At 30.6% G+C, this 61,296-nt stretch overlaps 3 protein-coding genes, 1 non-coding gene and 2 pseudogenes across 4 annotated transcripts; 4 read left to right on the top strand and 2 right to left on the bottom strand.

Moving 5' to 3' along the window:
* Nucleotides 1-4,005: 4,005 nt before the first annotated feature.
* TRNAL-CAA (transfer RNA leucine (anticodon CAA)) lies at nucleotides 4,006-4,089 on the bottom strand. The gene has a single exon. It is a non-coding gene; the product is annotated as a tRNA-Leu (tRNA).
* A 430-nt stretch (nucleotides 4,090-4,519) lies between these two features.
* LOC111285986 (leucine-rich repeat protein 1) lies at nucleotides 4,520-8,335 on the bottom strand. Its single transcript, XM_022875731.2, has 6 exons — nucleotides 7,810-8,335; nucleotides 6,623-6,694; nucleotides 6,261-6,404; nucleotides 5,848-5,919; nucleotides 5,665-5,736; nucleotides 4,520-4,827 (listed from the first exon to the last, which is right to left on the bottom strand). Exons 1-6 carry the CDS (start codon nucleotides 8,016-8,018, stop codon nucleotides 4,755-4,757), a joined length of 642 nt encoding a protein of 213 aa, XP_022731466.1. The 5' UTR covers nucleotides 8,019-8,335; the 3' UTR covers nucleotides 4,520-4,754.
* Nucleotides 8,336-22,632: 14,297 nt separating this feature from the next.
* LOC149518357 (protein argonaute 4-like) lies at nucleotides 22,633-24,689 on the top strand. Its single transcript, XM_089763316.1, has 5 exons — nucleotides 22,633-22,863; nucleotides 22,964-23,175; nucleotides 23,260-23,472; nucleotides 23,568-23,704; nucleotides 23,786-24,689. The coding sequence occupies exons 1-5, from the start codon at nucleotides 22,633-22,635 to the stop codon at nucleotides 23,947-23,949; spliced, it is 957 nt and encodes a 318-aa protein (XP_089619442.1). The 3' UTR covers nucleotides 23,950-24,689.
* On the top strand, nucleotides 24,077-25,818 carry LOC149518356 (protein argonaute 4-like). Its single transcript, XM_089761547.1, has 9 exons — nucleotides 24,077-24,087; nucleotides 24,228-24,399; nucleotides 24,497-24,613; nucleotides 24,691-24,798; nucleotides 24,923-24,985; nucleotides 25,071-25,184; nucleotides 25,298-25,463; nucleotides 25,554-25,666; nucleotides 25,813-25,818. Exons 1-9 carry the CDS (start codon nucleotides 24,077-24,079, stop codon nucleotides 25,816-25,818), a joined length of 870 nt encoding a protein of 289 aa, XP_089617673.1.
* A 3,770-nt stretch (nucleotides 25,819-29,588) lies between these two features.
* Nucleotides 29,589-31,423, top strand: LOC149518355 (protein argonaute 4-like; annotated as a pseudogene).
* A 22,784-nt stretch (nucleotides 31,424-54,207) lies between these two features.
* On the top strand, nucleotides 54,208-60,240 carry LOC111284157 (protein argonaute 4-like; annotated as a pseudogene).
* Nucleotides 60,241-61,296: the final 1,056 nt, after the last annotated feature.

Here is a 61,296-nt window from a genome sequence, read left to right as displayed (position 1 = left end):
ACACTGGCTGTATTTTCCAATCTACATGAAATCATGAATTTGGCATCTAGAACCAAAGTTTTTTTTTTCCCCTAATGGTTGACTTACAAAGGAAATAATAATCCTTTTCCATCAATTGATAAAAATAAAAATTGTTCTTCAAGTGTTTAATGCAAACACCTAAAACTTTTATTATTGGTTAAATATTCAGAACCAAGATTTTTTTTTTTTCTAAGCCAAAATGAAAGTTTATTTAAAGTAATCAAAATTTGACAAATATCCAACCCAAAGATTGCAAAAACCATAAGATAAGTTTCAGGAACCTAACGTGATATATATATAATATCAACAGAAAACAAGAAACTCAAGAGCAGTGATAACAGGAGTCCGAACATTCACAAAACCTTGAACTAGCCAAGCATTCATAACCAAGTTCTTTCTTTGATTCTCCAGTTTTTTTCAACATTATAAGATTATAGTCTAGAGATTTTTTTCTCTAGATGTAAAATAAAACAAGCAAAAGTTGGCAGTATCGATAAGAGAAAAAAAAAAGACAAATAATAATGCATGTTTCATGATTTCACTTGGAGGCTTTCCACCAAGTCATGATTAAAATTTTGTGTACAATATTACATATATTATATATATGTATGTATATATATAAAAGCTTGGATGTGGAATAGGATCACTTTTTGGCCATTTTCCCATTGGCGATGGTTGATATTTCATTCCAAACGTCATCATTAATTCGTTATGCTTGCCAGTTACTATATATAAAAAAAAATCTATGATCAATCTTCATTCCTGACCATATATACCTTTTCATATCCTGATATTTCTATTAGCATAATTTTATGATTCCTGATTTAATTTATAATTTTTTTTAAAAGAGGCTATAGTCTATGAAAAAAGACGTTAGACGCTAAAATTTAAATTTAAAATTTATAAAATATTATTTTTAAAAATAATTATATAAATTAATTGGTAATATTAAATTCATGATTTTCAAATTCAGATTAATAAAAATTAATTTAAATTTGATCAGATTCTCTTCTTTTCTTAGTGCTTGTCATTGTTTCATATGGTTCAATTCATATGACAATATTATTCATGAGCCAACAGAATTAGGTACACTTGTGCTTTTTGATCTCATCCCAAGACTAAAGATATTAACAATCGTAAATTCCTATTTGTACAGAGATTAGTCATTGCTAATGATGATTATTATGACATGATATGTTGTTTTCTGGAAATAATAAGGTGATGCCAAACGTATTTTACCTTACAAAACAACCAACGAATTGAATATATACCTTAAGTTTGATTCAATTTCCCAGTTAGACTATAAAATCATGAACATTTTTTATTGTTAGAAATTCGATTATTAAATAATCTAATAAATCTGGTATTCGAGAATACTTGATTCCAAAAATGAATTTATGACTATATTTTTGTGAAATGGTGATTCAAATTCGTCCAGGAATTCTACCAAAAAAAAATTCAACTTGAAGAAAAATCTGTCCAAGCCCCTGCATTTTTCCAAAGTCAAAAACAGTAGTATATATATCAAAATCAACTCAAATATCACTGTTTAAGATTATTGTTCGATTTTATTTGTCATATCTCATAAATGCAGTATGGATTTTCTTAACAATGTGTTCGGTAAGATGGAAAGGACGATACGAAATAAGGTGAAAGGAAAAATTCCCTTTTTTTTTCTTTAGCTTTAAGTTTGAAAGGAAAAAATAAAAAAAAAAAGGAAAGAATGAATAAATTTATATTTTTTGTTTTTCAAATTCAATTATTTTAAATGTGAAAAAAAAATCTACTTAAATTAATAATTTTATTTATAACTTTACTTCTAATTTTTTTCTTTATTTTTTTTATTCTCTTTATCAATATAATAATTTTTTAAAAATAAAAAATAAATAAAATTTTAAAATAAAAAATTATGCTGTAATCATTTATATAAAAATAATAATTACAAATCATATATTTAAAATAATCATAAAAAAAATTACTGATTAGATTTGAATTCAAAATTATTTACAACCAAAAAAAAATTATTCCAATCAACTTGTTGGTCATAATAAAACTTTATTATTTTCATTTTTTGCCCCTTTTTTTTTCCCACTTTCTTCTTTCCCGTCAAACATAGCGTAAAGGACAATGATTCCCAGCTACAAGTACAGGGAGTGCGACGTGCCTTCAAAGGTTGTTTGTTCTTTTCAATTTCATAATTTCAAATTTTCATACAGAAAAGTCAAAAAGAAGACAAAATAGCAGCTTTTCCTTCCTGTGACATCTCTTTCCTCAATATATATTAAAAAAAAAACTTGCTACTACAAAATGTGAACAAGTAAAATATTTTAAGTTCCCTTCATTTCATATATTTGTGTAGTTTACTTTAGAATTACTTAGTTCACAAGTTTCTCAATGGTGGCCAACATCAAGCCATATAGAACACACACAAATATGGACTGCTTGTTGTCCTAAATGAATGGAACCCTTTATATATATATGCACCAGAGAAATGCACTGGTTGAAAAGTTGCTTTATTTAAGTTTTGAAGGAAAACCCATGAAGATTCAGGGACGGAACATTTTTATAAAGTAGTTTGAATAGTTGAGCTATTGTTGTCATAAAACGGGGACAAAAGTTAGAGACAATAGAGAACTTCCATTCTGCAAAATGCTACTACACTAGAGCCCAGGTTCCAGCTAATTGCCACTCCATTTGACAACTTAAAAATCTTCCATTCCTTTTTCATGATGTGAAAAAGATTTGCAATTGCTCGATAGGAACCAGGTTCCCAACCTTGCATTAATATATTATATATATTCAAAAAATCGCATAATTAAAAAAAAAAAAATACTATAATTTGAATTTCATATCTATTAATACTTACGTATGAATTAATTAAATTAAATCTTAAATATAACTTTGCATTATATATATTTTTTATTATATATTTGCAACATTATATTTAATTTCAATATACCTATCTAAAACAAAGAAATTAAAGAGAAAAAGGAAGGGTGTCAACATTCTGGCATGCTAGCAATGATTAAAGTATTCCAAATGTTAAAATATGATTGTTTTAATCCCCTTTTTTTTTCATGTTTGACACCATGGATGTGAATATATGCTTTGCACTGTTGCTAAGTAAGTAGCCTACCCCTCCATCAATTTATTCTTCTTTTTCAATGTCATTTTCAAGTGGCACCTCGTTGAAGATTGGAGAAATGGACCCCTTATACAGGGCATATGCTAAATGCTTATCCTGATTTTGTTACATAAAAAAAAATCTATGCTATTTCTTCGAATCCTAGGAATTTTTTGCTTTATATTTTGGATCAAAGGATTCTCGACGATTTTCAATAAGATGAGTTTCTTTTAATTCTAGAAAAGAAGATTTTAAATTCTATTATTTCAAAAAATACATGTTGAATTATTGAATTAAGAAATTGAATGAATAAATATGATGAACGTACCATAAATTACTAAATCTCATGTTTAAATTATCTAATAAAATTTTATCATATCAGGAGAGATAAATAAAAGGGACAAAATAGTAGTGTTAAATAGCACTAATCTAAGATAAAACTACAAAATCAAACCTGGTAATTGATAAGCAATTAAGCATCAAATCATTCCTAATCCTTTAAATTAAACAAGAGAATTCAAGACCATCCCTCTCTTTACTGGTGCAAGATTTTGAAATGATGTTATAAAACAATTGTACTTAGTTCACATTTTTGAAACAAAATTCTAGCCCTCAAAGAATCTCCACTATGTTTGCATAACATTAAAATCTTTGACCAGTGAGGTATTTACAAAAATCTTGCAAGATCATTCCATGGTTCCATGTACAATCAAATATAAGAATCATATATATTATATTCTAACTTGGGGAAGAAGATAATGCCAAATGTATTTAGAATCCATTCATCAAGCATTGTACTAAAAACAGATTTTCCACTCCCTTTTGCTATGGCATATTAAGAAGGAAAGTCTAAAACTTGATGTCAGAAGTGGGATTTGAACCCACGCCCTCTTTCGAAGACCAGAACTTGAGTCTGGCGCCTTAGACCACTCGGCCATCCTGACTTGATGTGACAATTTGAAATTTTTCAATATATTTGTTTCGTGACTCCATCATAAGTTCTAGTGAATCACAGTACAGACGAAGACTTCCAACAATCTGGGAATATGATTTGAAATTTTGCCTAATTGCAGGCTGCTTCTGGCTTAGGCTTACAAAGCGCTGTGACATGAGGGAAGAAGAAGCTTTGAACTATCTTTATTCATGTTCTATCAGCAAAAACAGAGTTGCTACATTTGTCATCTACAACTGATGTATAAGCAACTGAACGAAATCCCAAAAAATGTTTATATTCAACTTGTCCCGTGCGGCAACTATGTTAACAAAACAAACTAGGATTCGACACCGTTGGGGATTTAATGGAATGTAGCCAGTGAAATCCAGAGATATTCTACAGTGACATGAAACCAGATCGCAGGTACGCAAAATTAAGAATGCACACCGGAATTAAACTTGTTGCTATCATTACATCAATACTAGTTGTCTAGAACATCTTAGAAAGAGCAGGATAATTGAGTTACAAATGCTAATACAGTCAAGCTGGTATTCAGATTTACAGGTACTTATACGAGGGATTACATTTGACAAACCCCATTATACCGTGTGATAATACACTTAAAATCTTGTGAGTACATATCTAATTCGAAGCTTTTCGGTGTCACTGAGTCCTTCATGAGCAGTTTGTGTCATAACTTGCAAGCCCCAGCAATTCAGGACCTTCGAGTCGAGGGTTTTTCTCAAAGCTATACAAATTGAAACAATATTAAGATCGGTGACTTTGCACACAGAGAAAGCAAAAGAAATAATTAGCTATTAATAAACTTAAATGGAGAACAAAAGTAAGAAAGGCATAGGTGCATGCCCTATAAAAACACAAATATTAGCAATGTGCCCCAAATAAGACAAGCTCAAATGACAAAGCCCATCAATAAGAACAGAATGGTTCCATCAAAGAAACCCAATCAAGCAGAGATAAACTTGAAGCTCATAGGCAGATTAGTAAGTCGTAGCATATTTACATAGAGGTTTTCAATTGATACTAAGTAACATGCAAAATAGACCGAGGCTTTACTTGCTCCCAACTCATCAACTCGCATTCTATTGTAAAGCATATCAGAACACTTAATAGCATTCTGCCAAGACTGTCCATGAATAACTGACAGTGACTGCAAAATCGTAGAGAAGGCCACAAACAAGAACTATGCCTCAGCTTATCTAGAAGCAGTTACAAATCCAGCTTAATCTTTTAACACCAAAGGCTTGAAGGGATATGATGCAGCCATTTCCTTTTTATTTTTAAACACATGCATGAAAAATAGAAGAGCGTGGAAAGGAATCACAAGTTCACGCTGAATTCCAAACTATTTTCCTGTTATGATAAAACCCCTCTTTTCATCATACAGGTTCATGAAATCTAGAGAGAAAGTGTAGGAGAGAAGTAAACACGGCATGGAACTTTTCAGAATGATTACTTCCATCAAACCACTAACATCCTTGTAACCAATCATGAATTCTAACTATATAAAAAATAATAAAGAAATAAAAAATATTTATTAAAGGAAAAAAAAAGGTATGCTTACTTGTTCAGAGGAATGTGCTCAAATGGTCCAGTGGTAGGAATTGTTCCACACAGATCATTGTTTGAGACATCACTGGCAGAAAAGAGGTAAAGTTTTTATGAAAATAAGTATAATGTTTCACAAAACAATACCTGAGAATAGTATTTTATAAAAATAAACTATAAGAAAAATCACAATACTTACACAACTTTGAGGCTTGAAATACCAACAAGTTCCCTAGGGATAGGTCCGGTTAACTTGTTGTCATTTAGCCGCCTGGAAAATGAAAAAAAAATGAGCGAGAAACTAGCAATTGGATGTTACAGAGGCACGTGAACTAATAATCAAAAGAAAAATAATGAGGAATGACTAGTATTCCAGTTTGTGACATTAAAATAACTAGAAAGGAAGTAATCATGGTGGCACTCGTTGAATACTAGAAGATAAAAACCATTATTTGATGCTCCTAATTTACTTAAGCCCCCGGATAATCTACTTTTGCAATCCATCATTGATTTTTCAAGTCAAGTCGATAAACAAAGGGAACTGAAAGAAAGGAAAGCTTGAGCAGACTCTAATCATGCATGAAGAGACAGACATTGGACTTGACCACTCACAAGAATACAAGAGACTTCAATTTCCCTAGTGAAGGAGGAATAGTCCCTGAGATGTTGTTGTTGTACAGGTCCAAACTGATGAGGCTCTTCAAGTTCCCAAGTTCAGTAGGGATGGTTCCTTGGATGTTATTTTTGTACAGCTCCCTGCATCAGAGAGAAAAGAGTCGGAAGTGAATAACAATGTTTTTATCAACAGTTGTACCAAATGCTATAAACCGCTGCTAAGCTTTTGATGCATGGTAATAAATATCCAACAAGTAAACATTTATGCACAAACAATAAAAACATGCAAACATGTTGGGAACTCCAGAATCCGGATATTAAGGGCAGGAGGGGAAAAAGGTTAAAGGAAAAGAACATACAGATACTGCAAATGCTCAAGCTTCCCAAGCTCCAGTACCAAATGTCCAGACAGGTTGGAGTTACCTAAATCTCTGCAAAAAGAAGGAAACAATACCACCTGAGATGGCATGACAAAATCCCATAATCCAGAGGGAAATAATAATAATAAAAAAACGCCATATAAGAATGTTAATGGCACACCTCTTACCAATTTGGAAACTACAACTAAAGTAGTTTCCTCAAAGCCATCAAAAAGAACCCAATTATATCATTCTTATGTTATAAAAAATAAACTTGTTCTTCTCAATGGACATGCAGACCACATATAATAAAACCCAAACTTCCACCAAAACAAACACTCAAAATATGACTCAATGCACCAAATGGAAGAATAGACAAAACAAAACAACCAGCCAATAATAGGCAATCTTCGGTTCCATTATAAAGGGAAAAAAGGAGATCATTATACATAAATATTTCTTATTCATGCAGGCAATTCTACAGCTTCCATTGACTCAAACACACATTTCAAATAAATTAAGTAATTCTGCGTATAACAGCCTAAAACTATGTTTCTGGTAAGGGTAAACGGATCCTCCAAAAGCATAGACATTAAACACTGTTTAGAATCTAAAACCTCAACTAATATATGATTCAAACTTTGCTATAACTTTTTATAAAAGTATTAGTATGCCAAATCTATCATTATTCCAGATAAAAATACTTTAATAACCACCATATTTGCCTTTTATAATAACTGCTAATAAGTAAAGTACAGGCTCATTTAATCCAACAGTTTTTCAGAGAATTCACCCACTTTTTTTCCTCCAATACATATCCATATGGAAAATAAACAAAAAAAAAAATATTAAATGAACCCAAACCCAATTAAAACCAAGCAAATACTACCCGAAAGAAATACATGCTTCGGGTAATACAACAGTTTCTCATTGGATAATGGATAATGAGCACCATTTTCCCTCCAAAACAAACCCATATAGAAAATACACAATAAGTTTATTTAAATAAACCAAAATACAAACAAACTATCAAACAAAGAAACTCAGCTGTCTCCATATCAAATTACAATTCAAATATTTTATTAAAAAAAAAAAAAACCAGATAAATAAATGAACCCAAAATCAAAAGCCATCAGATCTTCAAAGCCAAAAAAGAAAAAGAGAGTGAGATAGAGAAATAAGCATACACTCTGGTGACTCGATTATCTTGGTTACAAGTGATGTGAAACCAAGTACAAGGATTAACTAGGGTCGGATCCCAGCTCTGGAGCACGTTATCAGGATCCGTTAAGCTTCTTCTCAAAGTGTAAAGAGCATCTCCTTCAGAGTTTCCCAAAACGGACGGAATCACAGCCAGGATTACAGAGAAAGCCCATAGCAAGATCGGTGACGCCATAGGTGATGTTAGTTGCAGCTTGCTCTGTTAGGGTTAGGTTTTGATGGTTTGGAAAAGAGGAAAAGGAGAAAGGAGATAAAGAAAAAAAAAAAGGATTAGCTTTTTTAAAGATTCTACGACTTCTATCAAATTTCTAAAGAGAATCGGCTTTGGGAATGGCGGAGTAAAACAAGGCCCCCATTTTCATGTTTTTTTTTTTTTTTTCTTTTTTGGTTTTTTAATTTTGATTAATTTCTATAGGTGATTTTGCTAGTGGTTTGTTTGTTGTCAAGTTTGTGCCCCCCTTCCACTATAGAAAAGTGCTTGGAGGAAAACTCGAAAGGGCATTCATTGATTCTTCTCTTTATTTTTCCATTTTACTATTCACTTTCTTTCTTTTGATAAATAGCAAGAGTACTAATCACTTTTTAATGAAAAATTATTTGATAATCAATAAATTTTTTTTAATTTCACATTTAATATAATAATATAATTTTTATTTTTTTAAATATATCTTAAGAGATATCTATTAATATGTTATCCCATCGGTGAAGTTAAAAAATTATAATAATAATATATTTAATAATTTCTCCACTTTTAATACTAAAAAATATTAACATAATAAAATTATTAAAAAAATAATTTAATTCAATTAATTTATATAATTATTTTTAAAAAATAATATTTAATAAAGTTAAAATTCAAATCACATCATTTTATAATTTTTTTATTCTTAAATTATATTTTTTATTAAAAAAGTGATATTATATATGATTTCTATAAGTTTTTTTGGAAAAAAACATAGTAAAAATTTTGAAAAATTATATTATACACCATATATGAGTAAATTTTAAAATAAATTGAAAATAATTAAAAATCAATTTGATAAAAAAATTATCAACATTTTAATTTGATAAAATTTAAAATTTTCATTGTGAATATATAAAAATTGAAAATGTTTTGTTAGTTTTATTTGGTTAAAAAATGTTTTTTTTTGTTTTCTATTTATGTTATTTATTTACTTTTAATCTTGTTTATTTATTTTTATAGAAAATAAAAAGATTTATCAAACATAATCTTAACTAATGGAGTATCTTATTTTTGTCAAAAACATAATCTTAACCATTTGTGATAGAGATTAATTAGTTAAAAGTAATTACAGGAAAAAAATGAATTTCATGTGGAAAAAGAAAGTTTGGGTGTGGTCCAAGTGACTTTATGTTTTGGGTTTGACTAAATTAATTAATTTTGTCATCGTGCTTGCGTACAAAATGTGCAACTAATAAAGTCAGATTGACACAGACAATCCCCTGTCACAGTCAGTCCATTTTCATTTTTAGTTCATGAAAAACCCCTAAATTACATTTTGAATGGGTCAAAAAACCCAAATCAAATCACGTCTTAAGTCTTAATTCAAGTCCAAAGTAAGCATTTCAAGGCTACATTTTATTGCGTGACAAAATTTAAAATAATAATAATAATTATTATAATTATAATTAAAAAAATTATTATAATTTTAAAAAAAAGTTTATGTAAAATAAAATTTATTAAAATTAATAATTAAATTTAATTGATGATATAATCAATTTATTCATACTGCATAAAAAATACAGTGAAATTCAAATGTAATTAAAATTGATCAATTAACATTGACAAATTTTTAAACAAATGAGTCATTAGGAATAAAATTTTAAGATTATAATTTTAGATTTAGATTTTAAAATTTTTTAATATTACTTTTTAAAAATAATTGAATTAATAAATTCCATTAAATTTTAATTTTTTAAAGATTTCATATTGGAACATAAAAATTAAAGAAAATACCATATAGATATTATATTCAATCCTAATTTTTTGGCAGTTAAACATAAACCTTATTTGTTATTGGATTAGATTTAATTGAGGAATCTGACCAGCTCCACAATATTGATTTTACATGCAAGGTGGGCCTTAACTTTGAATATGTTCCACTCTTTTTCCATGCTTAAGTTATGGTTATGATGAACCCACAAAAGCAAAAGAGTTGAAAGTACTTGACCTTACTTTTCCTTAGGGTCATACATGAAAATGAAATAATCACTGTAAATTAATCGATAATATAATAGTTAATTATATAAAATAATATTTAATTATAAATATAATTTTAAAAAATTTATATAATTTTATTACTGCATGATAATAGTAAAATAATGTAAAAAAAAACTCTTAAGATCGTTTAAAAATAAAATTAAATTGAGACTAAACCAAAAAAACATCTTTAATCATATTAAAAAAATGTAAAATTCACTACTACTTTATATATAGTGGAATAATAATGGCAGGAATGGTAAAACAAAGGGGCCTATTCATAATTAGGAGAAGAATCTAGGGAAGAAAATGAAGACAGTAAGGATCAAATTAGCTTCAACTTGGGACAAAATCATAGACTTTTATGGGAAAATTTTCATTATTTATCGTACACTTGGAAACAACTGTATTCAAATAGCAAATGCCCGATCTCATTGGAATCTAGGACTAGAAAGTAAACCAATAAATCATGATAGTAATAATTAGGAATTGTCGCAAGACACTCCTTCAATAGTTCAATTACTATGTATGTTTGAATTATAAAAAAGGGAATTAGAGACAAAATTTTATGTGTCAATTAAGGAAAATATTTTTTACATTTATTTGAGATTGTCATAATTAAATATTAATTATCGAAATTAAAATTTTAACCTTCATTGATTGATTTGTGGATTAATTGACATTAGATTTTTGTGAACATTTGAAAGTCGTAAATTCAAAAAAATTTATGTATATAATATTTTCTTCAATCAAATTAATTAAAAAAAAAACTAATGAAAGAAAGGGCATCTGTTTTTTTTTTTTAGTGAGCCCATTTTAATTGATCCAGAGATAATTCAACCTGGAAACATTTCATTTTGATCCACAATACTATAAAGTTCACAAGGAAGCCCAACTTTACGTGGGTTAATAGTTTGGAAGGTTTATGCATTGAGGTTCAACAATACTATTTTGGCAGAGTCTTCGGACCTAAGGCAAATCCTACTCGTTGTTGGGTTTCTCTATCTCAAATCCCAACCAAGAAATCTTGCAAACCTTATATTTGAAAGAATTATTATTTCTGTGAATGAAATCAAATTACATTATTATTATTATTATTTACATTTAATAATGAGTTTGTTATTCTTAAACATTTGACTCAATCGTTGATGCATTAATGCACGATATTTTTATCGAGAAAATATGTTCAAAATTTCTTTCCATTAATAAAAAAGAGTTGATAAGTGTCTCAAACCCATTAGACATCTTAATTAGATCAAATGGTTAATCAATATTTGAACTTAGTAAATATGTAATTTTTTAATTTAAAATTTAATTCAATTAATTTATATAATTATAATTAAGAAATATCCATTAAATTTAAAATTTAAATATTAATATTTACAACACCTTTCACTTACCCTATATTTCGACCTATTTTGTAAAAAAAAAAAAACTTTTAACAATATGTTTAAGTAAAACTTTTTTTTAATGGATTAAGTTAACCTTAGTAAATGTGTATAAATAACCAAATATGGACATGAGAAAATTATAAAACCAGCTTCTCTAGTAAAAGTGCTCCTTTTAACTCATTTATCGCATTTAAAAACATGAGTGTGAGAAACATTAGTGACTCTTTTATATATTTGATAAGGATTAAGACGCAATTATTAAGCATTTAAAAATTTTTTTGAATAATTCATTACGTAATTTTTTAAAGATTCCTAAAGCAAAAATTGATGCTATTGAAATTTGGTTAAGCTGTGAAATAGGTAACATTTAAACCTATTTATATGTATATACTATGGGTTTTATGTTTTATAAAAAAAATTAAAATAGAGATTGAAATGGGATATTAAAAATCTGTGGGTAAAATCTAAATCTAATTTTTTGTGTAACGTTATAGTGTGGTAGCAGCATGAGTTTTATGCAAGTGTTTTATTGTGATAGAAGCATGAGTTTTACCCATGTGTCATCGAAATCACATCACGGTTATATCCATAACTATGTGGTTTTCATATTATTTTCCTTTTCATTTTAATTTTTCTTTTATCGAAATTACCCTTTTTTACCCAACCCAGTTTCCTCGTCATTTAACACACCTTACGATTTAAAGAGGACAAATCCGTAATTTTGAGATTTCAACTAATTTACAACGGTCAAATTGGAAAGTAATAAAAATTAATATTCTTTCTAAAAAATCGAATTTTTGTAACTGAGGTAGTGACATAACTGTTCTGGCACCCAAATGCGTGTGCTTCAGTGCCTGGGCAATTAAAAAGTAGAGTAATGATCCAATGCAATCTCACCTTCCATCATGATCAAATCAAAGATGTCCAGTTCCTTCATTCGTTCAAAAATCATTGATGACATTGAAACTTTCGTAGTTTGTTGAATTCTATGCATATAAATCTATTATTTGAGCCCGCTTAGCTCAGAGGTTAAATGCGGTGATCATTGGTTCGATTCTAATAGATGGTTTTCTATATTTGTTTGCTTTTTTATTTTTTTACATAATTGATAATATATATTTTTTTGAAATCAAAGAAAATTGAAAATGCTTTTTCGCCTCGCGGATCTTCCTATTATAAGGAAGCCTATAAAAGTGAGAATGAGAAGGGGGAAGGGAAATCCTATAGGTTGGATTGCTTGTGTGTCCATGGGACAAATCCCATTTGAAATGGATGGTGCGAATTTGTTAAATGCTCTGAGGCAATTGCTAACATTCTAAGGATGTAATTTTTGAATAATTAGTTGATTGAAATAAAATAAAAAATAAATAAAAATAAAAATAAAAGTAATTTATGTTTGATAATATAAATAGTTTTAAGTATAATGTGTATTTAATGTATTTGAAAAAAACAAAGAGAGAAGTTTTGAAATTAGAATAATAATAATGAAGTTAATTTGTTTTGATAAATTTAATTTAATTTAATTTAAATTTATTTGATCATCTATTAATAATTTTAAAATCCACATATTAAATGTATATGCATACATAATTTAAAAGGTAGAGCTAATAGATTATATTTTAATAAGTTGGAAAGTGTATATATTTTTAATAAATGTAATTCAAGAGTTAAATATTTATAAAGGAAAAAAGAGTTAAAATTATTTTGTTTATTAATAATGGGAATCAACGTTGTATTATTTTTATATGAAATTTAATTAAGAGTAATTTAAGATAAATAATAAAAAAAAAACATAATCAATTTATTTTTGAATTAAAAATGCATCAAATAAAATAAAATTCATTTCTTGTATTACACAAGATAATTTTTTAAGATTATACACTTGTAAATAATATAAGCCATTCATATTGAATATTTTATTTTTTTCAAAAACTTTAATTTTTATATATTTGTATAAATAATTAATTATGCCAATTAACAAAGTTTTCAAGAAATAATTATTGCCATGCCACTATAGTATGGTAAAACTAATTTGTCTTGGTTCAAACTTTTTATTTTAGATAAATTTTGGCTTACTTTAATAATAATAAAAAAAAAAAAGTAGTTGCTTTTTTATTAAATATATTTAGTGCCATTCCCATATCATAGAATTATATACTTAGTCTATATTTAATACACAGATTTTATATTTTATCTGTAAATGATAAGAGGAGATCATTTCATTAATAAGCAAATATCTATTTGTAAAATAAATATATAAAATTTAATATTTTATTAAAATTACATATTAATGAAGAGATATCATCTGATTTATTTCTTTAATGAGATTATATAATTCATTCATAGTATATAAAATTTATACATTATAATCGAATAAAATATAAACCCTTAAATAATTATAGAAAAAAATCTCAATCATTCAAAAACTTTTCATGCATATTGTGAATAAATTAGTAATTAATTTAATAATATTGCTCCTATTAACCTTAATTTTTAAAAAAATTACTCATCTAAATTGACCAAGTGGACGGTGGAGATGCGGTAAAGCAGCGTAATCGTGGAAACCGCGATGCAGAGGACACAAATTAAGGCAAAGACAGACGGGTGGTCCTAGGGGGTTTATTTCAGTCTCTTTTTAGTTTTTTCGTGTGAGAGTTAAAAAACGAGAAAGGAGATTTGTATTCGACAGTCTCTTTGAGTTTTAGGGTTTCTATCTTTCATTTGCTCTCCAAATTTCAGGTATTTTTTTTCTGTGAAACCTGTTTGGTTGCAGTGTTTTTGTCTCGTGTTTTTCTTCGTTGGACTTTTTTTTACTGGTTTTTTGATGTATTTTTGAAAGGTCCTTTGTTTTTGATGTATTTTTTATGGTTTTTTACTTGCTTTTGGACTTTGCAATGCTGCTTCAATGGGTGGCTTTTTTCAAGGATTTTCTTCTTTTTTGAGTATGATCTGATCTTCGTTGCCATTTTTTTGTTTCTAGTTTTTCAATAAACACTTCAAGTTTGCAACTTTTTTGCTGTTTTTTTTTTTCTATTTTTAAAGACTGTAGTTTTTCGTCAGTGTAGAGCATATTTCTATTTTGAAAGATGTATACCTTTCGTAACCTTTGTTATTTTATTTTATTATTCAGTTCTTTTATAGTAAAAAAGGTTTCTTTTTTGTCATCTTGTAATCAAGCCATTTAGAAAGTTGTTACATTTTTGCTTCAGTTGGGATTTTTAACTCCGTTTACAAGTTTCCTGTCGCTTCATGTACTCTTTCTCTGCAGTTGTAGTCTTTTACTGTCTCTTGATGTGCTAAAGGTATTTACGTTTCGGTATTCTTTCGTTCTATCCCTTAATGATGCAATATATTTGGTTAAAGTTTTGACTTTTATGCTAAAAACAGCACCTTTTTGCCTCTTCATGTTAACCATTTTAGTGCACAGCAGCATTAGTGCCTCTGGGTTCAAGCTCATATTCTTAAAGGTTCCCTTTTTTTTTTTTTTTGGGTACTCTAAGGGTTTCTTTTTCTTTTTTTTTTTTTTTCCTTTGTGCTTATTTCTCTATTTTTTTTCTTGTGTAAGTTCCAGCATTCATCGACATACGCTTTATTTATTTATTTTTTTGCTACAGATCCTCTGATTTTTAGGTAATATTTGTATCCTTTGTAAACACGTCTTTCATTTGCATCCATGTGGTTTCTTAAGCATTTTGTTAGGAAAAGAAAAAATCTCATTTTTAAATATTATATAGTTTTGGTGCCTTGACTTTGTTTCTTTTTTGGCGTATGAGCATATTGACTTTGTTTCCCTTTGTGGCGTATGAGTATATTGCCAGAAAAAAAAATTGTATAGATGGATGAGTTTCAAGATTGTGATATGCCAAGGTTAATTGCTTTTAGTCTTTTCGTTTTTGTTGAAAATAAATAATTTATCAAGTTAAAAGTATGAATTACTTTTTTTCTGCACGAAATGGTTATAGCTAATCTTTTTCTGCGTGAAATGATACTATTACGTACCTACTTTTTAGGGAATTTGTGTTGTAGCTAATAGTATTTTTATTTTCTTTCACGTAAGAAAAATTTTCTTGGTTGGGATATGGACTCGTCTGAGAAAGAGGGAAGTGGGGCAACGGGCTCTCTTCCCCCTCCCCCGCCTCTGCCCCCCAATGTGGTACCAATCAAAGCAGAATCTGAGCCTGCAAAGGAGGTTTCACGTGTCCCAATGGCCGGGAAAGGTCTTGGATCCCATATAATAGTTTGTCGTTTTTTGCTTGATTCTGTATTTCTATTTCTTAAAGGTGTTTGTTTCTAATCTTACTTTGGATTGCACTTGCTCCTATTTGGTATGCGCATTTGGCAGCTTCGCAGTTGGGGACTTTCCTGAAGTTTGATGAGGCTCCTGAGACATCCTCAAGCCGTAGTGGGGCGACTGCTCCTGAGACATCCTCAAGCCGTGGTGGGGTGACTGCTCCTGGAGCCACACCTGTTCGGTAGCTGCCGTGGTTGAACAGGACTGTCGCCGATTCTATGTTCTTCTGCTGAGACCTTCGGACCATGCTTTCTATAGGCTTTTGGTTTTACCACCAACTGATCTGAAACTCTTTTTAAGTATATTTAAACTTTAGAGGTAGGGCTATCCCAGACTTGTTCTGATGATGATGTGCTGTTCTCTGAATCATCATCCATTTTGGTTATAAACTTTTTGGATGCTTGGCCCCCACCGTATCTAAAGATATGAATGCTTGACTGGGTAATTCACAGTGGCTTTTTCCTGTTTGGTTTAGAGAAGTGGTTATACTACTGCCCTTTACTCTGTTCTCTTATTTACCGTTAGGCTTGGGTATCAGTTAACCAGTTAGATGTGGCTTCTGAGTAACTACTTTTGTTGGTTTCTGATGCTTAGAAAACTATACCATTTCCTTATTACTTCCCTATTAGATAATGTAATGCTTTTCCAAGTCGCTGGTAAATCAAAATTGGAATTGGCCCAATTAACCGAATTAGAAGCCTTTGCGCAATTTGCTTCTGATCTCGATAAAGCTACTCAGAATCGATTGGCAAGAGGTCAACGATTACGTGAGTTGCGAGAATGAGTTATATTTCTAGCTTATTTAACTTTTCAGGAAAGAGTTTGTTCGTTTTGGGTATATATACTACTGCCCTTTACTCTGTTCTCTTGTTTACTGTTAGGCTTGGTTATCAGTTACTTAACCAGTTAGATGTGGCTTCTGAGTAACTACTTTTGTTGGTTTCTGATGCTTAGAAAACTATACCATTTCGTTATTACTTCTCTATTATATAATGTAATGCTTTTCTGTGGCAAGAATGAGTTATATTTCTAGCTTATTTAACTTTTCAGGAAAGAGTTTGTTGGTTTTGGTAGGAAAAAAAGTAGCATACAAAAATATATAGACAATACTTCCTGTTAAAAACGAATCTCCACTGTTTCATGTAGCAAAGAAAAAAGAAACACCAATATTTCAAAGGAGTATCCATTTCAAAACGATGGCAAGCATAACAAGCAGGATCAACTTTCCAGAATTGTTTGTTGCTCTTTTAGGAACATAGATTGCTTAAATTTATGATGTTAAACTTGTTTAAATATTAGCACTAGGCTGCCTTTCATGCTTTGTCCAAAAAAAAAAAAAATGGTTATTTTAGATATTTTTAGTATTTTCAATGAGAGAGCAAACTTTTAAATTTGTTGAGCTTTTACTTATTTTAGTGTGTGGATAATTTAAATGTTTTATGTCAAATTTATACCATTGGTAGAACTATGTTGTCTTACTTGATTTGGTGTTAAATTTGGGTGAATTTATCGTTTTTTGGAACTTTTAATGATTATAAAAGGTAAATTCTCAATCATGTACAGTTATTCCTTATTTAAGCACATTGATAGCTTAGGTTTGCGATATTAATTTTGCTTAAATATTAAAACAATTCTCGTTTGCTTCGTTTGTCAAAATATTTTGTAATTTAAGTCTTTTTAAGCATTCTTTATGCCTTAAAAATTTTAAACCAAGTTCTTTGCTCTCTCAGTTTTAGGTATGTAGACAACTTAAACTTGATATATTAAACTTACTCAAATATTAAATAAGGATATGAGTTTTTTTTTTTTTTTTTCACTGTCATTCTTAAAATTATTAGTTATAAAAATCATTTATTGGTTGAATTGCAAGAAAAATTTTTATTGGTAGAGTTTGGTAAAGTGAAATTTTGCATTTTTTTTATTAAATATTTATGCTTTTTTTTTTGTCAAATTTGATTTATAAGTTGACTTTCTTTTCTACACTTTTTACGATATTAAATGATAAATTCTCAAGCATATCCAGTTATTACTCATTTTTAAACATGTGTTATTTCTGTATTTTTTCTATTAATTATCTCAATTTTTTTATGATAATTATTAATGCCATCTAAATAAGTTTAGATCTTTTATGATAACATAAAAATTTTATTACATTGAATCTCTGAATGCTTTAAATAATAAAAATTATCGAATTGACTTTGTTGTTAATATAGTTATAATGCATTTGATTGACTAAGACTCAAACCCTAAAGATAAAAATTGTTGAATTGATTTATTGTTAAAAGGATCAATGGGTTGTTGACATTGGTTATGAGCTTTGTCTAGACGATTGCTTTATAATTAACTTTGTGTTATAGTTTTAAGGTTCATTTTTTTTTAACAAGTATTTTGGGTACGAGAAAGGTGTCAAAAGACACTCCGATGTCTTGTAGTAAAGATTTTAGGTGTTGAAATATAGAATGAGGACATAAAAATTACTTAATTTATTAAGCAATTGACGAATGATTTAAATAATTCTATGATAACTTTTCTTCTTAAACATATTGAACCTAATTTATGTTTGCTATTCCATCAATCTTGACCTTAGCCTAAAAATTTTTTATATGCATATTGCATATATATCCTACAACTTATAGTATTATTATAGACAAAAATTACAAAGGGTCATATACATTAGCAATTCACCTAATTTATTTTAATTGGATTTGTTGAAACATCTCTTTCACAGTGCTACTAATAATCTATTTAAATCCTTTCACCAATTTTTAAACGTATATCACTTTATTTTACCGATTTTAAAGAAATGCAACATCTAATATTATAATTATAAGTCTAACTTTTATATTGCCAGTATTAGAAAAAAATGGTGAATTAAGAGTTGAAAATTATAAATATTTTGATTTTGATAATTGTATTTGATAAAGATAACTACAAGAAAAATATTGTCTACCAAAACAAGAATTTATGAAAATTAAATTACTACTACTATTAAAAAAAATTATTTTAGGATAAAACCATTTATGGATAGACAAAAAAGTTTCAACATTTTTTTGTGAAAAAAAAAATTTAATTATTGAATTGAAAGTGGTTGATAAAATATTTAAAATCTAATATCATAAAAAATCTACTCTTATAAAAAGCTATATAATTACTTCGTATATCTAATTTTAGATATCTTAATCTATTCACACATGTCATGCATAATCAAATTATTGTTATATTCGTAAGTACATGATCTCCGCACTATTTTTTTTTTTTTGTTTTCCATTTCCTTTTATCCAAATTACCCTTCTCCACCCAACTCAATTTTTTTATCATTCAACACACCCCATTGTTTTAAACAGACAAAACCATGATTTTGAGATTTCAATTAAACTTAGAATCGTCAAATCAAAAATTAATAAAAATTAATATCGTTTTTGCAAAAACCGAATATCTATGATTAAAGTAGTGACATAATCATTTTTGCACTGCAAATGTGCATATTTTTTAACAATTAAAAAAAAGGGTATGATCTTATGCAATCACACATTCTATCACGATCAAATCAAAGCCGTCCAATGCTTTGATCTAAAGGTGTAATTTAAGACCCGTTCCCTTCATTACGTTCAAAATCATTGATGACACTAAAACTTTCATAGTCACCTGTTGCAAATCGAGGGCAATTGATGACATTTTAAATATGTAATTTTGAAATAATTAATTGAATGAAATAAAATTAAAAATAAACTTAAGAGTAATTTATGTTTAGTAATAAAAATAGTTTTATGTATAATGTGTTTTTAACGTATTCGACAAAAAAAAAAAGGAGAGATTTTGAAATAAAATAACAATAATAATGAAATTAATTCGATTTGATTTGATTTGATAAATTAAATTTTAGTTTATATGATCATTTATTGATATTATTAAAATCCACATATTAAATGTACATGCATACATAACTTAAAAAGGTAGAGCCAATAAATTATATTTTAATATGTTGAAACGTGTATAATTTTTAGTAAATTTATTTTAAGAGTTGAATATTTATAATTGAAAAAAAAATACAAAATTATTTTATTTATTAACAACGGAAAAAAAGTTTTATTACTTTTAATATGAATTTTAATTGAAAGTAATTTAAAATAAATATTATAAAGAAAATATAATCAATTTATTTTTAAATTAAAAATACATCAAATAAAATAGAATTCATTTATTAGACGATACATTAAAAATTTTTAAAATTATGCACATATCGGATAATAGAAATCGTTCACATTGAATATTTTAATTTTTATAAAATATTTTAACTTTTATATCTTTATATAAATGTTAATTATGGAAATTAATAATTTTTTAATAAATAATTATTATGATGTGACTATAATACAGTAAAATTAATTTGTATTAGTTAAAATTTTTTATTTTTTATAAGTTTTATTTGGCTTTTTAAAATATATTTTGTATGATTTTTATATAATAAATTTATATAATGAGTTTATATTTAATGTTTTGATAGTACATAAATTTATACATCGTTACCATGTTTGATGAAGTCAATTTCTTAATAAATAAATAACAATTTCTAAAATAAATATAAAAATTTATATCTTTTAAAAAATTTAATTATTAATGAGACGAGATAATATGATTTAGGTCATCAATAAAATAATTTATAAAATCTATACAACACATCAAATATAAATCTTTGTATAATTATAAAAAAGTCTCAATCATTCACAAAATTTTCATACATATTATGAATAAATTAGTAATTAATTTAATAATATTGTTCTTATTAACCTGAAGTTTTAAAAAATTATTGTCATCTAATCTAAATTGACAAGTGGACGGTGGAGACGTGGTAAAGCAGCGTATCGTGTAAGCCGCGATGCAGAGGACATAAATTAAGGCAAGATAAAGACGGATGGTCCTTGGAGGTTTATTTCAGTCTGTTTATAGTTTTTTCGTGTGAGAGGAAAAAACAAGAAAGGAGATTTGTATTTGACAGTGCCTTTTGAGTTTTAGGGTTTCTATCTTTCATTTGCTCTCCAAATTTCAGGTATTTTTTTTTTCTGTGAAACCTGTTTGGTTTCAGTGTTTTTGTCTCGTGTTTTTCTTCTTTGGACTTTTTTTTACAGGGTTTTTGATGTATTTTTGAAAGGTCCTCTGTTTTTGAAAAATTTTAAGCGTTGTAGTTTGCAATGCTGCTTCAGTAGGTGGCTTTTTTCAAGGATTTTCTTCTTTTTTGAGTATCATCTGCGCTTCGTTCCATTTTTTGTTTCTACTTTTTCAATAAACACTTCAAGTTTGCAACTTTTTAGCTGTTTTTTTTTTTTTTTTTTTTTTTCTATTTTTAAGGACTGTAGTTTTTCGTCGGTGTAGAGCACATTTCTATTTTGAGAGATGTATACCTTTCGTAACCTTTGTTATTTTATTTTATTATTCAGTTCTTTTATAGTAAAAAAGGTTTCTTTTTTGTCATCTTGTAATCAAGCCATTTAGAAAGTTGTTACATTTTTGCTTCAGTTGGGATTTTTAACTCCGTTTAAAAGTTTTTTGTCGCTTCATTTACTCTTTCTCTGCAGTTATAGTCTTTTACTGTCTCTTGATGTGCTAAAGGTATTTACGTTTTGGTATTTTTTCGTTCTATCCCTTAAATGATGCAATATATTTGGTTAAAGTTTTGACTTTTATGCTAAAAACAGCACCTTTTTGCCTCTTCATGTTAACCGTTTTAGTGCATAGCAGCATTAGTGCCTCTGGTTCAAGCTCATATTCTTAAAGGTTCCCTTTTTTTTTTTTGTACTCTAAGGGTTTCTTTTTCTTTTTCTTTTTTTTTTTTTCCTTTGTGCTTATCTCTCTATTTTTTTTCTTGTGTAAGTTCCAGCATTCATCAACATACGCTTTTTTTTTTTTGCTATAGATCCTCTGATGTTTAGGTAATATTTGTATCCTTTGTAAACACGTCTTTAATATGCATGCATGTGGTTTCTTAAGCATTTTGTTAGGAAAAAAAAAATCTCATTTTTAAATATTATATAGTTTTGGTGCCTTGGCTTTGTTTCTTTTTTGGCGTACGAGCATGTTGACTTTGTTTTCCTTAGTGGCGTACGAGTATATTGCTAGAAAAAAAAAATCACGTTTTGAGTATATTGTTAGAAAAATTTTATTTTGTTGTTTACTTTGCCAAGAGAATACATCATGCAAAAATATAACACGAACACAAAACGAATAAAAGGGATACGAAATAGGATACTAATAAAAACATGAAAGAAATATAATTTATAATTTTAATAATAATTATATATATATGTATTTAACAAAATTAAAAATATATATTTTATATTTTATCATCTATATTAATTATGGCACGTAATTTTCGTATAAAATATAATATTAATACATTAAATTTAAATGACACAAATACAAAAATCCACAATCTAAATTTTAAATCATTATTTATTCACTAAATTCCCTTAATCTCTATGTCTATATTTCTCAAAAGGAAATGGATATATTTTTGTTGATTTCTCTTAGGATATTTCAAATAACAAAAAAAAAAAAAAAAAAACAATCCTATAAAATAAAACCATATAAACAGACACTATATAGTTTAAGAGAACTAGATACTAAGTTGTATAGATTGACGAGTTTTAAGATTGTGATATGTCAAGGGTAATTGCTACTAATTTTTTCTTTTTTGTTGAAAATAACTAATTTATCAACTTAAAAGTGGGAATTACTTTTTTCTGCATGAAATGGTTATAGTTAATCTTTTTCTGCATGAAATGATACTGTTACGTACCTACTTTTTGTGGAATTTCTGTTGTAGCTAATCTTAAATGCTTACTAGTATTTTTATTTTCTTTCACGTAAGAAAAATTTTCTTGGTTAGGAAATGGACTCGTCTGAGAAAGAGGGAAGCGGGGCAACGGGCTCTCTTCCTCCTCCCCCGCCTCTGCCTCCCAATGTGGCACCAATCAAAGCAGAATGTGAACCTGCAAAGAAGGTTTTACGTGTCCCAATGGCCAGGAAAGGTCTTGGATCTAAAGGGCAGAAGATATCTATTCTCACAAATCACTTCAAAGTGAATGTTGGAACTGTTGATGGGCATTTCTTCCACTACAGTGTATGTAATTGCTTACTTCGCTCTGCTTATCTTTTTTTCTCATTGGTAAATAGAAATTATTGATGCAAGTTTCTTCTTCTTTTGCAATTTGGTTCAACAGGTTTCTCTTTCTTATGAAGATGGTCGCCCAGTGGTTGGGAAGGGTGTTGGAAGAAAGGTGATGGATAAGTTGCATGAGACCTACAGCAGTGAGTTGGCTGGAAAGGACTTTGCGTATGATGGGGAGAAGAGTTTATTTACTGTTGGTCCTCTCCCAAGTACCAAGCTTGAGTTTCCTGTTGTGCTTGAGGATGTTACATCCGACAGGTTGACGTGCACTTTAGATTGATTTGCAGTATTTACACTGCTCCCATTCATTGTTTCTAATTTTTTAAGTATGTATGGAAACAATAGGAGTGCAAGCCCTGATGGCAATGAAAGCCAAAAAGAGCGTGAAAGGAAGATATTAGGACGTATGCACCCGCCAAAGACATTTAACGTGGAGATTAGCTTTGCCGCAAAGATTCCCATGCAAGCCATTCAAAATGCTCTGCGTGGACAGGAATCAGGAAACTCACAAGAAGCCCTGAGGGTGCTGGATATCATTTTACGGCAGCATGCTGCAAAACGGTGAGTTAAAATATGTGCCTGAGTATTCTTTTCTCCACTTTTAGGTTTTGATCCCGGATATTATATTTATTCTGACATTACGTTCACTTACATAGGGGATGCCTACTTGTTCGCCAGTCTTTTTTCCAAGATGATGAAAATAATTATACAAACATTGGCCGTGGTGTCCTAGGATGCAGGGGATTTCATTCAAGTTTCAGAGCTACTCAAGGAGGCCTTTCCCTGAATATTGGTTGGAACCTCATCTCGCAGCACTTACGCATTTGTGTGCTTTGTATTGTTTGTATAATTACTATTTCTCTTTGTGTTTCAGACGTATCAACTACAGTGATATTTCAACCTGGTCCAGTATTGGATTTTTTACTTGAGAATCAGAATATGAGAGATCCTCAGTACCTGGACTGGAGCAAGGTTATCAATAACTACATTTTTTTGCCAAGCGAATTTGAGTTCTTTGCATCAATTATTAATTACTAAACCGCAATTGCTTGAAACCCTGAATAGGCTAAACGAGTGCTTAAAAATCTGAGGGTAGAAGTCAGACCATCCAATCTGGAGTACAAGATTACCGGATTGAGTGACCTTTTCTGCAAAGATCAGATGTATGATTTCCCGGTCTCACAATAGTGCTTTTTCTTTGATTGGTGCTAAATTGGCTACTATTTAACTTTGAGCTTTTCCTACTTGCCTGTTGTGTAATACTTCAGTTTAAAGTTATTGTTTCTTATTTGTTGTGTGCTGTGTCCATGATGCAGGTTCTCATGGAAGCAGAAAAGTATGAAGAATGAGAATGGTGAAGCAGAGACCGTGGAGATTACTGTTTATGAATATTTTGTCACCCATCGCAAGATACAGTTGGCTTATTCTGCAGATTTGCCATGCATTAATGTTGGCAAGCCAAAGCGGCCAACATATATTCCTTTGGAGGTGAATGAGTGCATTGTGGCTTTGTTTTGTTACATGATATATGCTTAGCAACTAATTCTTGTCTATGATTTGTTGTGCACCTGTTGCAATGCCATAGCTGTGCACTTTGGTGTCGTTGCAACGCTACACAAAAGCGCTATCCACTTTCCAAAGAGCTTCGCTGGTCGAAAAATCAAGGCAGAAGCCTCAAGAAAGAATGAGGCTCTTGTCTATTGTAGGTCTATTATAAACTTCTGACTCTCAGCATTTCACTTGTTCTATAACTTATGAGTGTTGCATATTTTTGTGCAGGCTTTACATAACAGTAATTATGGTGCTGAGCCAGTGCTGCGTTCATGTGGTGTTTCTATCAGCTCTAATTTCACCCAAGTGGAAGGCCGTATTCTGCCTCCTCCGGGGGTAGGTTAATGATGAATTTTGTTTCTTTCTTTGATATACGGAACGTGTATGCTGGTTGTTGAGGGTTAATTTAATGATCCTTCTTTTCGATGTACATGCTAATTGAGTTATCTTTTGATGACAGATAATAGCGGGCGATGGTAAAGCTTTCGCGCCTAAGAATGGGCGATGGAATTTCAACAATAAGGTCTATAGCTTCTTTGCTTTTGCAGCCTTCTATCTTATATATGTTTCATCTCTTGTTTCTCAACAGTTCAGTTATGCTTTCATAGAGATTTGTGGAGCCAACTAGGATTGAAAGTTGGGGTGTTGTTAACTTCTGGCCACGTTGTGATGTAAGTCGACTTGTGTTGGATCTGATGAGATGCGGAGAAATGAAAGGAATGGTAAGTTTGTTGTCTAATTTTTGTTTTGGTTGTATTGGTATTGTCAATCAGCACATACAAAGTTATAGAATTCAACTTGTTGGCTTACGTTCTTTTCCATGTCTCTTTTTCAGCATGTAGATAGACCATTTGGTGTGTACACAGAGAAGAATGAGAACGGACGTCTCTCTCCTGTGGGTAGAGTGGATAAGATGTTTGATGAGATGAAATCTGAAAGTAATGTCTCTCCACGGTTCCTTCTTTGTGTGCTGCCTAACAGGAAAAATTCTGATCTTTATGGTGTGCACAAACTCATCTGTTCATACATTGTCTATGCGTGTTTTCCTGGAAGTCTTTTGCTTACGTAGTAAGTTCAACGAATTTTCTAAGGTCCATGGAAGCGAAAGAATCTTGCCGACTCTGGCATAGTCACTCAGTGTATGGCTCCAACTAAGTTCACTGATCAGTACCTTACGAATCTGCTTCTCAAGATTAATGCAAAGGTCTGCTTCTGTCCAACGATTTCTTTTTTCTTTTTTTTTTAACTTAAGCCATTCCTCTGGTTGCAGTTCTAATCTTCTGTAGTTAAACCATTAAGGTTATTGTTCTATTTATAATTAAACCTGCTAATATCATAATCTGCTCGCAGCTTTGAGGACTGAATTCAATGTTAACAATCCAACAACCACGTCCCTTCCCTGTTGTTTCAAGGGTTCCAACTCCAAGTTCTATGATCCCTGTTGTTTCAAGGGTTCCAACCATGATCCTTGGTATGGATGTGTCACATGGCTCTCCTGGGCAGTCTGATGTCCCGTCAATAGCTGCGGTAGGGATGATCTTATTCCTTATCATTGGGTTTCTTGAGTTTCCATAAATTGCAAGCAGTTATAGAGATGTGATTTGGCAGTCTGTCTATACTGTTGGGAAAAACAACAATACACACGCGCAGCAACCACACACAAAATAACAAGCTCAAATCAAGAATAAGAACACACAAATATATTTGGTTCGGCCCAACTCAAAATGGCCTACTCCAACTTAATCCACTATCAAATAAATCTTTACAATTGTGAGACTTTTAGAATGAGAAAAGTCTCCTAAAACTCCTTACTCAAAACTTAACCCAAAACCCAATTACACCCTTTAATAGCCTACTCACTTAGCTATTCTCTTGGTGTCTAACTCTATGGGGTTTTTAAACTAAAACCAAAACATCTTATTTATAGGGGTGAAACCCTTTATACCTTTACTAAACTCCCGATGTGGGATACAAGACAAATTCAAACTTACTTAACTTTCGATGTGGGATTCTGAGATTCAAGGCAAATCCCAACAAATCCTCCCTTGACTTGAATCTCCAAACACTTCAACAGTATCTGCAAAGCTAACATGCTTACCTTTCTTCTTTTCTTTCATCACAGGCATTCCAGCAACTGAGCCTCCATCAAACATGTACAAGTGATTGACCCTATTCCCTTGTAGAATCACACTACCATTCTTGTACACTTTCAACCAATCATTACTACCATAATATATGTACCCTCGAGAAGCTAACTCACCCAAAGCAATCAAATTGTAGTGACAATTTGGTACATACCTTACATGACGAAGTGTCCTAATAACACCATTGTGAGATTTAAGGCGAACACTCCCAATGCCTTGAATCTGCACATTTTCTTTGTTAGCAACCACAATATCCCCATACTTTTCATTCTCATTCAACTCCACAAAGCAGCTCCTATCATTGCAAACATGAACTGTAGCAGCTGAATCTAAAACCCAACCTTTATCACTTTTCAAAGTCTGGGTCTCATCCACACAAGTTGTCAAAACAACATCATCATTATCAGACAAAACAGCAGCAGTATCACTCTTTTCTTCATCTGATTTCTTCTCATCATTCGCCCTTTTGAAAGCAACCATATCACTTCTCAGCTTTCTACAGCGCACTTGGATATGTCCCTTCTTACCACAATAATAACATTCTACATCACTGTAATCTCTGTCTCTTGACTTGGATCTCCATCTTGATCCATCAATCCTCTTTTGAGTCCTCCCTCGATCAAAACCCTCTACAGCTAGTGTACTCCCCCCAGGTGATGAGTTCTGAGCTCCCATAAACCTTTCATTCTCACGCAACAGGGCAGTCACATCATCCAACTTCAAAGTAGACCTGCCTACCAACACAGTCTGAACTAAAGGCCTATAAGACTTGGGCAAAGATGACAGTAAAATTAAAGCCTTCTCTTCATCTTTTAACTCATCAACAGAAATCGCTAACAATTGAGAAACCAATCTATTAAACTCATTCAAGTGATTATGAAGACTCATACCTTCTTCCATCTTTAGAGAATACAGATCCATCTTCAAACATAATCTATTAGTCAATGACTTCGAAGCATAAATACCTTCAAGCTTATCCCACAAACTCTTTGGAGTACTCTCAGTCAACACACTGTATTTTACCTCTGGAGCTAGCGCCAATCTAATAGTACTAACAGTCTTCTTCTGAATCCTATTCCAATTAGCATCAGACATTCCTTCAGGCTTACTACTCTCCAATGCCTGATCCAATCCTTGTTGTACTAACAGATCTTGAATCGTACTTTGCCATAACATAAAATTACTCTTTCCATCAAATAACGGAATCTCAAACTTAGGCATAGACATACCAGACATACCTTCTTCAGACATCTTCAAACACTGCTTCACGATCTCTTGGACCCACGAACCTAGAACCTCGAACCTGGAACCTCGCTCTGATACCACTTGTTGGGGAATACCACAGCTCTGATACCACTTGTTGGGAAAAACAACAATCGCAGCAACCACACACAAAATAACAAGCTCAAATCAAGAATAAGAACACACAAATATATTTGGTTCGGCCCAACTCAAAATGGCCTACTCCAACTTAATCCACTATCAAATAAATCTTTACAATTGTGAGACTTTTAGAATGAGAAAAGTCTCCTAAAACTCCTTACTCAAAACTTAACCCAAAACCCAATTACACCCTTTAATAGCCTACTCACTTAGCTATTCTCTTGGTGTCTAACTCTATGGGGTTTTTAAACTAAAACCAAAACATCTTATTTATAGGGGTGAAACCCTTTATACCTTTACTAAACTCCCGATGTGGGATACAAGACAAATTCAAACTTACTTAACTTTCGATGTGGGATTCTGAGATTCAAGGCAAATCCCAACATATACTTCAAAATTTGTGAGATTTTTTAACTGTATTTAATTGTAGGTGGTTAACTCCAGGCAGTGGCCCTCCATTTACCGCTATAGGGCATCTGTCCGGACACAGTCACCCCGGGTTGAAATGATAGATTCACTATTCAAACGAGTGTCTGACCGGGTGGATGGAGGTGTTATGAGGTACGTTTCAATCTTAAAGTTATTTGACTAAAGAGGGGACAAGTATTGGCCAATAAAAGGGACAAGTTATTTGTTGAAAATTTATTTTTTATATCCTCATTATTGTTTCTCTCTTCTTGCTTGGGGCGTCAATGGCGGTGGGTTGTAATAAGAAAGTTGTGTAATATGTTATTCTGCTGGTAATCATTTATGTCTGTAGTATTTTAATTTTTGGGAATATAATGTTTCGAGTTTGTGTACCTAATGTATTTTCTTTGACATCAGGGAGGCTGTCTTTGACTTTTTTAGAAGCTCACGACAGAAGCCTCTTCAAATCATCATATTCAGGTTTCTTATTTTACATTTTGCTGTTTCTCACGTTCATTCTATATAACAAAAATATTCTAAATCATACATTTTTAGGGAACTCAGGGATGCAAAATTTGGTTTTCCTGCTTCTTAATTGCCACAGCTTCGTCTCTGCTTTGCAAACTCTATTTGTATTGATTTCTAACTTCTAAGTAATGGGTGTATTTATTCTGTTAAATCATCTGTTTTACATGTGAAATGCTGTCTTGATATTCAAGTATATTTGATCTGCTCAGTCTCTTCATGCTGCTTACGGAATGTACAAGTTGTCCTTTAAACTTTTAATCAAACTAGCATGTTCCTTTCTGCCTGCTGTCTAAAATGCTTCAGAACATTCTCATTTTTTAGCCTCTTCCATTATTCTCATTTTCTGCTCTGGCTATATGACTTAAAATGTTGTGAATCCCCCCCCCCCCCCCCCCCACACCCCAAAAGCCCTAACTAACATTTACATTTCTGTTTTGTATAGTTGGGTTCTATGAATGTAATTAATACCTGCTATGCAAAACTTTTTTTTTATGTTACAATGCTGTGAATTTTTATCATTCTATTGCAGGTTTTATGGTACTTGGTTAATCTTTACATCATTTATGTCCTTTTTTGACAATTTTCTTTTTCAAATTTTGTTTTATCTTCTTATGAACCATCATATCTCTTTACATACTTCTTGTAAGCTAGTTTGTGGTTATTGCGCTGATGTTTCTTTTACCTTTTATTGAGATGCTTATGCATGCTTACTTGCTCATTATTCTTGGTTCCACTCAGGGACGGGGTCAGTGAGTCACAGTTCAATCAAGTTTTGAACATTGAACTGGAACAAATTGTTGAGGTATGTAGTAGTGACTTTCAATCATGGGAACTGAAAATTGTACATTTCTATTTGAGTTATTCATGCAAAATAAGTACGAAAATTGTGCTAGTTATAAATCAGTCATTAAGATGATAGTGCTTGGGATAAAACATCTCTCGTTAACGTTTCTACTTTATAGGCTTGCAAGAATCTTGATGAGAATTGGAACCCCAGGTTTGTGGTCATCGTAGCACAAAAAAATCATCGTACAAGGTTTTTCCAGCAGGGATCTCCTGATAATGTTCTGCCTGGTGAGGCTCACTCATTATTTGATGCATGTCATCTGGTACCTCTGTTATAGTTGTTAAAATCGATCCTTTTTTTATTGTTTTGCAGGAACCGTGATAGACAACACAGTTTGTCATCCACAGAACAATGACTTTTATCTATGTGCACATGCCGGAATGATTGTAAGTTTTTCTAGAATTTTGTTTCAGTTGATTAATGGTTGTTGATTTTGCAATTTTGTCTCACTTAATTGGTCAAGATATTGCCAACTACATTTGTACTTGCCTTCTCTATCCAGAATTCATTGTTTGTATTTTAAGGCTGTCATGCATGTTTTGTTGTGAAAGAAAATGCACGACTGAAATTGAAGTTCCTCTTACGGTGGTTGGTTTCCTCATCCAAGTTGTGCTCGACGCTTTTGCTGTGTCTTATGGGTATAGCCCTTCATCTTTTATTGTAACGTTGGTTTGTTTGTATAATTTGTATTTGCTGTTCAGGGAACCACAAGGCCTACCCATTATCATGTTCTCTTAGATGAAATCGGATTTTCAGCTGACGAACTGCAAGAACTTGTCCATTCTCTATCATATACGTAAGCGTATAATCATGTGTTGTAATTACTTCACAAATGTTTTAAGTTGTAATCACGGTTGCATTCCTTGTAATCTCTTTCTAATGCAGGAATCAAAGAATTACCACTGCCATATCTGTAGGTAAGTATTCTGGTTGAGATGCTTCCCTAGTGTTTGTGATATGCTTTTTCTCAAATGCCAAATTCATTTGGTTTACCTAATTATTTTCCCACTTTATCTCCATATAATAGTTTGTCGTTTTTTGCTTGATTCTGTATTTCTATTTCTTAAAGGTGTTTGTTTCTAATCTTTGGATTGCAGTCGCTCCTATTTGGTATGCGCATTTGGCAGCTTCGCAGTTGGGGACTTTCCTGAAGTTTGATGAGGCTCCTGAGACATCCTCAAGCCATGGTGGGGTGACTGCTCCTGGAGCCATACCTGTTCCGCAGCTGCCGTGGTTGAACAAGAATGTCTCCGATTCTATGTTCTTCTGCTGAGACCTTTTGACCATGTTTACTATAGGCTTTTGGTTTTACCAGCAACTGATCTGAAACCCTTTTTAAGTATATTTAAACTTTAGAGTTAGGGCTATCTCAGACTTGTTCTGATGATGACGTGCTGTTCTCTGAATCATCATCCATTTTGGTTATAAACTTTTTGGATGCCTGGCTGCTAACGTATCTAAAGATATGAATGCTTCACTAGGAAATTCACAGTGGCTTTTTCCTGTTTGGTTTAGTGAAAGTGGTTATAGTACTGCCCTTTACTCTGTTCTCTTATTCACTGTTAGGCTTGGTTATCAGTTACTTAACAAGTTAGATGTGGTTTCTGAGTAACTACTTTTGTTGGTTTCTGATGCTTTGAAAACTATACCATTTCGTTATTACTTCTCTATTATATAATGTAATGCTTTTCTGTGGCAAGAATGAGTTATATTTCTAGCATATTTAACTTTTCCGGAAAGAGTTTGTTGGTTTTGGTAGGAAAAAAAATAGCATACAAAAATTTATCGACAATACTTCCTCTTAAAAACGAATCTCTACTGTTTCACGTAGCAAAGAAAAAAGAAACACCAATATTTCAAAGGAGTCTCCATTTCAAAACGATGGCAACCATAACAAGCAGGATCAACTTTCCGGAATTGTTTGTTGCTCATTTAGGAACATAGATTACTTAAATTTATGATGTTAAACTTGTTTAAATTTTAGAACTAGGCTGCCTTTTATGGTTTGTCAAAAAAAAAAAATGGTGATTTTAGATATTTTTAGTATTTTCAATGCTTAGAGTGGGCAAACTTTTAAATTTGTTCAGTTTTTACTTATTTAAGTATGTAGATAGTTTAAATTTTTTATGTCAAATTTATCTCATGGGTAGAACTATGCTGTCTTGCTTGATTTGTTATTAAATTTGGATGAATTTATCGCTTTTTGGAACTTTTAATGACTATTAAGTGTAAATTCTCAAGCATTTGTAGTTGTTCCTTATTTATGCACATGATAGCTTAGGTCGTGATATTAATTTTGCTTAAATATTATAACAATTTTCACTCATTTCGCTTGTCGAAAATTTTTGTGATTTAAGTTTTTTTAAACATTCTTTATGCCTTGAAAATTTTAAACTAAGTTCTTTGCTCTCTCTTTTCTAAGTATGTAAACAGCTTAAATTTGATATATTAAACTTACTCAAATGTTAAATAAGGTTATGAGTTTTTTTTTTCCATTATCATTCTTAAAATTATTAGTTATTAGAATCGATTATTGGTTGAATTACAAAAAAAAATTTTTTTTGGTTGAATTTGGTAAAGTGAGATTTTGCATTTTTTATTAATTATTTATGCTTTTTTTTTTTTTGCCAAATTTGATTTATAAGTTGACTTTCTTTTCTACACTTTTTATGACCTTTAAAAGTAAATTTTTCAATATATTTAGTTATTTTTCATTTTCAAGCATATGTTATTTATGCATTTTTTTATTAATTGTTTTTGTTTCTTAAGGGTAATTATTAATGCCATCTAAATGAGTTTAGATATTTCATGACAAGATAAAAATTTTATCACATTGAATCTCTGAATGTTTTAAATATAAAAATTATTGAATTGACTTTGTTGTTAATACAATTATAATGAATTTGGTTGACTAAGACTCCAACCTTAAAGATAAAAATTGTTGAATTGATTTTATTGTTAAAAAGATAAATGGTTTGTTGTCATTGGCTATAAGTTTTGTCTAGACGATTGTATTATAATTAACTTTGTCTTATAGTTTTAAAGTTTATTTTTAACAAGCATTTTTGTTATGAGATAAATGTCAAAAAACACTTCAATGTGTTGTAGCAAAGATTTTAGGTGTTGAAATGCAGAATGAATGGATTGCTTAATTTATTAAACAATTGACGAATGATTCAAAAAATTCTATTGTAACTTTTCTTCTTAAACATATTGAACCTAATTCTTGTTTGCTATTCCATCAATCTTGACTTTAATCTAAAAAAGTTTTATACACATATTGTATATATATATATATATATATATATATATATATATATCTCAAAATAGCACTATTATAGACAAAAATTGTAAAAGGTCATATACATTAGCCAAAAACAGGATGTAAACCAACTTATGTTCTTAATACATTTTGTATACATTTTTAAAGCATCAATATTTCTACTCTCTATAGACACCCAATTTTATCCGAGATGAATGAATTTCGATTGATTTTTCAACCTAGTCGCACATTTTAATCAAAATTTCATATTAAGCTTTGATGCGCTTTATCTTATGATTAATTTTCCTTGGGGATTTATTTTATTTAGGCTTGAAACCAATTTTGAATTATAGTTAAACGATTTGGGCTTAAGGTTTCAAAGCCTAATGGATGCCCAAATTCAATTAAAGGAAAAGCCAATATTGCCATAAGCCTTTTCTTCATTCCACACCCGTTGAATCCAAATTGTTGCATGATTTTCAGCTTTTCATTTTTCACTTTGTGCTTTATCTAACTCTAGCACAAATTCATTAACTTTTTTTCTCCCAACTTTATCACTCATCATTTTCAGTTTTTTTATTGTTAGCCTCATTTTTATGTACTGACCTCTAGCATATTTTTATCAAAGACTTATATCCTAAAAGGCAGAGGATTTTTGGTCTTAAAAAATCAGTAGTCATTTCTGCACTTCTGTCATATCCGTTTAAAAAACCATTACAAAGCCATTAAATTTTGGTGGAAGAATTGGGTTTCAAAAAGAAGAGAACCATTACAATAAAATAGGGATTTTTCAGCACTCATCATCCTTAACCTTCAATGTCTAGCAAAAAAAAAAAAAAACCACCAACATTAAACTAAATCCCAACCCAAGACCACCATATTCAAACTACCATTGCTAAGTCTAATACCACCACACAAGTCATTAGCATAACTTTTATGGACATCAACCGAGCACTAAAAACCTTCAAAATCAAATCCCATACTGGAGCCTCCCCTTGAGATGTATAGATAACAGTAAGCAAAATCAAAATACTCATTCTTATTTTGCCTTATGCCAAACTGTTAAAAGTGTCACCACCATCGCCCTATCACTAAGCCAAACAACTACCAACACCCGAAAGCCCAAACTATTTCAACCAAGTCTTGTTTAACCACTCATTCATCTTTAATATTGAGACCTTGCCTTCACCAATACCCAAGCACCCACACTATTGACCAACCATCCCCACTTTGCATTCACTCTCAAGCCACCTTCCACCTTCATTGCCTCCCACTACCCCATGCTCTAACCAAACTAATAGCATAAAGCCACTAACAACACCTCAAACAAAAAAAAAATCTCTTTCATCTTCTGTTTCAAAAATCATAAAAAAATAAAAAAAACGTAAAACAAAAGCCATAGTCCTTACCAACAGAAAAAATTTCAAAAAAAAAAAATCTTGTTTGGTGATTCCTTGGGCACCATTTGGCTACAATAAAAAAAAAGGAGAAGAAAAGTAGCTTAAGTGGTGGAGGCAGAGGAAAAGAAAAAGGAAAGAAGAAAATAGAAAAAAAAAAAAAAAGAAGAACCAAACTAAAAAAATCGTCAAACTAAAAAAATCGTCAAACTGACGTATAGGGAAAATGAGTAGTAATGCTGAACTAAAAAAAAAAGAAAAAAAAAAGGGACAAAGAAGATATGGTTGTCGGCTAATAGTTGGTGTGACTGAAAAAAAAAAAAAGGGAACTTTGCTTGGGTTAAGAAGAAAAAGAGGGAGCTATTCGGATAGAAAAAAGAAAAAAAAAAGAGAAAAAAAGTTTGAAAAGTCAAAAGGGAAAGATTTAAAAAAAAAAGAAGAATTGGGGGATGAGAGTTCAGTTAACTTAGGATTGTGAAAAAAATTCAAAAAAAAAATAAAAAAAGATGGGTTGCGTGATTCGAACTGCTAGTCAACCTAGGCCCGACTCGGATCCTCCTAGCTTGAATTAGAGATTAGGCTGTTAGACTTTGGTTTTTTTCATTAGTGCTTTAGGTTTTATTATAAAGGCTTCATTTAAGAAATTAGATTGCCAGATTTGGACCTTTTTCATTGGTGCTTTAGATTAACTTCAAAGGTTTCATTTAGGTATATGATCTTTTCTTTCTTTTCTCTTTTCTTGTTTATTATTATTATTATTATTATTATTATTATCATTATGTCATCACTTTTGATCATTCTAACACTTGGTATTATTATTATTTTTTATTATTAAAAAGATAAATGGGTTGTTGTCATTGGTTATAAGCTTTGTCTAGATGATTGCATTATAATTGACTTTATCTTATAGTTTTAAAGTTCATGTTTTTAACAAGCATTTTTGTTACTAGAAAAAAGTCAAAAGATACTTCAATATCTTACAACAAAGATTTTAGGTGTTGAAATGTAGAATGAAGATATAAAAACTGCTTAATTTATTAAGCAATTGATGAATGATTCAAATAATTCTATGGTAAATTTTCTTCTTAAATATATTGAACCTAATTCATGTTTGCTATTCCATCAATTTTGACTTTAATCTAAAATATTTTTGTATGCATATTATATATATATATCCTACAATTTATAGTATTATTATAGACAAAAATTGTAAAGGATCATATACATTAACTAAGAAAAATGTAAATCTACTTACATTTTTAATACATTTTGTATATATTACATAGTTTTAAAGCCTAGCTTTAAAAAAAATGAATTCTTGTATGTAATATCTTTTTCAATCAAATTAATTATAAAATAAAAATAAAAATTTTAAAAATTAATATTTATTAAAAAAACTAATGAAAGGTTTTTTCTTTTTTTTTTTTAGTGAGGCCATTTTGATTGGTCCACAGATAATTCATTTTGGAAACGGTTCATTTTGATCCATGTTAGCTTTTTATGTGAGATAGTGATCAAGTGGGGGTGAATTGAATTTCTCCAAGTTATTCTCAAATAATGATTTGAAAATAATTAAATGAAAAATTAAAATTAATATCACAATATGATGCAAATGACAATAATTGATATATCTAGAAGTAAATATAATCAATAATGGAAATAAAGAGATAGAGATAGAGAAATCAAATACAAAGTTTTATAGAGGTTCGGTCATTTTTCATAAGGTACCTGTGTCTTCTCTTCTTGATTGTCCATACCAAGATTTCAATCCACTAATTGAAGAAAAACTCTTATAAGATATAAACCTATATTGTACTAAATCTCTATTTTTTTTAAGGATTATATAGTAACTTTTACCCTTATAATATTAAGAAGATACTTTACCTTTTGCTTATAAGATAACCCAAATGATTTTGCAAACTAAAATACCTTGCAAGGTTGAGTGTTTGCCTAATGAAATATAAAGAAATTTGATGAATGAACAACACAATATAGCTTGGATACAACAAATACAAAAGATATGGATTTTAATCTCTAACAACTCTTGATTTTATGAAAAAAATGAAAATATAACTTGTTGGTTCTTACTCTCTTGGTTTATCAACCTTCTTGGTGTGTTGGAATATCCAATTTATAGAGGAATTGAAGAACTAGTCACTACAGATGGTTTGGAGTTGAAAAAAAGCATTGAAGCTTAAAAAAACTAGTTGTTAGAGATTTTCTAGACATAGGGGATCAATCCCTTCTTATGAGGGGATTGATTGGTTACTTAAAATTGAAGCAATTTCGCGCATGAAAAGGCACAATCAATCAATCCATATTTAGTACCAATTGATCCTTTTTTCAGGTCATTGATCTCCTAGTTTGGGTGATCGATTCCTTTTTAAGGTTTGGAGCAAAGTTTTCATTTTGTGTAAAAAACCAATCAATCCCTTCATAAAGGGATCGATCTTGTCTTTAAAACCTTGAACCAATTGATCCATACAAGGAAGGGATCGATTGGTTTAGCCAGGGGATCAATTTAATTAAGTTGGGTGATTGTTTTTGGTTTTGTACTCTATTTACTAATTTGATTATATTTTGAGTTACACAATTCTAAATCAAAAACTATTTGAATATTTAGAAACTAAACTTAAAAAGCTTTCTATCCATATAAAATTCATCACCTAATTCATTGTATACGAATTATAGTGAATTTTCAAAACTACCCATTATACAGTTTTTAGACAACTGCAAAGTGTAGTAAAAATTCAAAATCTTTTCTTAAAAAAATTGAATTTTGATTTTGTTTGATCAATTAGAAAGTATATTCAAAGAGCTTTCCAACCATATAAAATTCAAATATTAAAACTCTATGAATTAATATAGAAAAATAAAACAAGTTCAATGTTGAAAAACTTTGTTCTTATAAAATAACTTTCTTAAGTTAATCTATTTCGTAAAACCAATATTATCAAAATTGTATTGTGTCCAAAATGAATAAGTTTACTTTAAAAACAACAATTAGTCTTTCATTTAAGCTCAAATAAATAATGTATAAAGATAGTTTGATTTGAAAAATAAGAAAATATAAAGAAAGGTTTCTTTAAACTTTGAAAATCATATTATTTAATACCAAAATATAAAACTTAAGAATATATACTAAATAAATCTTTTTCATAATCTTAATCAAGCTTATTTAGCTTAATGTTTTGTCATTTCAAAATAAGGATCAATTCAAGTTAACAATCTCTCTTTTTTTTTATATGAAAAAACTTAAAGTTAAATTTGCTTGATAAGAAACTTTCTTTAAGACATGTAAGATTTTGAAAAATATTTTAAACAACTCTTTTTAAATTTTGTAAGGCAAAACTCCATCTCAATTATTGCACCCTAATTCAGTATAACTCATCAAACATATTTTAGTCAAATATATAAAATAAGTACAATCAAACATATGCATGTTAAGTACAAGCAAATTTGTCTATATGATATTTCTCTCCCTTTTTGTCATAGTAAAAAGGCATGAGTAAATAAACACAAAAAGAAGGTATTAGCAACTATATTCATGAAACATTTCTCTCCCTTTTTGTTTAACCTTTTTATACTAAATGTTAAAGCTTCTATACCAATTGCTATAAACATACAAGAAGAAATATTTATAAACTCTCCATTTTCTTGTCATTGTTAAAGAAAGAAAGATCAATTCAATATATGGGACAAAATGCTTGATACCAACAATATCAAGAGTATTTTGAATGCATATAATCAAGTGTAATATGCACAATGAAATTCACATACATGTATATTACCATAAAATCATAAGTATATCTAATTAAAATGTTATAGCACAGAATCAATCATTCAACCTAACCATATGAAATTTATGAGCAAAAAGATAATAAATGATATGCAACCTACTGATAAGTCATGTTATCATAAGATGTGCTTAGAACATAAAACATCAATAGCAATTAAGCATAAATTCAAGCATATGCATACAAGTTTATTTCAATTGTTTCAGATACCAATTGTTAAAGATATGTTATCATAAAATAAATCAAGCAAAATTGTATTCTAAGATTTCTCTTTCTTTTCAAAATAAGGATTAATCAATTTAAGGCACACACAATTTTGTATGAAAGGTACAAGTTATATCAATGATATGTACATAAACAAGGGTCCATTAAAGTTAAAAAAATTTTTAGTCATTTTGATACCAATTGTTAGCTATTTTGTTCACAAACTTTAACGATCATAATATATTTCAAGCATATGAAAAGTTCAATCAATACATGCATAATAGCATTATTTCATAAGCATATCCTATCCAAAACAAATATTCAATTAGCATGTTATAACAAAGAATTATACAATCATGATTTTTCAAGCATGATGAACACATATGCTATAGCAAAAAAATGATATTTAATACACATAGTCTATATTTAATACACAGATTTTATATTTTATCTGTAAATGATAAGAGGAGATCATTTCATTAATAAGCAAATATCTATTTTTAAAATAAATATATAAAATTTAATATTTTAATAAAATTACATATTAATGAAGAGATATCATCTGATTTATTTCTTTAATGAGATTATATAATTAATTCATAGTATATAAAATTTATACATTATAATCGAATAAAATATAAACCCTTAAATAATTATAGAAAAAAATCTCAATCATTCAAAAACTTTTCATGCATATTGTGAATAAATTAGTAATTAATTTAATAATATTGCTCCTATTAACCTTAATTTTTAAAAAATTAGTCATCTAAATCGACCAAGTGGACGGTGGAGATGCGGTAAAGCAGCGTAATCGTGGAAACCGCGATGCAGAGGACACAAATTAAGGCAAAGACAAACGGGTGGTCCTAGGGGGTTTATTTCAGTCTCTTTTTAGTTTTTTCGTGTGAGAGTTAAAAAACGAGAAAGGAGATTTGTATTCGACAGTCTCTTTGAGTTTTAGGGTTTCTATCTTTCATTTGCTCTCCAAATTTCAGGTATTTTTTTTCTGTGAAACCTGTTTGGTTGCAGTGTTTTTGTCTCGTGTTTTTCTTCGTTGGACTTTTTTTTACTGGTTTTTTGATGTATTTTTGAAAGGTCCTTTGTTTTTGATGTATTTTTTATGGTTTTTTACTTGCTTTTGGACTTTGCAATGCTGCTTCAATGGGTGGCTTTTTTCAAGGATTTTCTTCTTTTTTGAGTATGATCTGATCTTCGTTGCCATTTTTTTGTTTCTAGTTTTTCAATAAACACTTCAAGTTTGCAACTTTTTTGCTGTTTTTTTTTTTCTATTTTTAAAGACTGTAGTTTTTCGTCAGTGTAGAGCATATTTCTATTTTGAAAGATGTATACCTTTCGTAACCTTTGTTATTTTATTTTATTATTCAGTTCTTTTATAGTAAAAAAGGTTTCTTTTTTGTCATCTTGTAATCAAGCCATTTAGAAAGTTGTTACATTTTTGCTTCAGTTGGGATTTTTAACTCCGTTTACAAGTTTCCTGTCGCTTCATGTACTCTTTCTCTGCAGTTGTAGTCTTTTACTGTCTCTTGATGTGCTAAAGGTATTTACGTTTCGGTATTCTTTCGTTCTATCCCTTAATGATGCAATATATTTGGTTAAAGTTTTGACTTTTATGCTAAAAACAGCACCTTTTTGCCTCTTCATGTTAACCATTTTAGTGCACAGCAGCATTAGTGCCTCTGGGTTCAAGCTCATATTCTTAAAGGTTCCCTTTTTTTTTTTTTTTGGGTACTCTAAGGGTTTCTTTTTTTTTTTTTTTTTTTTTCCTTTGTGCTTATTTCTCTATTTTTTTTCTTGTGTAAGTTCCAGCATTCATCGACATACGCTTTATTTATTTATTTTTTTGCTACAGATCCTCTGATTTTTAGGTAATATTTGTATCCTTTGTAAACACGTCTTTCATTTGCATCCATGTGGTTTCTTAAGCATTTTGTTAGGAAAAGAAAAAATCTCATTTTTAAATATTATATAGTTTTGGTGCCTTGACTTTGTTTCTTTTTTGGCGTATGAGCATATTGACTTTGTTTCCCTTTGTGGCGTATGAGTATATTGCCAGAAAAAAAAATTGTATAGATGGATGAGTTTCAAGATTGTGATATGCCAAGGTTAATTGCTTTTAGTCTTTTCGTTTTTGTTGAAAATAAATAATTTATCAAGTTAAAAGTATGAATTACTTTTTTTCTGCACGAAATGGTTATAGCTAATCTTTTTCTGCGTGAAATGATACTATTACGTACCTACTTTTTAGGGAATTTGTGTTGTAGCTAATAGTATTTTTATTTTCTTTCACGTAAGAAAAATTTTCTTGGTTGGGATATGGACTCGTCTGAGAAAGAGGGAAGTGGGGCAACGGGCTCTCTTCCCCCTCCCCCGCCTCTGCCCCCCAATGTGGTACCAATCAAAGCAGAATCTGAGCCTGCAAAGGAGGTTTCACGTGTCCCAATGGCCGGGAAAGGTCTTGGATCCCATATAATAGTTTGTCGTTTTTTGCTTGATTCTGTATTTCTATTTCTTAAAGGTGTTTGTTTCTAATCTTACTTTGGATTGCACTTGCTCCTATTTGGTATGCGCATTTGGCAGCTTCGCAGTTGGGGACTTTCCTGAAGTTTGATGAGGCTCCTGAGACATCCTCAAGCCGTAGTGGGGCGACTGCTCCTGAGACATCCTCAAGCCGTGGTGGGGTGACTGCTCCTGGAGCCACACCTGTTCGGCAGCTGCCGTGGTTGAACAGGACTGTCGCCGATTCTATGTTCTTCTGCTGAGACCTTCGGACCATGCTTTCTATAGGCTTTTGGTTTTACCACCAACTGATCTGAAACTCTTTTTAAGTATATTTAAACTTTAGAGGTAGGGCTATCCCAGACTTGTTCTGATGATGATGTGCTGTTCTCTGAATCATCATCCATTTTGGTTATAAACTTTTTGGATGCTTGGCCCCCACCGTATCTAAAGATATGAATGCTTGACTGGGTAATTCACAGTGGCTTTTTCCTGTTTGGTTTAGAGAAGTGGTTATACTACTGCCCTTTACTCTGTTCTCTTATTTACCGTTAGGCTTGGGTATCAGTTAACCAGTTAGATGTGGCTTCTGAGTAACTACTTTTGTTGGTTTCTGATGCTTAGAAAACTATACCATTTCGTTATTACTTCCCTATTAGATAATGTAATGCTTTTCCAAGTCGCTGGTAAATCAAAATTGGAATTGGCCCAATTAATCGAATTAGAAGCCTTTGCGCAATTTGCTTCTGATCTCGATAAAGCTACTCAGAATCGATTGGCAAGAGGTCAACGATTACGTGAGTTGCGAGAATGAGTTATATTTCTAGCTTATTTAACTTTTCAGGAAAGAGTTTGTTCGTTTTGGGTATATATACTACTGCCCTTTACTCTGTTCTCTTGTTTACTGTTAGGCTTGGTTATCAGTTACTTAACCAGTTAGATGTGGCTTCTGAGTAACTACTTTTGTTGGTTTCTGATGCTTAGAAAACTATCCCATTTCGTTATTACTTCTCTATTATATAATGTAATGCTTTTCTGTGGCAAGAATGAGTTATATTTCTAGCTTATTTAACTTTTCCGGAAATAGTTTGTTGGTTTTGGTAGGAAAAAAAATAGCATACAAAAATTTATCGACAATACTCCCTCTTAAAAACGAATCTCTACTGTTTCACGTAGCAAAGAAAAAAGAAACACCAATATTTCAAAGGAGTCTCCATTTCAAAACGATGGCAACCATAACAAGCAGGATCAACTTTCCAGAATTGTCTGTTGCTCATTTAGGAACATAGATTATTTAAATTTATGTTGTTAAACTTGTTTAAATTTTAGAACTAGGCTGCCTTTCATGGTTTGTCAAAAAAAATGGTGATTTTGGATATTTTTAGTATTTTCAATGCTTAGAGAGAGTATACTTTTAAATTTGTTCAGTTTTGACTTATTTAAGTGTGTAGATAGTTTAAAATTTTCATGTCAAATTTATCTCACGGGTAGAATTATGTTGTCTTACTTGATTTGTTATTAACTTGGATGAATTTATCGCTTTTTGGAACTTTTAATGACTATCAAGGGTAAATTCTCAAGCATTTGTAGTTGTTTCTTATTTATGCACATTGATAGCTTAGGTTTATGATATTAATTTTGCTTAAATATTATAACAATTTTCACTCGTTTCGCTTGTCGAAAATTTTTGTGATTTGAGTCTTTTTAAGCATTCTTTATGCCTTAAAAATTTTAAACCAAGTTCTTTGCTCTCTCTCTCTTTTAAGTATGTAGACAACTTAAACTTGATATATTAAACTTACTCAAATGTTAAATAAGGTTATGAGTTTCTATTTTATCACTATCATTCTTAAAATTTTTAGTTATTAGAGTCGATTATTGGTTGAATTACAAGAAGAATTTTTATTGGTTGAGTTTGGTAAAGTGAGATTTTGTATATATTACATATTTTTAAAGCATTAATATTTCTACTCCCTATTGACACCCAATTTTATCCGAGATGAATGAATTTCGATTGATTTTTCAGCCTAATTGCAGATTTTAATTTAAACTTATTTTAACATTTTAATCAAAATTTCATATTGGGCTTTGGTGGGCTTTATCTTAGGATTATTTTTCCTTAGGGATTTGTTTTATTTGGGCTTGAAACCAATTTTGAATTATAGTTAAAGGATTTTCTCCCTCTTTTTTTCATAGTAAAAAGGCATGAGCAAATAAACACAAAAAAAAAATATTAGCAAACATATTTATGAAACATTTTCGCCCTTTTTGTTTAACTTTTTTATACTAAATGTTAAAACTGCTATACCAATTGCTATAAACATACAAAAAAAAAATGTTTATAAACTTTCCTATTTCTTATTATTGTAAAAGAAAGAAAGATCAATTCGATGCATAGGATAAAATGCTTGATACCAATAACATCACGAGTATTTTGAACTAATTTTTTGTGTAACGTTATTGTGTGGTAGCAGCATGAGTTTTATGCAAGTGTTTTATTGTGATAGAAGCATGAGTTTTACCCATGTGTCATCGAAATCACATCACGGTTATATCCATAACTATGTGGTCTTCATATTATTTTCTTTTTCATTTTAATTTTCCTTTTATCGAAATTACCCTTTTTTACCCAACCCAGTTTCCTCGTCATTTAACACACCCTGCGATTTAAAGAGGACAAATCCGTAATTTTGAGATTTCAAATAATTTACAACCGTCAAATTGGAAAGTAATAAGAATTAATATTCTTTCTAAAAAATCGAATTTCCGTAATTGAGGTAGTGACATAACTGTTCTGGCACCCAAATACCTGGGTAATTAAAAAGTAGAGTAATGATCCGATGCAATCTCACCTTCCATCATGATCAAATCAAAGCTGTCCAATTCCTTCATTCGTTCAAAAATCATCGATGACATTGAAACTTCCGTAGTTTGTTGAATTCTATGCATATAAATCTATTATTTGAGCCCGCTTAGCTCAGAGGTTAAATGCGATGATCATTGGTTCGATTCTAATAGATGGCTTTCTATATTTGTTTTTTTTTTTTATTTTTTTACATAATTGATAATATATATATTTTTTTGAAATCAAAGAAAATTGAAAATCCTTTTTCGCCTCGCGGATCTTCCTATTATAAGGAAGCCTATAGAAGTAAGAACGGGAAGGGGGAAAGGAAATCCTATAGGTTGGATTGCTTGTGTGTCCATGGGACAAATCCCATTTGAAATGGATGGTGTGAATTTGTTAAATGCTCTGAGGCAATTGCTAACACTCTAAGGATGTAATTTTTGAATAATTAGTTGATTGAAATAAAATAAAATAAAAATAAAAATAAAAGTAATTTATGTTTGATAATATAAATAGTTTTAAGTATAATGTGTATTTAATGTGTTTGAAAAAAAAAAGAGAGAGAAGTTTTGAAATTAGAATAATAATAATGAAGTTAATTTGTTTTGATAAATTTAATTTAATTTAATTTAAATTTATTTGATCATCTATTAATAATTTTAAAATCCACATATTAAATGTATATGCATACATAATTTAAAAGGTAGAGCTAATAGATTATATTTTAATAAGTTGGAAAGTGTATATATTTTTAATAAATGTAATTCAAGAGTTAAATATTTATAAAGGAAAAAAGAGTTAAAATTATTTTATTTATTAATAATGGGAATCAACGTTGTATTATTTTTATACGAAATTTAATTAAGAGTAATTTAAGATAAATAATAAAAAAAAAACATAATCAATTTATTTTTGAATTAAAAATGCATCAAATAAAATAAAATTCATTTCTTGTATTACACAAGATAATTTTTTAAGATTATACACTTGTAAATAATATAAGCCATTCATATTGAATATTTTATTTTTTTCAAAAACTTTAATTTTTATATATTTGTATAAATAATTAATTATGCCAATTAACAAAGTTTTCAAGAAATAATTATTGCCATGCCACTATAGTATGGTAAAACTAATTTGTCTTGGTTCAAACTTTTTATTTTAGATAAATTTTGGCTTACTTTAATAAAAAAAAAAAAAGTAGTTGCTTTTTTTTAAATATATTTAGTGCCATTCCCATATCATAGAATTATATACTTAGTCTATATTTAATACACAGATTTTATATTTTATCTGTAAATGATAAGAGGAGATCATTTCATTAATAAGCAAATATCTATTTTTAAAATAAATATATAAAATTTAATATTTTAATAAAATTACATATTAATGAAGAGATATCATCTGATTTATTTCTTTAATGAGATTATATAATTCATTCATAGTATATAAAATTTATATATTATAATCGAATAAAATATAAACCCTTAAATAATTATAGAAAAAAATCTCAATCATTCAAAAACTTTTCATGCATATTGTGAATAAATTAGTAATTAATTTAATAACATTGCTCCTATTAACCTTAATTTTTAAAAAATTAGTCATCTAAATTGACCAAGTGGACGGTGGAGATGCGGTAAAGCAGCGTAATCGTGGAAACCGCGATGCAGAGGACACAAATTAAGGCAAAGACAAACGGGTGGTCCTAGGGGGTTTATTTCAGTCTCTTTTTAGTTTTTTCGTGTGAGAGTTAAAAAACGAGAAAGGAGATTTGTATTCGACAGTCTCTTTGAGTTTTAGGGTTTCTATCTTTCATTTGCTCTCCAAATTTCAGGTATTTTTTTTCTGTGAAACCTGTTTGGTTGCAGTGTTTTTGTCTCGTGTTTTTCTTCGTTGGACTTTTTTTTACTGGTTTTTTGATGTATTTTTGAAAGGTCCTTTGTTTTTGATGTATTTTTTATGGTTTTTTACTTGCTTTTGGACTTTGCAATGCTGCTTCAATGGGTGGCTTTTTTCAAGGATTTTCTTCTTTTTTGAGTATGATCTGATCTTCGTTGCCATTTTTTTGTTTCTAGTTTTTCAATAAACACTTCAAGTTTGCAACTTTTTTGCTGTTTTTTTTTTTCTATTTTTAAAGACTGTAGTTTTTCGTCAGTGTAGAGCATATTTCTATTTTGAAAGATGTATACCTTTCGTAACCTTTGTTATTTTATTTTATTATTCAGTTCTTTTATAGTAAAAAAGGTTTCTTTTTTGTCATCTTGTAATCAAGCCATTTAGAAAGTTGTTACATTTTTGCTTCAGTTGGGATTTTTAACTCCGTTTACAAGTTTCCTGTCGCTTCATGTACTCTTTCTCTGCAGTTGTAGTCTTTTACTGTCTCTTGATGTGCTAAAGGTATTTACGTTTCGGTATTCTTTCGTTCTATCCCTTAATGATGCAATATATTTGGTTAAAGTTTTGACTTTTATGCTAAAAACAGCACCTTTTTGCCTCTTCATGTTAACCATTTTAGTGCACAGCAGCATTAGTGCCTCTGGGTTCAAGCTCATATTCTTAAAGGTTCCCTTTTTTTTTTTTTTTGGGTACTCTAAGGGTTTCTTTTTCTTTTTTTTTTTTTTCCTTTGTGCTTATTTCTCTATTTTTTTTCTTGTGTAAGTTCCAGCATTCATCGACATACGCTTTATTTATTTATTTTTTTGCTACAGATCCTCTGATTTTTAGGTAATATTTGTATCCTTTGTAAACACGTCTTTCATTTGCATCCATGTGGTTTCTTAAGCATTTTGTTAGGAAAAGAAAAAATCTCATTTTTAAATATTATATAGTTTTGGTGCCTTGACTTTGTTTCTTTTTTGGCGTATGAGCATATTGACTTTGTTTCCCTTTGTGGCGTATGAGTATATTGCCAGAAAAAAAAATTGTATAGATGGATGAGTTTCAAGATTGTGATATGCCAAGGTTAATTGCTTTTAGTCTTTTCGTTTTTGTTGAAAATAAATAATTTATCAAGTTAAAAGTATGAATTACTTTTTTTCTGCACGAAATGGTTATAGCTAATCTTTTTCTGCGTGAAATGATACTATTACGTACCTACTTTTTAGGGAATTTGTGTTGTAGCTAATAGTATTTTTATTTTCTTTCACGTAAGAAAAATTTTCTTGGTTGGGATATGGACTCGTCTGAGAAAGAGGGAAGTGGGGCAACGGGCTCTCTTCCCCCTCCCCCGCCTCTGCCCCCCAATGTGGTACCAATCAAAGCAGAATCTGAGCCTGCAAAGGAGGTTTCACGTGTCCCAATGGCCGGGAAAGGTCTTGGATCCCATTTAATAGTTTGTCGTTTTTTGCTTGACTCTGTATTTCTATTTCTTAAAGGTGTTTGTTTCTAATCTTACTTTGGATTGCACTTGCTCCTATTTGGTATGCGCATTTGGCAGCTTCGCAGTTGGGGACTTTCCTGAAGTTTGATGAGGCTCCTGAGACATCCTCAAGCCGTAGTGGGGCGACTGCTCCTGAGACATCCTCAAGCCGTGGTGGGGTGACTGCTCCTGGAGCCACACCTGTTCGGCAGCTGCCGTGGTTGAACAGGAATGTCGCCAATTCTATGTTCTTCTGCTGAGACCTTCGGACCATGTTTTCTATAGGCTTTTGGTTTTACCACCAACTGATCTGAAACTCTTTTTAAGTATATTTAAACTTTAGAGGTAGGGCTATCCCAGACTTGTTCTGATGATGATGTGCTGTTCTCTGAATCATCATCCACCATGTTTTCTATAGGCTTTTGGTTTTACCACCAACTGATCTGAAACTCTTTTTAAGTATATTTAAACTTTAGAGGTAGGGCTATCCCAGACTTGTTCTGATGATGATGTGCTGTTCTCTGAATCATCATCCATTTTGGTTATAAACTTTTTGGATGCTTGGCCTCCACCGTATCTAAAGATATGAATGCTTGACTAGGTAATTCACAGTGGCTTTTTCCTGTTTGGTTTAGAGAAGTGGTTATACTACTGCCCTTTACTCTGTTCTCTTATTTACCGTTAGGCTTGGGTATCAGTTAACCAGTTAGATGTGGCTTCCGAGTAACTACTTTTGTTGGTTTCTGATGCTTAGAAAACTATACCATTTCGTTATTACTTCCCTATTATATAACGTAATGCTTTTCCAAGTCGCTGGTAAATCAAAATTGGAATTGGCCCAATTAACCGAATTAGAAGCCTTTGCGCAATTTGCTTCTGATCTCGATAAAGCTACTCAGAATCGATTGGCAAGAGGTCAACGATTACGTGAGTTGCGAGAATGAGTTATATTTCTAGCTTATTTAACTTTTCAGGAAAGAGTTTGTTCGTTTTGGGTATATATACTACTGCCCTTTACTCTGTTCTCTTGTTTACTGTTAGGCTTGGTTATCAGTTACTTAACCAGTTAGATGTGGCTTCTGAGTAACTACTTTTGTTGGTTTCTGATGCTTAGAAAACTATACCATTTCGTTATTACTTCTCTATTATATAATGTAATGCTTTTCTGTGGCAAGAATGAGTTATATTTCTAGCTTATTTAACTTTTCAGGAAAGAGTTTGTTGGTTTTGGTAGGAAAAAAAGTAGCATACAAAAATATATAGACAATACTTCCTGTTAAAAACGAATCTCCACTGTTTCATGTAGCAAAGAAAAAAGAAACACCAATATTTCAAAGGAGTATCCATTTCAAAACGATGGCAAGCATAACAAGCAGGATCAACTTTCCAGAATTGTTTGTTGCTCTTTTAGGAACATAGATTGCTTAAATTTATGATGTTAAACTTGTTTAAATATTAGCACTAGGCTGCCTTTCATGCTTTGTCCAAAAAAAAAAAATGGTTATTTTAGATATTTTTAGTATTTTCAATGAGAGAGCAAACTTTTAAATTTGTTGAGCTTTTACTTATTTTAGTGTGTGGATAATTTAAATGTTTTATGTCAAATTTATACCATTGGTAGAACTATGTTGTCTTACTTGATTTGGTGTTAAATTTGGGTGAATTTATCGTTTTTTGGAACTTTTAATGATTATAAAAGGTAAATTCTCAATCATGTACAGTTATTCTTTATTTAAGCACATTGATAGCTTAGGTTTGCGATATTAATTTTGCTTAAATATTAAAACAATTCTCGTTTGCTTCGTTTGTCAAAATATTTTGTAATTTAAGTCTTTTTAAGCATTCTTTATGCCTTAAAAATTTTAAACCAAGTTCTTTGCTCTCTCAGTTTTAGGTATGTAGACAACTTAAACTTGATATATTAAACTTACTCAAATATTAAATAAGGATATGAGTTTTTTTTTTTTTTTTTCACTGTCATTCTTAAAATTATTAGTTATAAAAATCATTTATTGGTTGAATTGCAAGAAAAATTTTTATTGGTAGAGTTTGGTAAAGTGAAATTTTGCATTTTTTTTATTAAATATTTATGCTTTTTTTTTTTTTGTCAAATTTGATTTATAAGTTGACTTTCTTTTCTACACTTTTTACGATATTAAATGATAAATTCTCAAGCATATCCAGTTATTACTCATTTTTAAACATGTGTTATTTCTGTATTTTTTCTATTAATTATCTCAATTTTTTTATGATAATTATTAATGCCATCTAAATAAGTTTAGATCTTTTATGATAACATAAAAATTTTATTACATTGAATCTCTGAATGCTTTAAATAATAAAAATTATCGAATTGACTTTGTTGTTAATATAGTTATAATGCATTTGATTGACTAAGACTCAAACCCTAAAGATAAAAATTGTTGAATTGATTTATTGTTAAAAGGATCAATGGGTTGTTGACATTGGTTATGAGCTTTGTCTAGACGATTGCTTTATAATTAACTTTGTGTTATAGTTTTAAGGTTCATTTTTTTTTAACAAGTATTTTGGGTACGAGAAAGGTGTCAAAAGACACTCCGATGTCTTGTAGTAAAGATTTTAGGTGTTGAAATATAGAATGAGGACATAAAAATTACTTAATTTATTAAGCAATTGACGAATGATTTAAATAATTCTATGATAACTTTTCTTCTTAAACATATTGAACCTAATTTATGTTTGCTATTCCATCAATCTTGACCTTAGCCTAAAAATTTTTTATATGCATATTGCATATATATCCTACAACTTATAGTATTATTATAGACAAAAATTACAAAGGGTCATATACATTAGCAATTCACCTAATTTATTTTAATTGGATTTGTTGAAACATCTCTTTCACAGTGCTACTAATAATCTATTTAAATCCTTTCACCAATTTTTAAACGTATATCACTTTATTTTACCGATTTTAAAGAAATGCAACATCTAATATTATAATTATAAGTCTAACTTTTATATTGCCAGTATTAGAAAAAAATGGTGAATTAAGAGTTGAAAATTATAAATATTATGATTTTGATAATTGTATTTGATAAAGATAACTACAAGAAAAATATTGTCTACCAAAACAAGAATTTATGAAAATTAAATTACTACTACTATTAAAAAAAATTATTTTAGGATAAAACCATTTATGGATAGACAAAAAAGTTTCAACATTTTTTTGTGAAAAAAAAAATTTAATTATTGAATTGAAAGTGGTTGATAAAATATTTAAAATCTAATATCATAAAAAATCTACTCTTATAAAAAGCTATATAATTACTTCGTATATCTAATTTTAGATATCTTAATCTATTCACACATGTCATGCATAATCAAATTATTGTTATATTCGTAAGTACATGATCTCCGCACTATTTTTTTTTTTTTGTTTTCCATTTCCTTTTATCCAAATTACCCTTCTCCACCCAACTCAATTTTTTTATCATTCAACACACCCCATTGTTTTAAACAGACAAAACCATGATTTTGAGATTTCAATTAAACTTAGAATCGTCAAATCAAAAATTAATAAAAATTAATATCGTTTTTGCAAAAACCGAATATCTATGATTAAAGTAGTGACATAATCATTTTTGCACTGCAAATGTGCATATTTTTTAACAATTAAAAAAAAGGGTATGATCTTATGCAATCACACATTCTATCACGATCAAATCAAAGCCGTCCAATGCTTTGATCTAAAGGTGTAATTTAAGACCCGTTCCCTTCATTACGTTCAAAATCATTGATGACACTAAAACTTTCATAGTCACCTGTTGCAAATCGAGGGCAATTGATGACATTTTAAATATGTAATTTTGAAATAATTAATTGAATGAAATAAAATTAAAAATAAACTTAAGAGTAATTTATGTTTAGTAATAAAAATAGTTTTATGTATAATGTGTTTTTAACGTATTCGACAAAAAAAAAAAGGAGAGATTTTGAAATAAAATAACAATAATAATGAAATTAATTCGATTTGATTTGATTTGATAAATTAAATTTTAGTTTATATGATCATTTATTGATATTATTAAAATCCACATATTAAATGTACATGCATACATAACTTAAAAAGGTAGAGCCAATAAATTATATTTTAATATGTTGAAACGTGTATAATTTTTAGTAAATTTATTTTAAGAGTTGAATATTTATAATTGAAAAAAAAATACAAAATTATTTTATTTATTAACAACGGAAAAAAAGTTTTATTACTTTTAATATGAATTTTAATTGAAAGTAATTTAAAATAAATATTATAAAGAAAATATAATCAATTTATTTTTAAATTAAAAATACATCAAATAAAATAGAATTCATTTATTAGACGATACATTAAAAATTTTTAAAATTATGCACATATCGGATAATAGAAATCGTTCACATTGAATATTTTAATTTTTATAAAATATTTTAACTTTTATATCTTTATATAAATGTTAATTATGGAAATTAATAATTTTTTAATAAATAATTATTATGATGTGACTATAATACAGTAAAATTAATTTGTATTAGTTAAAATTTTTTATTTTTTATAAGTTTTATTTGGCTTTTTAAAATATATTTTGTATGATTTTTATATAATAAATTTATATAATGAGTTTATATTTAATGTTTTGATAGTACATAAATTTATACATCGTTACCATGTTTGATGAAGTTAATTTCTTAATAAATAAATAACAATTTTTAAAATAAATATAAAAATTTATATCTTTTAAAAAATTTAATTATTAATGAGACGATATAATATGATTTAGGTCATCAATAAAATAATTTATAAAATCTATACAACACATCAAATATAAATCTTTGTATAATTATAAAAAAGTCTCAATCATTCACAAAATTTTCATACATATTATGAATAAATTAGTAATTAATTTAATAATATTGTTCTTATTAACCTGAAGTTTTAAAAAATTATTGTCATCTAATCTAAATTGACAAGTGGACGGTGGAGACGTGGTAAAGCAGCGTATCGTGTAAGCCGCGATGCAGAGGACATAAATTAAGGCAAGACAAAGACGGATGGTCCTTGGAGGTTTATTTCAGTCTGTTTATAGTTTTTTCGTGTGAGAGGAAAAAACAAGAAAGGAGATTTGTATTTGACAGTGCCTTTTGAGTTTTAGGGTTTCTATCTTTCATTTGCTCTCCAAATTTCAGGTATTTTTTTTTTCTGTGAAACCTGTTTGGTTTCAGTGTTTTTGTCTCGTGTTTTTCTTCTTTGGACTTTTTTTTACAGGGTTTTTGATGTATTTTTGAAAGGTCCTCTGTTTTTGAAAAATTTTAAGCGTTGTAGTTTGCAATGCTGCTTCAGTAGGTGGCTTTTTTCAAGGATTTTCTTCTTTTTTGAGTATCATCTGCGCTTCGTTCCATTTTTTGTTTCTACTTTTTCAATAAACACTTCAAGTTTGCAACTTTTTAGCTGTTTTTTTTTTTTTTTTTTTTTTTCTATTTTTAAGGACTGTAGTTTTTCGTCGGTGTAGAGCACATTTCTATTTTGAGAGATGTATACCTTTCGTAACCTTTGTTATTTTATTTTATTATTCAGTTCTTTTATAGTAAAAAAGGTTTCTTTTTTGTCATCTTGTAATCAAGCCATTTAGAAAGTTGTTACATTTTTGCTTCAGTTGGGATTTTTAACTCCGTTTAAAAGTTTTTTGTCGCTTCATTTACTCTTTCTCTGCAGTTATAGTCTTTTACTGTCTCTTGATGTGCTAAAGGTATTTACGTTTTGGTATTTTTTCGTTCTATCCCTTAAATGATGCAATATATTTGGTTAAAGTTTTGACTTTTATGCTAAAAACAGCACCTTTTTGCCTCTTCATGTTAACCGTTTTAGTGCATAGCAGCATTAGTGCCTCTGGTTCAAGCTCATATTCTTAAAGGTTCCCTTTTTTTTTTTTGTACTCTAAGGGTTTCTTTTTCTTTTTCTTTTTTTTTTTTTCCTTTGTGCTTATCTCTCTATTTTTTTTCTTGTGTAAGTTCCAGCATTCATCAACATACGCTTTTTTTTTTTTGCTATAGATCCTCTGATGTTTAGGTAATATTTGTATCCTTTGTAAACACGTCTTTAATATGCATGCATGTGGTTTCTTAAGCATTTTGTTAGGAAAAAAAAAATCTCATTTTTAAATATTATATAGTTTTGGTGCCTTGGCTTTGTTTCTTTTTTGGCGTACGAGCATGTTGACTTTGTTTTCCTTAGTGGCGTACGAGTATATTGCTAGAAAAAAAAAATCACGTTTTGAGTATATTGTTAGAAAAATTTTATTTTGTTGTTTACTTTGCCAAGAGAATACATCATGCAAAAATATAACACGAACACAAAACGAATAAAAGGGATACGAAATAGGATACTAATAAAAACATGAAAGAAATATAATTTATAATTTTAATAATAATTATATATATATATGTATTTAACAAAATTAAAAATATATATTTTATATTTTATCATCTATATTAATTGTGGCACGTAATTTTCGTATAAAATATAATATTAATACATTAAATTTAAATGACACAAATACAAAAATCCACAATCTAAATTTTAAATCATTATTTATTCACTAAATTCCCTTAATCTCTATGTCTATATTTCTCAAAAGGAAATGGATATATTTTTGTTGATTTCTCTTAGGATATTTCAAATAACAAAAAAAAAAAAAAAAAAACAATCCTATAAAATAAAACCATATAAACAGACACTATATAGTTTAAGAGAACTAGATACTAAGTTGTATAGATTGACGAGTTTTAAGATTGTGATATGTCAAGGGTAATTGCTACTAATTTTTTCTTTTTTGTTGAAAATAACTAATTTATCAACTTAAAAGTGGGAATTACTTTTTTCTGCATGAAATGGTTATAGTTAATCTTTTTCTGCATGAAATGATACTGTTACGTACCTACTTTTTGTGGAATTTCTGTTGTAGCTAATCTTAAATGCTTACTAGTATTTTTATTTTCTTTCACGTAAGAAAAATTTTCTTGGTTAGGAAATGGACTCGTCTGAGAAAGAGGGAAGCGGGGCAACGGGCTCTCTTCCTCCTCCCCCGCCTCTGCCTCCCAATGTGGCACCAATCAAAGCAGAATATGAACCTGCAAAGAAGGTTTTACGTGTCCCAATGGCCAGGAAAGGTCTTGGATCTAAAGGGCAGAAGATATCTATTCTCACAAATCACTTCAAAGTGAATGTTGGAACTGTTGATGGGCATTTCTTCCACTACAGTGTATGTAATTGCTTACTTCGCTCTGCTTATCTTTTTTTCTCATTGGTAAATAGAAATTATTGATGCAAGTTTCTTCTTCTTTTGCAATTTGGTTCAACAGGTTTCTCTTTCTTATGAAGATGGTCGCCCAGTGGTTGGGAAGGGTGTTGGAAGAAAGGTGATGGATAAGTTGCATGAGACCTACAGCAGTGGGTTGGCTGGAAAGGACTTTGCGTATGATGGGGAGAAGAGTTTATTTACTGTTGGTCCTCTCCCAAGTACCAAGCTTGAGTTTCCTGTTGTGCTTGAGGATGTTACATCCGACAGGTTGACGTGCACTTTAGATTGATTTGCAGTATTTACACTGCTCCCATTCATTGTTTCTAATTTTTTAAGTATGTATGGAAACAATAGGAGTGCAAGCCCTGATGGCAATGAAAGCCAAAAAGAGCGTGAAAGGAAGATATTAGGACGTATGCACCCGCCAAAGACATTTAACGTGGAGATTAGCTTTGCCGCAAAGATTCCCATGCAAGCCATTCAAAATGCTCTGCGTGGACAGGAATCAGGAAACTCACAAGAAGCCCTGAGGGTGCTGGATATCATTTTACGGCAGCATGCTGCAAAACGGTGAGTTAAAATATGTGCCTGAGTATTCTTTTCTCCACTTTTAGGTTTTGATCCCGGATATTATATTTATTCTGACATTACGTTCACTTACGTAGGGGATGCCTACTTGTTCGCCAGTCTTTTTTCCAAGATGATGAAAATAATTATACAAACATTGGCCGTGGTGTCCTAGGTTGCAGGGGATTCCATTCAAGTTTCAGAGCTACTCAAGGAGGCCTTTCCCTGAATATTGGTTGGAACCTCATCTCTCAGCACTTACGCATTTGTGTGCTTTGTATTGTTTGTATAATTACTATTTCTCTTTGTGTTTCAGACGTATCAACTACAGTGATATTTCAACCTGGTCCAGTATTGGATTTTTTACTTGAGAATCAGAATATGAGAGATCCTCAGTACCTGGACTGGAGCAAGGTTATCAATAACTACATTTTTTTGCCAAGCGAATTTGAGTTCTTTGCATCAATTATTAATTACTAAACCGCAATTGCTTGAAACCCTGAATAGGCTAAACGAGTGCTTAAAAATCTGAGGGTAGAAGTCAGACCATCCAATCTGGAGTACAAGATTACCGGATTGAGTGACCTTTGCTGCAAAGATCAGATGTATGATTTCCCGGTCTCACAATAGTGCTTTTTCTTTGATTGGTGCTAAATTGGCTACTATTTAACTTTGAGCTTTTCCTACTTGCCTGTTGTGTAATACTTCAGTTTAAAGTTATTGTTTCTTATTTGTTGTGTGCTGTGTCCATGATGCAGGTTCTCATGGAAGCAGAAAAGTACGAAGAATGAGAATGGTGAAGCTGAGACCGTGGAGATTACTGTTTATGAATATTTTGTCACCCATCGCAAGATACAGTTGGCTTATTCTGCAGATTTGCCATGCATTAATGTTGGCAAGCCAAAGCGGCCAACATATATTCCTTTGGAGGTGAATGAGTGCATTGTGGCTTTGTTTTGTTACATGATATATGCTTAGCAACTAATTCTTGTCTATGATTTGTTGTGCACCTGTTGCAATGCCATAGCTGTGCACTTTGGTGTCGTTGCAACGCTACACAAAAGCGCTATCCACTTTCCAAAGAGCTTCGCTGGTCGAAAAATCAAGGCAGAAGCCTCAAGAAAGAATGAGGCTCTTGTCTATTGTAGGTCTATTATAAACTTCTGACTCTCAGCATTTCACTTGTTCTATAACTTATGAGTGTTGCATATTTTTGCGCAGGCTTTACATAACAGTAATTACGGTGCTGAACCAGTGCTGCGTTCATGTGGTGTTTCTATCAGCTCTAATTTCACCCGAGTGGAAGGCCGTATTCTGCCTCCTCCGGGGGTAGGTTAATGATGAATTTTGTTTCTTTCTTTGATATATGGAACGTGTATGTTGGTTGTTGAGGGTTAATTTAATGATCCTTCTTTTCGATGTACATGCTAATTGAGTTATCTTTTGATGACAGATAATAACGGGCGATGGTAAAGCTTTCGCGCCTAAGAATGGGCGATGGAATTTCAACAATAAGGTCTATAGCTTCTTTGCTTTTGCAGCCTTCTATCTTATATATGTTTCATCTCTTGTTTCTCAACAGTTCAGTTATGCTTTCATAGAGATTTGTGGAGCCAACTAGGATTGAAAGTTGGGGTGTTGTTAACTTCTGGCCACGTTGTGATGTAAGTCGACTTGTGTTGGATCTGATGAGATGCGGAGAAATGAAAGGAATGGTAAGTTTGTTGTCTAATTTTTGTTTTGGTTGTATTGGTATTGTCAATCAGCACATACAAAGTTATAGAATTCAACTTGTTGGCTTAAGTTCTTTTCCATGTCTCTTTTTCAGCATGTAGATAGACCATTTGGTGTGTACACAGAGAAGAATGAGAACGGACGTCTCTCTCCTGTGGGTAGAGTGGATAAGATGTTTGATGAGATGAAATCTGAAAGTAATGTCTCTCCACGGTTCCTTCTTTGTGTGCTGCCTAACAGGAAAAATTCTGATCTTTATGGTGTGCACAAACTCATCTGTTCATACGTTGTCTATGCGTGTTTTCCTGGAAGTCTTTTGCTTACGTAGTAAGTTCAACGAATTTTCTAAGGTCCATGGAAGCGAAAGAATCTTGCCGACTCTGGCATAGTCACTCAGTGTATGGCTCCAACTAAGTTCACTGATCAGTACCTTACGAATCTGCTTCTCAAGATTAATGCAAAGGTCTGCTTCTGTCCAACGATTTCTTTTTTCTTTTTTTTTTAACTTAAGCCATTCCTCTGGTTGCAGTTCTAATCTTCTGTAGTTAAACCATTAAGGTTATTGTTCTATTTATAATTAAACCTGCTAATATCATAATCTGCTCGCAGCTTGGAGGACTGAATTCAATGTTAACAATCCAACAACCACGTCCATTCCCTGTTGTTTCAAGGGTTCCAACTCCAAGTTCTATGATCCCTGTTGTTTCAAGGGTTCCAACCATGATCCTTGGTATGGATGTGTCACATGGCTCTCCTGGGCAGTCTGATGTCCCGTCAATAGCTGCGGTAGGGATGATCTTATTCCTTATCATTGGGTTTCTTGAGTTTCCATAAATTGCAAGCAGTTATAGAGATGTGATTTGGCAGTCTGTCTATACTTCAAAATTTGTGAGATTTTTTAACTGTATTTAATTGTAGGTGGTTAACTCCAGGCAGTGGCCCTCCATTTACCGCTATAGGGCATCTGTCCGGACACAGTCACCCCGGGTTGAAATGATAGATTCACTATTCAAACGAGTGTCTGACCGGGTGGATGGAGGTGTTATGAGGTACGTTTCAATCTTAAAGTTATTTGACTAAAGAGGGGACAAGTATTGGCCAATAAAAGGGACAAGTTATTTGTTGAAAATTTATTTTTTATATCCTCATTATTGTTTCTCTCTTCTTGCTTGGGGCGTCAATGGCGGTGGGTTGTAATAAGAAAGTTGTGTAATATGTTATTCTGCTGGTAATCATTTATGTCTGTAGTATTTTAATTTTTGGGAATATAATGTTTCGAGTTTGTGTACCTAATGTATTTTCTTTGACATCAGGGAGGCTGTCTTTGACTTTTTTAGAAGCTCACGACAGAAGCCTCTTCAAATCATCATATTCAGGTTTCTTATTTTACATTTTGCTGTTTCTCACGTTCATTCTATATAACAAAAATATTCTAAATCATACATTTTTAGGGAACTCAGGGATGCAAAATTTGGTTTTCCTGCTTCTTAATTGCCACAGCTTCATCTCTGCTTTGCAAACTCTATTTGTATTGATTTCTAACTTCTAACTAATGGGTGTATTTATTCTTTTAAATCATCTGTTTTACATGTGAAATGCTGTCTTGATATTCAAGTATATTTGATCTGCTCAGTCTCTTCATGCTGCTTACGGAATGTACAAGTTGTCCTTTGAACTTTTAATCAACCTAGCATGTTCCTTTCTGCCTGCTGTCTAAAATGCTTCAGAACATTCTCATTTTTTAGCCTCTTCCATTATTCTCATTTTCTGCTCTGGCTATATGACTTAAAATGTTGTGAATCCCCCCCCCCCCCCACCCCCCAAAAGCCCTAACTAACATTTACATTTCTGTTTTGTATAGTTGGGTTCTATGAATGTAATTAATACCTGCTATGCAAAACTTTTTTTTTATGTTACAATGCTGTGAATTTTTATCATGCTATTGCAGGTTTTATGGTACTTGGTTAATCTTTACGTCATTTATGTCCTTTTTTGACAATTTTCTTTTTCAAATTTTGTTTTATCTTCTTATGAACCATCATATCTCTTTACATACTTCTTGTAAGCTAGTTTGTGGTTATTGTGCTGATGTTTCTTTTACCTTTTATTGAGATGCTTATGCATGCTTACTTGCTCATTATTCTTGGTTCAACTCAGGGACGGGGTCAGTGAGTCACAGTTCAATCAAGTTTTGAACATTGAACTGGAACAAATTGTTGAGGTATGCAGTAGTGACTTTCAATCATGGGAACTGAAAATTGTACATTTCTATTTGAGTTATTCATGCAAAATAGGTACGAAAATTGTGCTAGTTATAAATCAGTCATTAAGATGATAGTGCTTGGGATAAAACATCTCTCGTTAACGTTTCTACTTTATAGGCTTGCAAGATTCTTGATGAGAATTGGAACCCCAGGTTTGTGGTCATCGTAGCACAAAAAAATCATCGTACAAGGTTTTTCCAGCAGGGATCTCCAGATAATGTTCTGCCTGGTGAGGCTCACTCCTTATTTGATGCGTGTCATCTGGTACCTCTGTTATAGTTGTTAAAATCGATCCTTTTTTTATTGTTTTGCAGGAACCGTGATAGACAACACAGTTTGTCATCCACAGAACAATGACTTTTATCTATGTGCACATGCCGGAATGATTGTAAGTTTTTCTAGAATTTTGTTTCAGTTGATTAATGGTTGTTGATTTTGCAATTTTGTCTCACTTAATTGGTCAAGATATTGCCAACTACATTTGTACTTGCCTTCTCTATCCAGAATTCATTGTTTGTATTTTAAGGCTGTCATGCATGTTTTGTTGTGAAAGAAAATGCACGACTGAAATTGAAGTTCCTCTTACGGTGGTTGGTTTCCTCATCCAAGCTGTGCTCGACGCTTTTGCTGTGTCTTATGGGTATAGCCCTTCATCTTTTATTGTAACGTTGGTTTGTTTGTATAATTTGTATTTGCTGTTCAGGGAACCACAAGGCCTACCCATTATCATGTTCTCTTAGATGAAATCGGATTTTCAGCTGACGAACTGCAAGAACTTGTCCATTCTCTATCATATACGTAAGCTTATAATCATGTGTTGTAATTACTTCACAAATGTTTTAAGTTGTAGTCACGGTTGCATTCCTTGTAATCTCTTTCTAATGCAGGAATCAAAGAAGTACCACTGCCATATCTGTAGGTAAGTATTCTGGTTGAGATGCTTCCCTAGTGTTTGTGATATGCTTTTTCTCAAATGCCAAATTCATTTGGTTTACCTAATTATTTTCCCACTTGATCTCCATATAATAGTTTGTCGTTTTTTGCTTGATTCTGTATTTCTATTTCTTAAAGGTGTTTGTTTCTAATCTTTGGATTGCAGTTGCTCCTATTTGGTATGCGCATTTGGCAGCTTCGCAGTTGGGGACTTTCCTGAAGTTTGATGAGGCTCCTGAGACATCCTCAAGCCATGGTGGGGTGACTGCTCCTGGAGCCATACCTGTTCCGCAACTGCCGTGGTTGAACAAGAATGTCTCCGATTCTATGTTCTTCTGCTGAGACCTTTTGACCATGTTTACTATAGGCTTTTGGTTTTACCAGCAACTGATCTGAAACTCTTTTTAAGTATATTTAAACTTTAGAGTTAGGGCTATCCCAGACTTGTTCTGATGATGATGTGCTGTTCTCTGAATCATCATCCATTTTGGTTATAAACTTTTTGGATGCTTGGCCCCCAACGTATCTAAAGATATGAATGCTTGACTAGGTAATTCACAGTGGCTTTTTCCTGTTTGGTTTAGAGAAGTGGTTATACTACTGCCCGTTACTCCGTTCTCTTATTTACCGTTAGGCTTGGGTGTCAGTTAACCAGTTAGATGTGGCTTCTGAGTAACTACTTTTGTTTCTTTCTGATGCTTAGAAAACTTTACCATTTCGATATTACTTCTCTATTATATAATGTAATACTTTTCTGTGGCAAGAATGAGTTATATTTCTAGCTTATTTAACTTTTCAGGAAAGAGTTTGTTGGTTTTGGTAGGAAAAAAAGTAGCATACAAAAATATATAGACAATACTTCCTGTTAAAAACGAATCTCCACTGTTTCATGTAGCAAAGAAAAAAGAAACACCAATATTTCAAAGGAGTATCCATTTCAAAACGATGGCAACCATGACAAGCACGATCAACTTTCCAGAATTGTTTGTTGCTCTTTTAGGAATATAGATTGCTTAAATTTATGATGTTAAACTTGTTTAAATATTAGAACTAAGCTGACTTTCATGGTTTGTCCCAAAAAAAAAATGATTATTTTAAATATTTTTAGTATTTCAATGCTTAGAGAGAGCAAAGTTTTAAATTTGTTGAGCTTTTACTTATTTTAGTGTGTGGATAATTTAAATGTTTTATGTCAAATTTATACCATTGGTAGAACTATGTTGTCTTATTTGATTTGTTGTTAAACTTGGGTGAATTTATCGCTTTTTGGAACTTTTAATGATTATAAAAGGTAAATTCTCAATCATGTACAGTTATTCCT

The sequence above is a fragment of the Durio zibethinus genome, chromosome 6 (genome assembly GCF_047325235.1).
Source record: "Durio zibethinus cultivar Kanyao isolate XHJ-2024 chromosome 6, ASM4732523v1, whole genome shotgun sequence".
Classification (NCBI taxonomy): domain Eukaryota; kingdom Viridiplantae; phylum Streptophyta; class Magnoliopsida; order Malvales; family Malvaceae; genus Durio; species Durio zibethinus.
This window is presented reverse-complemented; position numbering and strand designations above follow the sequence as displayed.

What these genes read in the sequence shown, in the direction of transcription:
- LOC149518356 (XM_089761547.1), top strand. An exon ending in GAATGAGGCTCTTGTCTATT is followed by an intron (nt 24,614 to 24,690) that starts GTAGGTCTATTA and finishes ATTTTTGTGCAG; the next exon opens with GCTTTACATAACAGTAATTA. An exon ending in GCGGAGAAATGAAAGGAATG is followed by an intron (nt 25,185 to 25,297) that starts GTAAGTTTGTTG and finishes TCTCTTTTTCAG; the next exon opens with CATGTAGATAGACCATTTGG.
- LOC149518357 (XM_089763316.1), top strand. Translation starts at nt 22,633, where the DNA reads ATGGACTCGTCTGAGAAAGAGGGAAGCGGGGCAACGGGCTCTCTTCCT. An exon ending in GGCATTTCTTCCACTACAGT is followed by an intron (nt 22,864 to 22,963) that starts GTATGTAATTGC and finishes TTGGTTCAACAG; the next exon opens with GTTTCTCTTTCTTATGAAGA. An exon ending in GTTACATCCGACAGGTTGAC is followed by an intron (nt 23,176 to 23,259) that starts GTGCACTTTAGA and finishes AAACAATAGGAG; the next exon opens with TGCAAGCCCTGATGGCAATG.
- LOC111285986 (XM_022875731.2), bottom strand. Translation starts at nt 8,018, where the DNA reads ATGGCGTCACCGATCTTGCTATGGGCTTTCTCTGTAATCCTGGCTGTG. An exon ending in GATAATCGAGTCACCAGAGT is followed by an intron (nt 6,695 to 7,809) that starts GTATGCTTATTT and finishes TTCTTTTTGCAG; the next exon opens with AGATTTAGGTAACTCCAACC. An exon ending in ATTTCAAGCCTCAAAGTTGT is followed by an intron (nt 5,737 to 5,847) that starts GTAAGTATTGTG and finishes CTTTTCTGCCAG; the next exon opens with TGATGTCTCAAACAATGATC.